This window comes from Schistocerca piceifrons, chromosome 1 (assembly GCF_021461385.2).
Source record: "Schistocerca piceifrons isolate TAMUIC-IGC-003096 chromosome 1, iqSchPice1.1, whole genome shotgun sequence".
NCBI lineage: Eukaryota > Metazoa > Arthropoda > Insecta > Orthoptera > Acrididae > Schistocerca > Schistocerca piceifrons.
This window is the reverse complement of record NC_060138.1, coordinates 61,822,263-61,894,351: the sequence shown is the minus strand read 5'-3', so window position 1 is coordinate 61,894,351 and position 72,089 is coordinate 61,822,263. Positions and strand designations below refer to the sequence as shown.

General features: G+C 43.7%; 1 protein-coding gene across 1 annotated transcript; it reads right to left on the bottom strand.

The window, feature by feature from the left end:
* Window positions 1-24,852: 24,852 nt before the first annotated feature.
* Window positions 24,853-57,354, bottom strand: LOC124776525 (vicilin-like seed storage protein At2g18540). The gene is made up of 4 exons (XM_047251592.1): window positions 57,325-57,354; window positions 46,431-47,233; window positions 37,725-37,860; window positions 24,853-25,104 (listed from the first exon to the last, which is right to left on the bottom strand). Exons 1-4 carry the CDS (start codon window positions 57,352-57,354, stop codon window positions 24,853-24,855), a joined length of 1,221 nt encoding a protein of 406 aa, XP_047107548.1.
* Between the last annotated feature and the right edge of the window lie 14,735 nt (window positions 57,355-72,089).

Below are 72,089 nucleotides of genomic sequence, written 5' to 3'. Positions count from 1 at the left end.
CCAATTTTTCTTGAAGCTCTATTTTAGCACACAAGCCATTTATGTTGACAAAGCATATAGTTGCAGTGTCTTTTCGGGACGTGTGGTGAAGAGATTACGAAATTTGTAGAGAAAAGCAGATGAGTCTGACAGGTTGGTGATGTCGGTGTGTATATTATGCCAGGCGTACACAATTTCCATATACTGCCGCAGGAACTTTCTGGGACTCGTTTCTATCTTTTCAGTAATGAAGTATTTACCGCCCGCAAGAATTTTGAGTACAGCAGTGGCGAATACACGCAGAAAGTTTTCAATTTGTGAACATTCCTGCACGGCATAGGTTGTACATCAGTGAGATTTTTCTTCTCTGTTCAGCTGGTGGAGATGGGTTGCTGCGGCAATTCTGAGCAATTTATATCGGTAGCGATGTAAGTACCAATGCAGTTGCTGCAGTTAGGCGTTTCCTTTCTGGAATTTACCGTAGTTTGCAGCTGAAGATCAGGTGAGGTCACCAACATTTCCCACATTTGGGTTCGTTGCGACAGTCTTTGGAGGTGAGCTGAAAGTTGTTTGCAGGTTTTGAATTGTTTGGGTTGACGACGTAGCGGGTTGGATGATTCAACGTCATGTGGTACGCAAAGCACCATGAAGTGGTAGGAAAGAAGTTTGTGTAGGTTTCTTTGTGAGGAGAGATGACGCATATTGTTTTGATGGGTCGTTTTGTGATTCGTGAGTAGATGCGCGTTGCTTGTTTGAATAGGTATCCCTGAGTCTTTCGTTCCTCTTCGACTTCCTCGTTGGTAACATCGTCATTGACATTAGTGATGACGACACTTAAGAAGGTGCCATATGTTTCCAGTCAGGCTATGGTGTACTGCATGAGTTTATTGTCTTGACAGTGGCATCCGGTCGGTAAGTCGTGCCATTTTTATTTTTGTTTATTTTATTTATTTGAGTTTGGTTTCAAAGCAGTTTGCTAAGTGGTGAGTTTGACGCTGTTCCTTCTAAAATTCATTTCAATCACAAATTGTACAAGGTTCAGTTCATTTAGAGCACATAGGTTGGTTCAAATGGCTCTGAGCACTATGGGACTCAACTACTGAGGTCATTAGTCCCCTAGAACTTAGAACTAGTTAAACCTAACTAACCTAAGGACATCACAAACATCCATGCCCGAGGGAGGATTCGAACCTGCGACCGTAGCGGTCTTGCGGTTCCAGACTGCAGCGCCTTTAACCGCACGGCCACTTCGGCCGGCAGAGCACATAGGAGAAGACTTAAAGTTTCCTTGGGGTCCGCATTTTCAATGACAACAATTCCTGTTTGAACGTTGAGGTGGGCTCTCACTGGTTTCTTTGGACATGTCGAATTACTCCTGGAGCGTAACTTTTAAAAGCCTTTGTCGTCATATATCTCCAGAGAGATCGTTTCATGAGGAGAATCGTTTGTTTGACGATGGGTACCTGTATGTGGGTCAGACTGAGATTGTTGGCCGGCAGGAGTGGCCAAGCGGTTCTAGTCGCTACAGTCTGGAACCGCGCGACCGCAACGGTCGCAGGTTCGAATCCTGCCTCGGGCATGGATGTGTGTAATGTCCTTAGGTTAGTTAGATTTAAGTAGTTCTAAGTTCTAGGGGACTGATGACCTCAGCAATTAAGTCCCATAGTGCTCAGAGCCCTTTTTTTGGGGGGGGGGGGGGAATGTTGGGGTTGCTGTGATTGCTGAGGGTCGGTTGGTAATTGCTGATATTCGACCGGTGTGGTTGTGTCAGATTTGTTGTTTCTAGTCTCGTTTTTGTTTGTCTTGTAGAACGTTCATTCTGCGTGAGAAGATGGTATGACTCAGCAGCATATCGAACCTGCTCGCTTTTTGCAGTTCTGGCCCCAAACTCTGTGCCTTATCCTCGGAAGACTTGAGCTGACTGTCCCTGGACAAGACCCTGGTCTGCAGTAGCACTAAATATCCGTCCCTAAGTCTGGCTGTCCAGACTACTAAGCCTAGCTCTAGTTCGCCTTAGCAGAGGGGACAACTGTTTTGCTTTCACTTAGAGAGCGGCGGCAGCGGATGTGTGTACTGAACGATAGCTACGCTGAGCTCTTGAGGCACGCGGCCGATGTATGTCCCTTCGCCCCCCCCCCCCTCTCCCCCCCTCCCCATACCCCTCCTGAGCCGTACCCTTGGCGGTCCGCACCGACGTCAGCCAGGAGATTTAACAAATTCAATTTGGTACGTGAGGAGGTGCACTTTATCCGCCGGAGCCTTGAATACAACTCACAGGAACTGTTTAGACTGCATTTACAACTGGCAAATAATTGTAATCCCTGGAATTGGTTCAAATGGTTCAAATGGCTCTGAGCACTATGGGACTTAACATCTGAGGTCATCAGTCCCTTAGAATATAGAACTACTTAAACCTAACTAACATAAGGACATCAAACACATCCATGCCCGAAGCAGGATTCGAACCTGCGACCGTAGCGGTCGCGCGGTTTCAGACTGTAGCGCCTAGAACCGCTCGGCCACCTCGGCCGGCCCCTGGAATTGGGACTGGGTTGATGGTGTTACTTGGGAGCCAGCCATTTCCGCCCGTGAAGGCCATAGCACGTCTGATATCAAAATTTTCGTGTCTTTGTGGCAAAACCGTCGCTGGAGGCCCCGTGCAACACAGTCAAAATTCTGAGACATAGTTTATACAACTCGCCCTAGGCGTTTGTAATACAGGAGCATTAATTTCTTATTTAATATTAACTACCTAATTTAGATAATTCTTAACTGAGCAGCTACTTGTCTGTTTGAGGAGATGCTTACAAACACACATCGGTTTTTCTCCTCCTGTAATTGTGTTTATTCATGTTTTAACTTTCTGGGATCGAGTTTTACAGGATATTAGTCTATTCAGTAAGTGTATTAGTCTCTAGTTTTCACCATGGTGGCTCAAACGTTACGTTCCTCTCCAGTGACCAAGTGGACCTTGGTTTTCCCAGCCTACCAGTTTATCTGCTGCCTGAAACCGCAGTGCCCTTCTCCTTTCGAGGATATTCCCCGTGACGTTGAGTATGAAGCTGCTGATCTTATCAGTTCCATACTCTCGTGACGGTCGAGGCAGTCTGAATAACTCAACCTGCAATTACCTAGGACGATCACATGCAGCCTCGATAAACTATATCGTGATGTTTCGACATTTAGCAGGTACCGGCAGACATTTCTACTTCTTACACGAGACATAACTCAGTCATCTCAAAAACAAACAACTTATGAATACGGTTTGCGAATGAGAAACCTCCTGTGAGCCCATGACTTACACTCAGTATTTAGCTGGTGCTATTCCTACATACGTCGTGCGTTTGCGCTTATATGCTAACCAGCTGCAAGTAAAAGCATATAGTGCACTTCAGACACTTTGCCGTTTGTTGCATGGAGCCCTCATGGTGCGTACCATGTAGTTTTTAATAGCTATAGGTGTACACTTGTGTCATCCACATTAAATTACAACCTGCGTGGCTGACAGTTATTCGTCGTTGAATATTATTGTGTATGAAAGCACTAACCTCTGTCCCAAGAGCACGTAGTCCCTTTGCCTCGGCAGTTACAACTGAGACGTTTTACTGATCCTTCCTCGGCAGTTGTGATCGCTGAAATAAGAACCTGCTGGTGACAGATATGTGTTTTGCGTCTCTGAGAAACGACGCAGATGGTTGCGCTATATCTAAATTGAATCTACGTAATGGACAAGAAGGACAATGATTAATACATGAAAAATGAAGTGGTCTGAAACTGACATAGTGTAGGAAGGAAGTAATATTTTTTAAAGTGGCTGTCACTTTGAAAGCCACTGCAGAACAACCGAATCAATACAGCAGGGTAAAAGACACACATTATTTCTGCTTCATAATTTCTTTGTTTGTGTACTTCAGTATTTCGTATTTTCTCAGATCCCCTGGTGTCAATGTAATATTTTAACGTGCCTCATACTCTCGAACGATTATGTAGCACCATTATGGTCACGAAAGAAACGTAATCAGGCAGGGAACTAACAGGCAGGGAGTTATCATTTTGAATGCATGCAGTGAAAACCTCTTACTGAGTCACATGGCAGGTGCGACGATTGTTACGATACTTTTTATTATTATTTATTTGTTGACTATTTTTAGTCACTTATCTTAGTTCTAAAATACCACATATACTGTATGTGAAGATTCTCGTGTAACACGTAGAGTGTCAATATATTCTATAGTAATCTTCATTATCAATCTGTCCAACAAAACAGCTAAAGGTCATCTGGCTATTCTTGCAGTTTGCCTATCCAGCGCCTTCCAGGGGCAACAAAAAATTGATTACCAATATGTCATACAATGATTGACCTATTTTAAAAATTTAAAATACTGCCATGTCATACTCATGTCCTTACATTAAAGGTTAGTACAATAATTCAAGTATTAATTCATTTTAAATTAATCAAATGCTGAAGATATTTTACACTTGGGAGATTTATTCTTTAAGTAGTCTGGACTTTGGAGACTGGTGTCGGGGTGCGAGTGAGGGATGAGGCGGCGTTACTTGGTTACTTCTAAGAAAAAAGGAAAAGTATTTAGAAACTATAAGTGTCAAGGGGAGTAAGGTAATTTACTCGTGATCGAAATAGATTACTGTGGATTGATCCTCTGACACGCAATCCTTAACATCCAGAACCCAGAAAGCACACAAAGTGTTAGTATGGTATAGTACGATCCCCACTGCTACACCACAGATTCTTAAATTTAGAATTCTGCATCACACTGAACGTCACTGCTGTAGTGAATAATTTTATATCTGGTTGAAGCAGACGTATTTCGAAGTCTTTTCTGTGGGTCCTCGGCAGGTTCGAAACACTTTTTACTTTGGTGTGTATACATATCAAAGCGTTTTGTGTTACAGAAACGCTTTACTGATTTCAAAGATCTGGCCGATAGTAATAATACTTACCTGCCATTTTCCCTTTTCAGCTTTTAAATGTGCCATGCCAGTGCGTAAACGTTACTGGCACTGATCAAATATTCTTTCTGTGAATAACTCTCCTTTCATCTTCAAGGCGAAATGTCGAGATCCAGTGGGAGTCCTATATACAGATGTGTAAAGGGTATTCGTGCAGATATATTATACGTGGTACCTTAATATTCACGTTCATCAGCGTGTCGATTGTTTTTTCCCTCCGCGGAACAGTCCTCTTACAAACACGTCACAAACTTTACGACCTGATGTTTTCCGCATGGTTGTAACTGCACCATTAAGTAGACCGTGCTTTTTGGAATAGATTAACCGTTTTGCGTCCACGTGTCCACACTTGAAAACCTGACCCGCTGCTCAGGGGAAATAAGCATTAATGGCTCACTCTTGCCACACATACTTAGAGATGCTAACCAACAGACAAACATAAAGTGAATACTGGTCTAACGTCACTGAATAAACCGTTCTCAGTCTGCAGCTGAAATATCTGCACTTATAGCCATTCACCCTTTGAGCGGTAACCGAATACCCCAGGAATGGCGTGTGGTGGGAGCCATCGACCGCCGTTCGACTCTCGGTGCATTTAGTGCCCAGACTCACGAACTGTCAACTGATGGGTGCCTTCTTGGCGTAAAGCTGCTGGATCAGGGTTCCATGCCGAACTCAGCTGATAGCTCTCGTGCATGTTGACGAGACTGTCATGGAGCCTTATGTCACTAAATTCTTTGATGATACTCTCCCAAAATCCACTAGCTGGGCACAACATATATCCTTTCCCAAATTCGAACGTATGCTCCACGTTGAGGATGTGTTTTGGCAGTGCTGACTTGTCTTTGTGCCCCAGATGTACCCATCTGATGCCTTACATCCAGCGTTGCGAAATGCTGTGCTGTGTTCTCAATTTATTGGGAGCCACACTTTCAAGGAATGCCATATACACACACTATCCGGAAATGTATTTTGTCCTCTACCGAACCCAACATATTTTTCGTTTTTCGTAGTGGCGAGAAGGTGGCTCTGATGATTTTTTTTCAAAGATCTCGCAGTTTTGGCTTAGGGAGCCTCAAAGTAGGGTGGTGAGTTTCTGTTCATCTTTCTCTATCTCTCATTTGCAGATGGCTGTATCACTCGTTCTCTTCGATGCATGTCAATCTGCCCTTCGCTATACTCTTTTTTTTTTTTTCTTTTTTTTTTTTCTTTTTTTTTTGGCAAGATACAGCTGTTGCAGAGTACCTCTGTGCTGTGTGATGCAGGATCGTTGCATCAAGGTACTGCAGATCCGAGGGAGTCTTATTTCCTCTCATTAGAATGTCCAAAACTTGTAGACATCCCTTATGTTCTAACTCCATCGTCAACTGTTTGTTTTGAATGGTGCTGTTCAGGTGGTCAAGGAACTCAGGTGGGGCCTCCCTGCCATGTTCCCACACGACGACGGTGTCACTCGCGAAACGTACTGGCACTTATTTGGAAATATTTGCGATGAAACTTCTATTTACCGTCGTGTTGGTATATATAAAGTCACCGAAAGGACTGAACCAGTTTACGTAAGTGTCCCATGATAGGTTATCAGACGACCAGTGAGCATTTCCTCCATGGTAAAGAGAAGCCTGTTAATACTTGGCAGAAATCTTATAATCAGAGATGGCGACTGAAGGTTGTGCTGTCTTAATTTTCGTTGTTAACCCTCTGCTCCATATTGTCGCATGGCTTCAGTTCGCGCCTGCATATGGGTACTCTAACTAACGTATTTGCTAAACGGGCTTCTCTCATTCTTTCCTGGAAAATTCGTGTTGATGAATTGCTCACACGTGCTGATAATTGTCGCATCACGAGGGGTACCCTTGCTGAGAACCTGTAATGTGAGTTGCTAACTAGGAGAGATGCTCTGTCCACTGATGTTTGTTTTCTGCGTGTATTGTCGTTTTCGCGCAGTTGTATTCTGAAACTCGAGATGTACTCACGAGCCATTCTGTATGTTCTACACCTCCCTGTGTTGCTAACGAGAAGACGGAAAATATTATTTTCATATTAAAGATTTTCAGTACATCACGTATAGAAACTCTCAAAAGCTGAAGCAAAGATATTTATTAACGTTTACGACAAAGCTGATAATTGTTTACTGGCTAACTAGTTTTGGGCTTTGCCCATTTTCACAAGCCACATGTTTCGTATTTGGGGGATGTTTGGCGTGGACAGTCGTACAGATGTTACAACACTCACATGTGACTCTGATCTCCATTATCCAGCACGATCTGATTCACGTGATTACGATGTTTTACATCAAATGGAGAGTACGTTGTCATTTTGTAGGAAAAGTAAGCCAATGTTACACACAGTGTATTCCAATGAGAACATTTTCTGAGTTGCATATAAAATATCGTTGCCATGCAGATGATATCATCCTATATAATGAAGATCTGAGCTACTGTTAAGTGTGATGACATGGCTAGAACTGTCCACACCAAATATACGCCAAATACAAAATACATGGATAGTCAGAATACTGGCAGCCTGAAAGCAGTCACTCAATAATTAACGACCAGCTGACCTGCAAACATTGAAAACTGTGTTTCCTTTAATATTTTTCATATTGTTACAGCAGACTATAGTTAAAGTAACAGTACTTTAATATAACCAATTCCGAAAAAAAAACTTGTAGTGAGAGGATTAAGCAAGCCTGGGTTGATCTGGCCGACAGTGGAGGTAGCGAGCGGCTACCACTTATAGTTGTAAGCTGATTGAAATAATTAATGCGAGAACGAAAGCAATTATTGTTTGTCAGATATTTCGTTATATAATTACATATCAATGAATTTGTAGAGAAATGTTCTGGGAAAATATCTTCGATGAAGAGTACCAGTGAGCCGTTGGAACATGTGAGTAAAAAGTAATGGTCTCCAGAGACAGTGTTTTGCTTTCTGTGAATTATATACACATAGTATATAATTATAATAATCTTAGTGAATTTAAAAAATACTTAATAAATGCGTATTTTCTGAAGCAACCTCACTCGTCTTGAAGTTAATTGTGTAAGTAGAAAATTTTCTTTTTGAATGTCATTTTATGACTTTTGAGGGTGATAAACATTGATAAGTTGAACCCTTATGTACAGTTAGATTCTACAGTTTTGCAGAAAAATGAAATATTCTGTTGAGCACAGTAAGACTTTCATGTATGTGATAAGATTATATCTCAGCTGTATGCAGTCTCAAATTCCGTTTTGATTGAATCTGAAAGTTTAATGACCCTTGAAGCACAATGAATTTTGGACGCCGATACATGTCTGGCTAAAATACTAACCAAAATTCTCAGTTGGTATTTTCGCAATAGCATTCCTATTAAGATTGATGAAACAGAGTTACAATGACATAAGGTGACAGGAAGATTGTAAGGGAAAGATTTTTGATACTTTCACTTGAAACTACGCAGATCTACTCACGATAGTTTTGTTGTCACTGGTATGAATTTCACCATTCTTTTACTGCCAGTTGTGAAATGTTTGGCGAAAACGGTCCAATTACGTCTGCAACATCATGGAAAGGACAAAAACATCGAATAGTTTTTGGAGCAGACACTATTTATTTGGAAGCAGTTTTAGGACAAGCTACTGACTGTTAATTTGCTGTGAAAACTTCTCACAGACCTTCAAGATATATCTTATCAAGCGATATCTGTAAAACACCGCCGTACTTTATGTAACATGTTGTCACTAACTAGTGTGCCGAATCATTATTTTAATTTAGAGAAGAACTGGTTACCTGTAATCCGTGCACTGCCTTGTTCCAGATATTTTTCAAGTATCAACTCATGTACTGTCTTATTTTTTCCTCTGTTGGAGATTCTGTAACATATTAGACTACATTAGATGTACTTTTCATTCTGTAGACCTATATTCAGGATGTGGTCATGGATATACAATATTTCAGGAAAACAACAACACACAATTAATATTTACAAGGAAAAATTAATATCTCTTCCACACATTACAATCTATATTTAAGCGTGTGACAAAGTCGATAAATCTTAAACTTATTTTCTGTTAAAAGATAATGCCTAACTAGTCACAAAGCATGTAAATATATAATACTCAGGGGTATGAATGATATTTCATAGACTGTCGTCACCACATGTCATCAAAGAGAAGAACCAGATTTCAAGAGCTGTTTACAGTGGTCACATTACTGCACTGGAGATAGTTGATATTAGTAATGCATCCATATCAGTCCACTTTACGAAGAAAATCGCCAATGGAGTAGATGAAGTTTGCCACCAATAATTCTTTTTGGCTTCAAAATTATGAAATGTAGGTAAGTGAAGTATAATAGCTTTTTTATTCTTCTATCACCTATGTGTGACAACGTCAACCTTGCAAATAGCGGTTTAATAAGGCTTGTAGCAGTTAATGCGGTAGGCTCCACTCAGATGAATTAATTTTGTTGAGAATTTAACACTGCCCAGCGATTAAATCCACCTATCATCATATTTTAGTCATATACAAGGATCAAACAGTTTTTTCGATGTTTATTGACAAATAATTGCTTAGGATTCGTCCATACAAATTTCATTGACTCATCTTTCTAGAATGTAATTATTTTCTGTTTATTTTAATTTTCGTATTATCTGTTACTGATAAAAAGTCATTACCACTCACAGGGAAAGTAAGTGCTTAAGATGGAAACTGTGGGACTCTATGTGTAATTAAGTCCCACTTAGATAATATGTGATATCTTAATTCAGAACCCTTTCCTGTTGACACTCGATGTTTCTATTCAGAGAGATAATATTTCAACTACTTTCAGCATTTCCAACTACACTAAATGTTCTAATTATTTTAAAATGTAATAATTTTTACATTCGAAATGTCTTTGACAGATCATAAGATATGTCAGTAGCCTGTAATTAATATCTAACAAATTATGTACACTATTATTGTATGTGTAAATACAAACCTGAACACCAAAACCCACTACATATCTGAACTGTGACTCGGGGAATATTTTATTTGTGTCATGTGTGTAAGAAGCCAGTTGCGTATTACATTCACAAAAGTTTTCGAGATTAGCGGGAAGAAAAAAGAATCTGGATAGAACTTGGATGGCATTCCTTTATATCAACTCTAACACATAATTTTAGGTTCAGCATATTTCAACAATTCTGGATATGTTTCACAGATAAATGACTGGCTACACGAATAACTTAATATGTTACAATACTCAGATGGACACTATTTAGATAGCTTTGTTGATATTTTATCATAAATGATACAAATTTTGATTTCAAAGTTTTTGATTGGTTCAAATGGCTCTGAGCACTATGGGACTTAACTTCTGAGGGCATGAGTCCACTAGAACTTAGAACTACTTAAACCTAACTAACCTAAGTACATCACACACATCCACGCCCGAGGCAGGATTCGAACCTGCGGGCGTAGCGGTCGCGCGGTTCCAGAGTGTAGCGCCTAGAACCGCTCGGCGACTCCGGCCGGCAAAGTTTTTGTGATGGACATTATTTCAACTTTCATGGTATGGGTCGGATTCATATTATTGCACTTATTTTTAATGATGCACTGTGCTATCGCGTATTTGCATCTAATGGATCTAATAACCCCATCGGTTCAGTGACAATGATGAAATGCTTGTTAAAATGATCGAAACACTACACTCACCTGTTACCAATTTGTTGTTTAATTGTAATGGTTTCTGTCCACTTCATCATAGCTCTACCAATATTCTCCTTTACAATGTAACATATTGTCTTTATTATTTTACGTTATGCTCCTGTACTTTTCTCATAATCAGCTTGCATTATGATTTATCTTCAATATTATGCTACATCATCAGCTTCAGACCATTTCCGACTGACAGATATAGTTTTCTTTTTGATTCACTACATGTCTTTATTCCCTGACAAGTCCATCAGTTCTTTGTAGACTTTGCACTAATCTGGGATAAGATTTTAAAATAAAGTAACAATTTTATCAGTAAAAGTACGGTATTTGTCACTCATGCCATGAGCATTGTACACACATTCCAGTTCGTTGCTCTGAGGAGTTTCTAAAATAATCAAATTTCGTGTGACTGACTATCCTTCTGTAGTAAGATTTTGCAGATTTTGTATGCTGATCGGCATTCTCGTTGAACAGAAGGGACTGCAACCCTGGGGCCATAGACTGTTGGCCTTGTAATGTACGTCTTGTTCATCAGATTTTTCTTTAAAGATGTTATCAGTGCCTATTTTCGGGCATACAGCTAACCAGACTGGAAAGTTTACAGTACGAATTATGTTGAATAATAATATTACTGACTGCAACAAATTCGTATTTGTGGATTTTTTAGGAAAATTTCCTTTTACTTACTCTTAAATAAAAGAATAGTGTTTCGAAGTGATTTATGAACTGGCTGAAATTTCCTGCAAGTGCTAGGTATGCACCTACTAAAAGGATTTAGTATGTAAGTATGGCGTACAGCTGTCTTTCCTTGCTAGGTCAGTGTTTCTGTGCAACATCACCAAGTGCGTGTGTAAGGTGCCCGAGTGCGATTGTGTTCAATGATGGACTGTGTTAATTGCACCATGTTCTCTCAGAGGTATCACGCATTGAAGTCATTGGAGTCATGGTGTACCTTGCCGCGAGATCTACCTATAGTTCATATTAAATGACATTAATGCGAGTACTCTCCAACAGTTGAAAAGCTCAAATCCATAATTCCAGCAGCTTTACATTTCTTGGGGTTGTTAGTTTTCCAGGATTGCTCGAGAAAGCTCGCGATTTGACTGGATGTTTCTTAACTTCTTAAATAATGTAAAAAGTCTTCTGTAAACTTTCTCCTTTGCATTACCAAATATAAAAAAAAATTAATCATTTTATCATGTTCTGTCGTTTTCGGATTTTTGGTATACACCTATAAATTATCAACTGACAATTTTCATATTTTAATATCTTCTTTGATATGCCCGAGGATAGCGTGAATGTCACAGTGTGGTCGAAACTGGCGAACAGTAGGTAATAAAATACTGAAGAGAAGTACAGCTCTGTGAAGCCATGACAACATTTTAAGAGGACTGTGGACTGCAGAAACATGAAAACATGTTTGGTCAGCCTCTTAAAATGGTGGTGCTACCATTCCCTTATCCAACAACTCTAAAGGCATTCATCCCTATGTCCGAGAGTAATACAAGTCTAATTGTTGTAGACCTAGGTATTTAGAGGTACAGTATTCCGTAATTTGAGTTGTCTCGGATAGAAGGCAGCCTATGGAGAAGCTACAATCGGCTGCGTCAGCTGCCATGAGCTGTTACGTTTTAAATTTCATCTGTAGAAAAAAAATCAAATTTTGTAGTTAATTATCTCAATTTTTAGCACAGTTTTTAATAGATTTGGAAAATTCTGGAGTTTCATACACCTGTAAGTATGGTTTGTATGCTGTGCAAAATTCATCAAAGAATCTCTCTTACTTGTGAAGGAAAATGTACCTATAGCAACAAATGCAGCCAACAGTAAGTGAACAAATGATGAAATTTCATATCTAAAAAAATGATTTTGTTATGTTTTTCACTTCCACTGATATGTGTGTGAATCCTGAATCCTTCCTGGTCATGCTGACAAAGATTTATGAATTTATTTGTAAACGTATAGTCAGTAGAAAATAAAATATCCTGTGGTGCCTCTCCTCCTCCAAGTCGGCCCGTTTGAAGTCCTACCTCCTTACGTGAGGAGACATGGTAAATAATTAAAATGTCCTCACAGTAGAGTCTTTACAATATTACAGACATTAAATAGCGACATGTGCTTCTAGTGCAGATTAATAAAAGAGGCGACGTATTCTACAAACTCGAAGTCACTGCAACATAGCTACAGAAGTGACTTCAGAAAATCCCATGTTAATCAGTAACCCTGTTATATTTTTAAAAAAATATACGTTGCTCAGAAGGTCAGCAGAATCGCGGAGCAAGTTGTGATGGGAGTCGAGAGACGTCACAAACGTCCGTGGATCCAAGGCGAGATGCCGCAACGCTGATGAGCAGGACCGTGGCTGCATGCCAGACGCAAGGAGCGACACAGCTCCACATCATCTGTACTGCTGAGAGTCGAACCCAGCTGTAGCCGGCACGGGATTGCAGCCATCTTTATCGCCTCCCTAGCAGGCGCGTGTGAGGCCAGTCGTATCATTAACATCTGTAATGATTTCAATGGTACAACGAAAATGTGTGTCACATTTGGCCCCTTATGCTGCTGCAACAATATTGTTGCAACCACACTACTGGCCATTAAAATTGCTACACCAAAAAGAAATGCAGATGATAAACGGGTATTCATTGGACAAATGTATTGTACTAGAACTGACATGTGATTACATCTTCACGCAATTTGTATGCGTAGAACCTGAGAAATCAGTACCCAGAACAACCACCTCCGGCCGTAATAATGGACTTGATACGCCTGGGCATTGAGTCAAACAGAGCTTGGATGGCGTGTACAGGTACAGCGGCCCATGCTGCTTCTACACGATACCGCAGTTCATCAAGAGTAGTGGCTGGCGTATTGTAACGAGCCAGTTGCTCGGCCACCATTGATCAGGCGTTCCCTGCAACATGCAGTCGTTCATTACCCTGCTGAAATGTAGAGTTTCGCAGGGATCGAATGAAGGGTACAGCCACGGGGCGTAACACATCTGAAATGTAACGTCCACTGTTCAGAGTGCCGTCAATGAGAACAAGACGTGACCGAGACGTGTAACCAATGGCACCCCATGTCATCACGCCAGGTGATACGCCGGTATGGCGATGACTAATACACCCTTCCAATGTGCGTTTACCACGATGTCGCCAAACACGGATGCGACCATCATGATGCTGTAAACAGAACCTGGATTCGTCTGAAAGAATGACATTTTGCCATTGGTGCACCCAGGTTCGTCGTTGAGTACACCATCGCAGGTGCTCCCGTCTGTGATGCAGTGTCAAGGGTAACCACAGCCATGGTCTTCGCTGCTGCAAACGTTGTCGAACTGTTCGTGCAGATGGTTGTTGTCTTCCAAACGTCCCCATCTGTTGACTCAGAGATCGAGACGTGGTTGCACGATCCGTTAAAGCCATGCGGATAAGATGCCTGTCATCTCGACTGCGAGTGACACGAGGCCTTTGGGATCCAGCACGGCGTTTTGTATTACCCTCCTGAACCCATCGATTCCATATTCTGCTAGCAGTCTTTGGATATCAACTTACGCTAGCAGCAATGTCGCGATACGATAAACGGCAATCGTGATAGGCTATAATCAGACCTTTATCATAGTCGTAAACGTGGTGGTACGCATTTCTCCTCCTTACACGAGGCATCACAACAACGTTTCAACAGGCAACGCCGGTCAACTGCTGTTTGTGTATAAGAAATCGGTGGGAAACTTTCCTCATGTCAGCCCGTTGTATGTGTCGCCACCGGCGCCAACGTTGCGTGAATGCTCTGAAAAGCTTATAATTTGCATATCATCGCATCTTCGTCCTGTCGGTTAAATTTGCGTCTGTAGCACATCTTCGTGGTGTAGCAATTTTAATGGCCAGTAGTGTACTTTGCAAGAAGCGCTGCACAGATCTGTCACCATAAATAAAAATGAAACTTCTGTCGGTCGAAAGTAAATCCTGGGACACTTGATACACTGTTTGGCGACATCGCTGTGAACGCACATTGGAAGCGTGTATTCGTCATCGCCATACTGGTGATCACCCGGCGTGATGTTATGGGGTGCCATTGGTTACACGTCTCGGTCACCTCTTGTTCTCATTAACGGCACTCTGGACAGTGGGCGTTACATTTCAGATGTGTTACGTCCCGTGGTTGTACCCTTCATTCGATCCCTGCGAAACTCTACATTTCAGCAGGGTAATGAACGACCGCATGTTGCAGGGAACGTCTGATCAATGGTGGCCGAGTAACTGGCTCGTCACGATACGCCAGTCACTACTCTTGATGAACTGTGATATCGTGTTGAAGCTGTATGTACAGCTATACCTGTACACGCCATCCACAATCTGTTTGACACAATGCGGAGGTGTATCAAGGCCGTTATTACGGCCAGAGGTGGTTGTTCTGGGTACTGATTTCTCAGGACCTATGCACCCAAATTGCGTGAAAATGTAATCACATGTCAGTGTTAGTATAATATATTTGTCCAATGAATACCCGTTTATCATCTGTATTTCTTCTTGGTACAGCAATTTTAATGACCGGTAGTGTACTTTAAGAAAACTTTGTCAAACACTTATAACGCATCTCAATTGGTGCAAAACTTGTAGAATTCCTAAATGTAAAATATGAAACGTATATTAGAAGGTTATTATCAATAAAAGTTTAAAGGGGTTTAAATCTTACGGAAAAAGAAAGAAGGGGAAAGACAATGTTCGTCGAGAGATGTAGGAAGCCATCCTCCTAGAGGAAGGCCAGAAATGGCTAAATCCCCAAGGCAAGGCACAGGAGGACGGAAGTAGCTCTGAGCTCAAGGCCAGAAAGAGTGGCAGACAGGCTGTGGCCCAGGTGTGTCGAGTGTGGAGGCCGCTCCAGTGACGACTGTTGAGAGTGACTAGTCGGCGTCTGAGAGGATAGGACTAGATGGGCTGGCAGTGAATAGTACAGCGGCAGCGGAACCAGTAGAAGTGGAGCTGGTTGCTAGCACTGGGACCTGGGACGATGCATCCGTGGTACAGAAGCCGGAGAGAACGTGGCACAGCCAACGGCTACACTATGGCACAGAGGCAGGACCACCAGGGCCATTGGTGCAAGATAAGTAGCCGCCAGGTTCGTCAGAGCAGGAGAGGGTGACGAACTCTGCAAGAGTGGAGTCTGGAGTGACTGTGATAGGTTCAGAGAGAAAAAACAAGTGGAGGATCAGCCAGGAGTCCACATACAACAGGAAAGAAGGCCCAAAAAAGATTTCCACGACCCTTTGATCCATTGGTGACAGGATAATGAACAGTGCCAAACTAGTTGAGGAGATGAGCACATTTGTGAGGGTCCTCCGTAGTGGTGAACGATACGGAAATATGTTCCAGCTGGTAGAGGAAAGTGGACCTTGATTCCGATGTTTCACTGAAAATCTGCAGCGATTGGTGTTGTTGCGTCGATTTTGGAGAAAGGGAAGCAGCTGACGGGGTGCGGTGCTACTGGGGAAGGACGGCGGCGAGCTGTGATGTTCGCTTTCCTGAAGAGGCCATGACTGGTTGGGCGACCTCTGCGGGACGCGTGTAGCATTGTGCTGCATGATGTGGAACAGGGACGACTGGGCCGAGACAACTGAGGCCAGCTGCGGAACGGTGGTAAACAGTTGAAGAAATATACGAGTATCACTGACTCCAGTAAGAAGTAAGTGGCCACTGTGGAAAACAACAACAACAACAACAACAAAAAATCAATCGTCGTCTCTTTTATAGCCATAGCTGGGTATTTGTACGCAGATGATTAATGTTTCTGCAGTTAATTTGACAATGTATGTTTATTTTAACCTCACCACATAAGATTTAAAGTTGCACAAAAGACAATAGTAACAGAAACGACCCTCCTTGATCTCGTATGCTGTGCTAATGCCAAAAGACTGTCGTCCCCTGTGTCATAACGTAGGTCGTGACAACAGCTCGTCGTTACAAAGTCGTGACGATAATCGTTTGTGGACGACTACACTGTAGCACAGTGTAGTGATGATGTCGTGACGTGGTGGTGCGCTACAGCGTGACGCAGTGCCAGCTGAAGCTGCAACAGATGCGACAACACAGGGGACCAATCCGAGTGGTCTGAAGTTGAGCTGCATCTGCAACTGGTTACTGGAACTTGCACCATGGCTCAAGTATACTGTGGTGGTGAAACATCCACAGACTCTTGAGGAAGCGTGACTCACAGACACAAGATAGCGCCCAATAGCAGCATAGCTGTTGCTGCATGCACTGCATATGGGCGATGGTAGCGGTACTTGGTAGTGCCTGCTAGCGTTGAGCCTTTAATCAGAATGTTTACAATATGCACAGAATACAAACTCGGTAAGTCCTTGTGAGGTGCATAACTGCTTCCGAAGGAGGAATGCCTACAATGGTATACAGCAGCAAGCTGCAGGGTGCAGACTTCTTACCAGAAATGGGACTGGCCAAGAATGCTGTGGCCAAATGCTGTGTATAGATCACAAGACACCCTCCTTCGTGCATCATACGATGATTCCTCAAGTATGTATGCAGGTGCAGATTATCTTTGGATATAAATCACATTGCCATTAACAATTACACGATAATATAGTTTATATGTTTATCACCACTGACGTACAGTCAGATGATAATATTGTGTTAGTGGTAAAAACCACGTTGGTGTGAGCTTTCAGTTTCTCCTATTTTGATCATGGTATTCGCAATGACAAAAATTAAGATAGGAAAGTAAGTCGAATCATACTTTTTTCGTGAAAGAGCGTGATAAAATACCATCGCTAGAGACATTTTGCAAAGTGAACACCGCATATAGCTGTATAACATGCCCATTTAAGAGCATTAAACAGCTGTGATCACAATTCTTTCTGCAAGATGTACTACCACAGCTGTGAATGCCTGAAGCACAGCGTTATATGTAACTTGTGACGGGTTGTCAGAAATGAACTGGGTTCCAAAACAGTTGATAAATGACATGACTCTTGCACGTGTAAAATGTACGGACTGATATGCACTTACAGTCAAAATGAGGACTAATATTTTGTTATACAACTTCTTATTTTTTGTGACTGTGTTGAAGAACAGTGTCGTTACTAATACAAATGGAATCACTGTTCAGTAGAAACTGTTTCTCGTAGCGCTGTTCAAAGACAAAATTCACAAGCACGTGCAAGGACTTGCAGATGAAGCGGAAGAGTCCAACTGCTTACCTCGAACTCTATTGTCGCCAGACAGCGTACTCTTCCCGCTGCTTCCTGTGGACTAGATGTTGACTTGAACATGGCCTGGCGTAGAACTAACCTCGTGTCTATGAGTCGGCCCGTTTCAAGACAGGCCGCCGAACGGCGCCGAGGACTTCAGTGGGTGTGTCTTGATGTTTACATGACATAGGTGTGGCAAGCGATGCTTCGATAGCAAGCGGCACCTTTGTGATGTCGATAGTAAGCACCAGCGCTACCCTGTACTACACTACTGGCCATTAAAATTGCTACACCACGAAGATGACGTGCTACAGACGCGAAATTTAACCGACAGGAAGAAGATGCTCTGATATGCAAATGATTACCTTTTCAGAGCATTCACACGACGTTGGCGCTGGTGGCGAAATGTACAACGTGGTGACAGGAGGAAAGTTTCAAACCGATTTCTTATACACAAAAAGCAGTTGACCGGCGTTGCCTGGTGAAACGTTGTTGTGATGCCTCGTGTAAGGAGGAGAAATGCGTACCATCACGTTTCCGACTTTGATAAAGGTCGGATTGTAACCTATCGCAGTGCGGTTTATCGTATCGCGACATTCCTGCTCGCGTTGGTCGAGATCCAATCACTGTTAGCAAAATTTGGAATCGGCGGGTTCAGGAGGGTTATACGGAACGCCGTGTTGGATCCCAACGGCCTCGTATCACTAGCAGTCGAGATGACAGGCATCTTATCCGCATTGCTGTAACGGATTGTGCAGCCACGTCTCGATCCCTGAATCAACAGATGGGACGTTTGGAAGACAACAACCATCTGCACGAACAGTTCGAAGACCTTTTGCAGCAGCATGGACTATCAGCTTGGAGATCATGGCTGCGGTTACCCTCGACGCTGCATCACAGACAGGAGCGCCTGCGACGTTGTACTCAACGACGAACCTGAGTGCACGAATGGTAAAACGTCATTTTTTCGGATGAATCCTGGTTCTGTTTACAGCATCATGATGGTCGCATCCATGTTTGGCGACATCGCGGTGTGCCATTGGTTACACGTCTCGGTCACCCCTTGTGAAAATGTACTCACATGTCGGTTCTAGTATAATATATTTGTCCAATGACTACCCGTTTATCATCTGTATATCTTCTTTGTGTAGCAATTTTGATGGCCAGTAGTGTATATTTCTCCTCCTCAGACCTCACACCTGTCAAAAGGTGAGGATGTGGAGCATGAGTGGAGGAGGATGGTACTCCGGCGCAACTGAGGCGGTGGGTGCGCGAAAATTTTGTCGGCTCTGAGCGCCCAGCTACACCCCGGCATTTGCCGTGAACGTGCCCAGGAGCGCCGACCAGGAAACCAGGTACAGGCTACGCACCAGCGTCCGTAGGCGTACACACGGAATGCGACCCAGAGGGGATGGAGCTGAGTGCTGCGGGAACCCCCGAGGCAACCAACAGGGCGACCGCACGTGGCTCCACTGTGGGTGGCGACGTCTGCCGCCTGCGCCACCACCTAAAGGTTAGGCCGCGGCTCGCTCCGTGTGACGTCACCCGTACGGGCCATGCATGACGAGTCGCTGCGCTGACGAATTCGAGGCGTCCGCATGGCAGTCTTTATCGAACGATTTTGCAGAATCTGTTAAGTGAAAGAACTTAGTTCCTACGTTACCCGTAGTTTTATATGCCTGGTTCATTGTGAAATGTTCAGGGAGATAGTGAAGGTCACAGTTATTGTGATATTTCCTACATAAATAAAAATTTTAAACCGTTGCAAGGAAAGTCGATGTTGTTGTTGTTGTTGTTGTTGTGGTCTTCATTCGTAAGACTGGTTTGATGCAGCTCTCCATGCTACCCTATTCTGTGCAAACTTCTACATCTCCCAGTACTTACTGCAACCTGCATCCTTGTGAATCTGCTTAGTGTATTCATCTCTTGGTCTCCCTCTACGATTTTTACCCTCAACGCTGCACTCCAATTCTAAATTTGTGATCCCTTGATGCCTAAGAACATGTCCTACGAACCAGTCCCTTCTTCTTTTCAAGTTGTGCCACAAAGTCTTCTCCCCAATTCTGTTCAATACCTCCTCATTAGTTATGTGAACTACCCATCTAATCTTCAGCATTCTTCTGTAGCACCACATTTCGAAAGCTTCTATTCTCTTCTTGTCTAAACTATTTATCGTCCACGTTTTACTTCCATACATGGCTACACTCTATACAGATACTTCCCTCCATACAAATACTTCCTGACATTTAAACGTATACTCGATGTTAACAAATTTCTCATGTTCAGAAACGCTTTTCTTGCCATTGCCAGTCTACATTTTATATCCTCTCTATTTCGACCATCATTAGTTATTTTTCTCCCCAAATAGCAAAACTCATTTACTAATTTAAGCGTCACATTTTCTAATCTAATTCCCTCAGTATCACCCAATTTAATTCGACTACATTCCATTATCCTCGTTTTGCTTTTGTTAATCTTCATCTTATATCCTCCTTTCAAGACTCTGTGCATTCCGTTCAGCTGCTCTTCCAGGTCCTTTGCTGTCTCTGAAAGAATTACAATGTCATCGGTGAACCTCAAAGTTTTTATTTCTTCTCTATGGATTTTAATACCTACTGCGAATTTTTCTTTTGTTTCCTTTACTGCTTGCTCAATGTACAGATTGAATAACATCGGGGAGAGGCTACAACCCTGTCTCACTCCCTTCCAAACCATTGCTTCCCTTTCATGCACCTCGACTCTTATAACTGCCATCTGATTTCTGTACAAATTGTAAATAGCCTTTCGCTCCCTGTATTTCATCCTTGCCACCTTTAGAATTTGAAAGAGAGTATTCCAGTCAACATTGTCAAAACCTTTCTCTAAGTCTACAAAGGCTAGAAACGTAGGTTTGCCTTTCCTTAATCTTTCTTCTTAGATAAGCCGTAAGGTCAGTTTGCGTCACGTGTTCCAATATTTCTACGGAATCCAAACTGATCTTTCCTGCGGTCGGCTTCTACCAGTTTTCCATTCGTCTGTAAAGATTTCGCGTTAGTATTTTGCAGCTGTGACTTATTAAATAATAGTTCGGTAATTTTTACATCTGTCAACACCTGCTTTCTTTGGGAATGGAATTATTATATTGTTCTTGAAGTCTGAGGGTATTTCGCCTGTCTCATACATCTTGCTCACCAGATGGTAGAGTTTTGTGAGGACTGGCTCTCCCAAGGCCGTCAGTAGTTCTAATGGAATGTTATCTACTCCCGGGACCTTGTTACGTCTCAGGTCTTTCAGTGCTCTGTCAAACTCTTCACGCAGTATCGTATCTCCCATTTCATCTTCGTCTACATCCTTTTCCACTTCCATAATATTGTCCTCAAGTACATCGCCCTTGTATAGACCCTCTATATACTCCTTTCACCTTTCTGCTTTGCCTTCTTTGCTTAGAACTGGGTTTCCATCTGAGCTGTTGAGATTCATACAAGTGGTTCTCTTCTCTCCAACGGTCTCTTTAATTTTCCTGTAGGCAGTATCAATCTTACCCCTAGTGAGATAAGCCTCTACATCCTTACATTTGTCCTCTATCCATCCCTGCTTAGCCATTTTGCCCAGTTTGTTTGCTGATCACGGCACACCCCCAAACTAGAAGAGTTAATTTCTTACAGAACCTCACCGACACCACGTATATTTTTCGTTTGGCGCATAGTACACCATATGTGGTTGCGAATGAAGTTTAACTAAGGTGTTGAATTTTTCTTTAGACTTGGGGGAGGGGGGTGTGATGGGTGTATGAGGTCTGTATCTGTTTACAATATCGAGAAAACGGATTTTAAGTATCATGTTCATTTCCGATCTCACGAGTGTAAGAATGAAATATTCATAACACCCCTCATGTCTCGTAAGCTTTTCGAGATTTCCAAACGAGATTTTGGCCAATGATGGCACACAAAGAGGAGAATGTTTTGCCAGATGGTCAACATAATGAATATTATCCATGGCGATACAGCAGGAGCTACAGTTTTTACTTATTTACTTATTTTTCAAAGCATTACTTCATTTTTCAAATAGTCGTCGACAGCTAGTGAAAAGAGCATTTGCTAAAATCAAAAACATGAAGTTTCTTGTCTTATGTTACTGTAAACTGACATAATGAGACTTACGAAAGGATTTTCATCCTGCACTTCAGTTGTCTCTGACACATGAAAAAATTACTGCATATAGTGCACCATTTTTCCTTTCCTATACATGTACAGAGTGAAGGAGTGGATTAAATTATTATAAATACCTCTTAATTAATCAGTGAAAGTGACTTCGACGAATAGCAGCATTCAGCACTGGATTCTCGTGGCCCAGTTATTTTGCTAATCACGGCACACCGACAAACTAGAAGAGTTAATTTCTTACAGAACCTCACTGACAGCACGTATCATGGGCGGGGCAAGCACCAGCAGGCCGCGTGTTGAACAATCTGATACTGATTGTCCCACGTCTTCCCAGTCACCTGACGCACCGAATTGTTCCATAGCGCGTCCACTCTGTACCGCACAGTAGATGTAAGGAGCGATTAAAAGAATACTAGACAGATGGGAAAAAGTGATTAAATTGTTTACTGCTTCAAAAGTGATCATCGTAACTGTTAGCACATTTATCCGATTGCGAGGCAAGAAGGGAGAAATATTTGCGGTTGTCTGCGGAACAATGATTTCACCTCGGCGTGCACACTTCGTCCACGAACGTCTTTCTTGAGGAATCCAAAACTAGGCAGAGATCGGAACTGTATGGAAGGTGTGTAAGTACTTCCGAGTGAAACTTTAGAACCGCAGTCAAAAATGGCTCTGAGCACTATGGGACTTAACATCTGTGGTCATCAGTCCCCTAGAACTTAGAACTACTTAAACCTAACTAACCTAAGGACATCACACACATCCATGCCCGAGGCAGGATTCGAACCTGCGACCGTAGCAGTCGCGCGGTTCCGGACTGCGCGCCTGGAACCGCTAGACCACCGCGGCCGGCGAACCGCAGTCGTAAGGAAGTTGGCACAATGTGACCGGCCCATACGCTTCGAGAAAGTTGCAAAAGATTCACAGGGAAATCCTTACACATCCTCCATTCAGTTCCGATCTTTCCCTATGTGATTTCCACAGGTACGGAACTTTGAACTTTGAAGAAAGACATAAGTTACTATCGAGTATCTTTCGACGAAAGAGAGCACACCAGGGTACAATCATTTCTCCACAGGCAACCACAAATATACTTCCATGGAGATAATGACCACCTCTTCTCATAGTGGAACAAATGTACTAAGTGTTATGTCGAATACTTTTGAAATAATAAAGAGTTATTTACTTTTTTACGTCTGTCACATTTTCGTTCGACTGACCCTTGTATCTTTAATTCGAGAGCCTTTGAGCGTAATTCAGCTGTAAATCTAAGCACAATTATTTATTTATTACGAACTGCTAACAACAGACGGTTATAGTCTTAGTATTGGTCGTTGATTTTTCTGCAGTAGTCAGTACATGAAATCAATGTGTTTTAGCAAATAAGTAGTGTGTTATCTGTGCTATTAGACACTTTTCACGATAGTGATTTTTGCAATGAGCCATTCCATTCACTTTCACAAATTTAACTATCGAGCAACAAAACACTTTGTGTTCCGCACATTTCACAATTCACGAATATACTGGACTGTATTCGTTAAACTTCAAGAACACCTATGAGACTTCTATCATCACCAATGAGACGTATGGTACAAGTATACTCACCTCTCGCAAGTGACAGACAAAATGTACATTCTGAAACGTGTAACGAATTTCTTCACCACTTCCATAAATCGTTTCACAATAGTCGATGTGTGATCACTTTTTATTAACACGTAGGTACAATCTTCTACAGTGTTGCGGAAACAACATCTAGTTTAATTAACAGCGTTCCTCAAGCACATCGCTGTCGTATTTCAAGGTGAGTGATGGCCACACAGTCACGTATAAAGGCTCAAGATGTGTCGTCAACATCCTGAGGAGTACCTTTGAGTTACGAGAGGCGTCTGAGTGTTGTTGAATTCATGCAGGAATACTATACGATACTTAATAGGATGCCTGCACTGCCATTTAAGCTTTGAACTGGGTGAACGTTGTGGGATAGTGTCAATCAACATACTAATTTCAATTCATTATACTGTATTGTTTGTTGTCTGTATTGTGTTTTCATCTTTTATATAAAATTTGTGTCGACTTGTACAGAACGTGGGGCGTTCAGAACGTCAATTTCTACTTTTATCTTGTTAACTCGTTCTGGTACAGAGCGCCACGGGTTTCGAATCCGCGTCAGACGGCATGTACCTCTACACGCCGAGGCCCTATCTTGCGGCAAGTTCTCCACTACATGGTCCACGGGTGGTCCTCCTATATTATTCATAGGATGCGGACCGATTTCAGACCCTGGCGCCACCTGTCCCACAGGCTCTCCGTTGTCGTCCTTCTGTTGGCCACGTAGTTGGATGCCCATCGGGTGGTCATCCTCCTGGATTTGCGGCATCAGGTGCTCAGTTTGTTACACCGCAGGCTCAGTGGTATGTCCCTCATGAAAGTTTTGGCTCACCGGCACATGTACTGGCCCATAATCGATGGTAATATTGACCACCTGGTCCACTGGTGTACTGTGGCGCGTGTCACCAGGCAAACCTCCATTAGTTGTTCGCACCCTGGCCCTGGGGTCGCATCCATTTCGATTTTGCGGGACTGTTTTTGGGGTCCATGTGGTTACTTATCGTTGATGCCTACTCCAAATACCCACATATCGTCCGCATGGCGTCCACCACCATGGAAACTACACTCACGGCCCTGGCCCAGGTTCTCACCGTTGAGGGCCTGCCTCACACATTGGTCTCCTATAATGGCCCACAATTCACGGCATCCTCCTTCCACGACCTATGTCAGGCCAAATTTATCAAACAATGAAACATATCCATAGCCCACCTTTCCACCCTTCCTCCAATGGCGCTGTGAAGAAGCTTGTCCACACATTTTAACAGCAGTTAATGAAGGCGGTCGAAACATTTCCAACCACGTCGGCCCTCGTCGCCACCTCCTCCTCCGCCACCTCCTTCGGGTACCGGCGTGGTCCTCGAGTCACCACCACTGCCCCGAGCCTGCCGCCGATCCTCCCCGTCCCCAGGTGGGTCGACGGCTCCTTTCGCCATCCTGACCTCTGGGTCGGCCGTCATGGACACCTCGGACATTCCTTCCTCCCCGCCATTTGCGGTTGACGAGCCCGGGTCTTCTCCCATCTGCCGACCACCGCGGCACAGTCCTGTGCGTCTCTGTCTCTACGCGCAAGTTTCAGTGGGGAGGGATCTGCTACTGAGCCCTGCGGGTTTCGAATCAGCGCCAGACGGCATGGACCTCGATTACCACTAGAGGTCTCTGCAGCTGTCGCTCCGTAAGCCGTGGCTGCACGCGCTCCTGGCCTGCGTATAATGTGTGGGTGCCACTGTGGAGCACGTGGTCCCAGCGGTCAATAGCGACGTACCTTATTGTGTATTTAAGCGACTGCCTCTCACACAGCGACTCAGTATGATATTCGGATGAGTCTCTCGATATCTCGCCTACAGACATCGTGTGTACTTTGCTTGCTTCAGTGTACGAGTGGACGTTGTTGATTTGGTGAGGTTTTTGTGTGTGATCCCATTGCTTTTTGCTTGTTGTTGTTCTTAAGGTCTTGCTCGGTCGTCTGTCGTCGTGCGTCTCCATCTTTCCCGTTCGTCCGTCTTGTTTGTTCGCGGGCCGCTCCGTTTCGGTCCTGCCGCGCTTTCGTTCATGGCAACCCCGCTACTGGAACGGTCGCATTTACAACACTCCTCCGTGTCTTCGTTTTCTATTCAAATGTTTTTGTATTTATTTTAAATTTAATCTCATCCGAGGTATTAAAAACGTCTTGAATGACCCTTGTTATCTCGCTTAAGAAGGATATTCTGCATTTTTTTTCAGTGGGTCAGAGTGTGTAGAAATTAGACGGCCTTGCTTGTACGAAAAACAACAGACATTAACCACTCTAATTTTCATTAATTTTCTGGGAGTTTGTCACCCTTAAGCGGACAAAGTACCTGGAAAAGCAATAATGCAGTGCCACTATAGACATTAAAAAAGGAGGTTTCCCTCTGGGCGTTGGTAATGTGTGTGACTTCGTTAGGGCTGGTCAATGTTTAGGAAACGAGGACCTCCGGTGGAAGGAAAGACAAGTGCTACTTCGAAGCGAAATGCCACTTTTCATGAGATCATGAGACAGAGAGGACACATGCCTAATGAATTGCGCTGCAAGTTCTTGATATGTCAGTTTCCGCTCTTCTGACATGCGTCTCAAGAAAGAATTTTGATCATTCCTATTACTTTCTTTATACGCCGATGTTGGCTAAACTGTTTCTGGGAATTATAGGCGAAGAATTTAGATTTGTTGGTTTTCGTGAAATTTTACGCGCATCACAACCGATCGGTTGGTTCTTCAAGTACCTTTATTGTCAATCTACATAGAATCTGGCTTCCGTAAGTAACTGACAAATTTTGTTGCATTTATTGACCTGCCCGCAGCTTATGATACTGTGTGGAGGTAAGGTGTTGTCTGTTGGCTGCCCCATGTAATTTCCTGTAGATGAATAGTTTCTTAACGATATGGTGGCTGACGGACCTCATAAGGTAGATGACCCTCAACAATGACACAAATCAGAGCTCACACCTAGCTCCACTACTATTTAGCTTCTATTAGGTTGGTACATAAGTTCGTGGCGTTTGGTTTTGCATATTGGTATTCCGGTTGGTATGGGTTTAGCTATCGATTGTCTTTGTTGTTTGTAGTTCGCTGTAACTATTTGAGTTTACATATTGCGATATTCCCATTTGGACATACTGAATGGAGCTGTGGGTGCTAGAAAATGGAGCGCCAAGTTGAGAAATATTCTTCTGCTTGAGGTCAATAGAAGGATGACACCAATGGATGCTGGGCTGCTCTCATTGTCAACTGTGGTGCAATGAGAGATTTTCCTAGAGTTCTCAGGTATTCTTTTCTAACTGAATCGCTTTCGCTTGCTTTGCATACAATGTAGCTATTGAGAGCTGTAATGTTCAACAACTGAAAAGAGAGACAGAAAGGCCACCATCTTGACCATCTGACAGCAGTGTATTCACCACGCTTAGCCTAAACGACACCTACGCCACCATTACTCTTGTTTTAGGACGTTATTATACTTGTTCTTTTTTCTTTTGTCTGTCAGTTTCACCATCGTGATGCACTGTCGAAATAAGCAGTATTGATTTGTTTCGTTTTGTTATACATGAAAGTAATGTGGTGTCTTTCTGAAACCCGAACATACTTTAGTTCTCCTTTCTTAGACTTTTTGGGTAAAGACTAAACTGTTTTTAACATACCAGCAATCGTAATATTCTTTTCTTGTTGTACTCTTTTGACGATTGGGTAAGAAATAAAGCAACTGTCTTTGTCAGATTTATTCCAGACCTTTTTAACAGATGTACAAGACGCTAAACAACATCTTACGCCCTATTACTGACTGTGTACGGACTTTGTAGCTATTCACATCCGTAGCATACAAAAAGTTTTGCACAGTCCGTTTTAGAACAAGCCATGATGAAAACCTTGATCATATACTTTCACGTTTATTTGCGATATAAATCCTGAACCTACACCTACCTCTGTATGGAACGAACGTTTCGTCCGAAGTAACGTTTTTCAACGCAGCAAAATATGCACTGAAGTTGGAGACAAACATATCACGAATGGGTCTTATGACAGGAATATTATGTTGTGTGTTTCTACCTTTCCTCACATGGATGTTGTCAAACCTAATACAACGACTCGGAGACCTGAACCTTTACGATGAGATTTCTGTTCCGGTCTCATTTGTATTCCAAAAGTCTTCAGTATTCATTTTACCATCATGCAATGTTACAGCTAAGTAAAGTAGGCCAGGATACGTCTTTAGTTCATCAAAACCTGTAGGCCTAGCCATATTGGGGTCAGCTGTATATTTATTTCTAACTAAATCAATTTTGATATTGGTTGAGTCAAGAAATAAATAAGTCAGTGGACTGTTATGATTCTGACGGTGATTGTACATCCATCGCAGCTCTAATACTTCCTTCAAGATGCACGGTAACTGTGTTTTACGTCTTGTTCTAAAGTTTTGTGGGAAGCAAGTTTTTCTCCATTTAGTTGCTCCGTTCCTTCCTCTATAAAACCGAATAGGTGACGTATCCGAGTCAAGTTACAGGAGTTGTACTTGAATCAACAACAGTAGGTCCATCGGTACTGGTGGAAGGCTGAACATTTTCCTCTTCACCAGCACTTACATCGGTGTTACTGTCATGGTCCCTGTTTATTTCGAAATCTGTGCCAGAGTCGTCTACATTACTCTCAACATCATATACAATTCTGTAAATTTAACTGTGTGAAACATTTTCTTATGTCATTTTATATTGTAAGCTATTGACAATGTAGGGCATCACAAATAGTTCACAAAGTAACTCAATTATAGGCCTGTACCAAAATAAAAGTGGAATCACACTGGCAAGAAATAGTAACGTAAACGGTCGAGCTGGGTCTGAAAGGCTCGAGCGCTTTTTGGAAGACTGCCAGACAATTACTAAACAAAGCAAAACCTCATTCACGACGTTAACTCTTTCTCCCGGATGTTTCAGGACGCTGGCACAGCACTCGAGTCAAATCAGTAACTATAAGCATATAAATTCACTGTCTCACAGACCCAACCCGACCATTCTGGTAATGGACTACCACTGCAGCGTGCACCTGTGCTTTCCCAGACAGGCTGTCAGACAAGTTGTGGCAGAGCAATTCACACCATGGAAACCTCACTTACCTCTTGGACTTTACAGCAGATGTGATAATGCATTTAAATACACTGGTGTCCAGAATTAAAGCAAAAAACCGGACATTTTGCAAGGTTGCGTGCCTCGAAGCAGTATAAATAGGTGGTAGTAAAGTACAAACAATGTAAAGAATACAGAACGTAAAAAGCTGCAACATGCATAGTGGTAAACAAAAATAGTTCTTCGTTTTCTTCCAATTTAACATATTTGCACACACATTCCAACAAGTGATTAACGTGCTCACTGTGGGGTGTGACCGCCTCTGGCAGCAATATATGCATGATAGCGACAGAGCATACTGTGAATAACGTCATCAATGTCCTCTTGAGACAATAACGCCCATTCTTCCCGTGGAGCTGCTCACCAGTATTGGAGAGTGATTGCTGGATGCTGAATCCTGGACATGCTCTATGGGATTTAAATGGGGAGAGCGAGCAGGCCACGCCATGCGTGCAGTCCGTTTCCAAGAAAACATCACCCACTCGTGCTCTGTGAGGTCGAGCATTATCGTCCATCACCACGAAGTCTGGGCGGATAGCATCACGCAATAACAGTACATGAGGTCCAACACCTCGTCACGATACCTGAGTGCAGATAACCCCTTCCGATTCACCTGCACAGTTACATGAAGAGATATTCGTGTGGTCAGCATAATCCTTGCCCATACCGTTTGCGATCCTTCTCGATATCGGTGTCTTTCTACGATGTTTGGCTCCAGAAATCGTGTTCCACGATTTTTCCAGATGAGAATCTGTCGAGAATCACACTCCAGACCAAATGGGGACTCATCTGTGAAAAGAACATTGCCGCCCTCCACCCCCACCCCCCCCCACCCCCCCAGTTCGACCGTCCAGTTGACTCCACACTAGACGTTCCCTTCCGTGAAGAAGCGACAGAGGCTCACATACAGCAAGTCTCCGACAATACAGGCCACTCTGCCGAAGCCTTCTGCACAGCATTTGTCAGGGTGTAACACATTCAGAGGATGCTGCGAGGTCAGACGCCAGTTGACATGCAGTGCTACGGCAATAACGTAGTGCCCTTGCAGCCAAATAACGGTCCTCTCTTTCTGAAGTCACACGTGGTTGGCCCCGCCCCGGTCTTCGGGATACAGTTTCGCTCTCTGTCGACACGTCCGACAAACAAGAGAGTGATCCACATTAAGCCATTGGGTCACATCATTTTGCGACTGTTCTGCTTCCATTCTTCTTACGACCGTCCACAGCAGACAGTCTGGTAGGCGTCTTCCCTGTGCCATACTGCACAGTCTGTGACTCTGTAAACACCGACTGTCGATGCAGTGCTGTTAGGCAATGTGACGTTTTCTCTCTCCGCAGCGTGCTGGTGTTGTCGACGCCGTGGAGCTGTTACTGCTACATCTCGGTCGGGGGAGTTGAGACGCGATGCGCTATGATGGATGTCTCCGTCGGTTAACGAGAGACAAGGCCTGAAAAAGCTCTTAAGAAATCGTTCCTCGCGTAGTGATTAAAGTTTGATTGCGAGTCTACACAGTATCCTTAGTAATGCGAACTGCGCACTCTCATTGTCTCTTACGATTTGAAGTTGAATTATTATGTACCCGGTTAACACTTTAGTGCAGTAATTGATGAATCTTCCCTCATGCGCATCGTCCACATCACTAAAAGCGAGGAAAAAGTTCAATTGCAGATCGGATTGGTCGTTGTTTGTTCGTTGCTAAGTAAAATTGTTCGCTCTATTTGACGCGAGATCCGCAGATACTCTTTAACAATGTCTTAATTGTCTTGCGTCGTAATACTGTGTATATCCAAACCTTCCTTGTCACATCTAACAGTCCACGAATTTACTTCCAAGTAGTCACTGTTCATCAACTTTTTTATGAGCAATTACCAAATATTCATAGAATGATGGAGGCGACACGTTGAATTCCCACTTTTCATGAACAATTTTATTGTTACTTTTCACTAAATACTTTATAAACATCACGCTACACGCGCACACCGTTAATTAGCACTGGAAGTTCTGTTAGTTTCAAGTATCGTGACAATTACGAAAGATTTAACCCTCGGCGTGATTGTATTTTCTTCATGTATTCGTGTCAATGTCTCCTATTCGAGACTAAACGTGTATTTTAGTCTTTTGAAACTTTGTCCATTCCTTTCTATAAGTTCACTTATATGAATGTTGAGTCCAATATTGCCTACTTCCGTGAATAAAGTCCAACAACTCGGTATACACAGTCAGCATACTATCTCGGTTCAAGTCTCTAGTCTGAATATCAGTGCACAAAATCCTTGCGTCTACGTCACGCAACAACGACTCTTCAAAGTAAAACAATCTCGTCGCGTTCCGTTCGCTCAATTATGGCAAGAGCTGCTCTCTTATGACTGGATAGCACGATAGCTAGGAAGCGACTTACTTTTTCCGTGAATGAGTATTGTATACGCAGTGAATTTCTTCGTTGCGTTTACAACTCTCTTCCACATAAAAGTTATCTCTGTCCAACATTTCTTTGGACTTAACTTTCATGGTATTAATTTGCAATTATTACATAGATGTTTGGCAAATAACTAAAGATGACCTTTCTTTCTTCTTCGTTTCTACCAAAACACACTCTGTAATCCTTAATGATGGTGTTTATCAAGACTTTCCGGTGTTATATCATCGGCAAAGTTGTCGTACCTGTCAGGATAACTTTTCCCTACTTTACATCATGATGGTCTTTCCTAACTGGGTTTTGGGGTTCATTATGGTGTTACAGCAAGCACTACCCCGTTTGATAGGTGCCTTGGCGTCATCTTCGGCGCTGTTATCCGTTGACCAGAATGCCACGATCGTACGGTCATCTGTCGAGAGTTTGTGCGATTATATCATCAATTAGACACAGGAAAGAAACAAAGTGGTTTGTTGCTTTAGTTTTTGACACCAGTGTAATATATCTGTAAATTTGTAAACTATGTATATACTGTATTTTTATTTCTAAAGTGATGGGAAATTATTATAAAATTAATAGTAAGAGTAACAATTTGTGCATTTTGAGAACCAAATAAAATTACGTCTCATCACAGCAGAAACGTTACAATACTACAGATATTAGGTACTGACCAATTTGTCAGGTATAAATTGATATAACAGGCGATGTGTCCAGAAACTTGTGCTCATAACAACGCGTTTATTGAAAGCAGTGCATAATACTTCACGCTAAGCGATAATGTAATTATGATTTTTAGCACAAGCGATGTCTAAGAACACTGTTCAGAAAGTTAACAGAATCACGGTGCAAGTTGTGATGAAAGAGAAGGAGGTCACACAGAATCGCAGACCCAAGGGCGTGATGCCGTACAGGTGATGGCCGGGGCTCTGACTGCGTGCTAGATGGCAGAAACGTCGCAGCTCCACCGCTTCTGCGCTGCCGAGAGTCGAACTCAGGAGCAGCCGGCACAGGACTGGAGTCGTCTGACCCGCCTCGCTTGACAGCGCGTGCGAGGCCGCTATGACCATAAACACCTGCGACGATCGCCACGACAGGAACAAAACATATGGTACCGCTAGGCTTTCATGGCCCTGTGATAAAATTCCGGCAACTAAATTCCAAGAAACAGTGCAGAGTGAAGTGAGTATGAGAAACGTTAAGAACGCCTGGTGGGCCGAAAGAACCTCCTGGGAGAGGTGGCACAGTGCGGAGTAGACTCTCCTCAGTTTCCGATAGCGATCTGCAAGTGGTCGCCGCTGGCATCTCGCTGTTGCCGTAGCTCTCAGACACTGGTTCAGTCGGCGTAAGTCACTCCATACCAGAAGAACGAGCCCTACGTATCTACAAAGAGCTATTTGTGGAATAATACTGGTGAACAGTATGAGCGCAAATGACCAGATGGGCTCGTGTTCCAGACAATCCAACGTTACAGCAAGCACGAGTAGCGAAAGAGACACCATGCACACCACTTCGCTGGAGATCTTTACTGCCACACCAGAGGGACGGCGAAGTTCCAGGACACCGCTGTCTCGATAAGACAACAGAGCGAGGATCCTCTGGTACTTGAGTGTGTTATGAAACAGGTCTGCCGCAACTGCCGTCACTATGGTGGTACGGTTAGTCGCCACGTAGGTAACCAGCCACACGAAGTTGAAGGTATGCTTTGCTTCCGCAGTGAAACTTTGCAGCCATTTAATGGGAATCGCTGCTGTTGCCACACTCAAGATCAGAACAGCCACAGCGTACAGTGTACCAGTACGTGTTGTGCGTAGCTCACACCTCTCATTGTTCACTGTGAATGGTGTCATCCCGAAAACTTTGCAGATGGCGTGGTGTCGCGCTACACATCGTAACAGGTCCCTTCTGGCCGCCATTTCGACGGCAGTTCCTGCGAGGAAAGAAAAAGTTCTTCAGTTACCGTAGGCAGGAGTATTGCATTACAGGGAGAATTAATAAAAATTGAGATGCTTTTACCCCGCAGTCTTATTCCAAAATACTCGTGTCAGACAGCTTCCTGCGTATTCTAGGAGTGCGAACTTAACTGCGTCTGCACTCACAAAGTCGGGAGTCTTCGCTCCAGATAACAGTTGACTCCATTGACCTGCTTTCCTTGCTCGGTATGTTGAGCAGCGTAAGCAAAAATATGCTGTTACTGTGAGTTACAATGAAAACAAAACGTTACCTATTTTGGTAGGTCTTTGGTGATGTAGAAATGATTTCCTGTGACTGCTACTAGAAATATTTATTCTCGCAGCAGGTCAGGCCAACGCATATTGGCCTCTGGGGTGGTTAATGGCCCAGTTTACGGATGTGCCGGTAGCAGGACTGACCCGCGTTCTTGTAGAAGGACCTTGCGGTGATCCAGAATCTGGGCTGCAGGAGCGGTGTGTTGGTGTCCTCGTGCAGCAGAAGATTGTAAATTGACGCGAGAGGGTTGGTCGCCGCTCTTACGTAATAGTTGTCGTGGGGAAGATAGGATGGTGGTAACTCCACGCCACACAGACAACAAAATGTGTGGTCATTAAGTGGTATTGCAGAGTCAGTTTCATGGTAGAAAATTAATAAGACCTTTGGATTTAAAGGTCTTGCACGAAAGTAACTGCAACTGATCATTTCCAGCATAATTTAGCAGTGGATACCTATTGTCTCAAAAATATAAAATTACACGTTGAATTCAGTTTTCCATAATGTACCCGAATAACGTCGTCCTGAGGTGGTCACACTCCTCTCTTTTCACCTTCTGCTCGTTCAGTTTAAATGCTCATTTAAATGCTTTCTTCTCATTGCCATATTACTGTGGCAATTGACTGCCGCGACCTACCTTAGTGTCATTAACATTCTCAAATTCCAAAGAGTGAACTCATTTGACATACAAACGAAATCTTGTGCTTTCCCACTAGCGTTTGCTGGAGCTGGGAAACAGTTGCACACAGTGTGGACATTTTAATAACAGTTCTTCGTAACTAGCAGCTACGCAGTAAGAAATGCACTCACATGGCGTGTACAATGAAAGTACATTTGCAGACATGCAAGATAGGGAGCTAACAAACGATAAGGGGAAATATTAGTTCTTTGAAATTAAAACCTTGGTGCAATCTTATTTATTCCTAACACGTTTCGTCTTGACTTAATCCGGAACAATAGGCTACGGTTTCTACATGCTATTCTCAGAATAGAAACCAGTCTGCACCATGATCTTTAGATAAGTAAATCATTACTTATTCGCATTTACGGTCAAAATTTACGGTTTCTTCTTGTCATAGGCTGGATTTCATGATTTGTTAACTTACAAAACATGGATACATTTTCACTATACGATCTTTATTTTCTTAATAGTTAAATTTGGGAAGGTGTGATAGTAGCTAGGCAGGGACCGCATGGTAGAAAAATTGTGGACCAAATAGCTGCCAGAGAGTGAGAAAGAAGTTTGAGGTATTTGTATGAATGGAATTTTAGTTCAAAGGTTATCCGTAGGGGATCATGGAAGATGTCGTGAAAGGGGTGAGTGATATTCTAATGATGATCTCCTGGGTGTCATACTACTATTTTGTCTATTAATGTAAGTAAATTATTTTACATGCGCATTTGGCTATTCAAAAGTGTGTGTGTGGGGAGGGGGGGGGGAGGAGGAGGCTTCCTCATTCCTGCTTTGGATTTTTTATATAATAATTCTCTTGCGATTGTAGGTAACTTACTGTTTATGGTCATTCCTATGTCTTACTGTCTAAAAGTTGGCGTGTTAGTATGTTCTCTGAGCTACTCTGAAAATGTGAAGTGATTTGCTTCATATTTCCAGGCACAAATTTCTCCTTCGTATCTGATCTTTGGCGTTAAACCTTTTTGACCAGCATACCTACAATCACATGTTACATTTTAGTTGCTATCGATGTATTTTCTGAAGTGTCTGTCTGTTCAGTTACGTATAAATTTGCTTATATATATAAAGCTGATGTGTTATTTGTAGTAAACTGATCCTTATATGTTGACGAGACCAGTTGTCTAGCCATACTGAATGGCTAATAACAAACATTCTAAGCTTTCTAAGAAGAGACCAAATGAACATAAAGTAGCGACAGACATCACTCACAGCTCTTGTAAGAAAAACCTGCAGTTGGTGAGAGACTCCTCACGGCCTCCCCCTCCCCAGGGGGCTCTCCACTCTTCGGCGGGTTCTTGCTTGGCTACCATGGGGCCCCAGCCTTAGCAGCATTTTTTCCCTTGTGTGCTGTATGTCTATCCTCTTGCTATTCTTTTTCCTCTCTCTTGGGAAACATGTCTGGGATGTTATTGGGAATGCTCTGCAGTGTATGTCGCTGACGTAAGAACAGTCTCACCGCTCCCTTTTCCTTTCTTCGTTCCCCTTCTCCCCTAGTTCCTCCGTTTGAGGTTTCTCCTTTTCTTCTTCCTCCCTGTGCGCTCCTGAAGGCCGGCCCACGCGTCTTACGTGTAACAGTTGACTGGGTAACGCGTAACTCCTAGCCCTGGGTCGATAGGTAGGGTTTGCGCGTTCCCCTAGTACAGGAACAGGCCCAGGGAGTGCTGATCGCCTGAGCTACACCCTCCCAAATTGCCGATTGGTCTCTCCGTCAGGTGTTTGTTTGGGAGGTGTGACTTCAGGTGTGAAAGATCACCTAAGCCGGGTGCGCCCCTTTGTGAAAGGAGCCCCCAGTTGGAAGGAGCGCGCCATACGAGACGCTGGCAATCGTGGGGGATTTTGTCGCAATGTGTCAATCATCTTCCCAGTCAGCGTCTACGAAACGCAAACGTAACGAGACTAATGATTGAAAGACCCTTCACGCTGCACCACAGTCCCTTGTTATTTCACGCACTGAAGACGGTCAGTCCTCCTGAACGGTAAATCCGTGTGTTATTCAAAAAGATGTTGACGCAGTTGCTGGCCCTGTGAAATCCTGCTCTCGTTTCAGGAATGGCACTTTGCTTTTGGAGACTACTTCTGATTCTCAAGCACAACTACAGCTTGCTGCCTCGCTTCTCCACAGCTACCTTATTCGTGTTGAGGGCCATAGATCTTTGAATTCTTCCCGTGGGGTAATTTACACCACGCTGCTCGACGGTTTAACCGAGGCCAAAATCCAATCTTACCTCTCATCAGTTAACTACTGTCTTGTTACGGAAGCTTCTTTCTTCATGTTTACTCGCAATGGTTTAAGAAGAATGGCAATACAACCTCCATAGAGAAATAGCATTGAACACCCTTTCAATGATGAAAATGCTAGAAAAATGTAGGTAGTTCTTTAACAACGCGAAGCCAGAATGTCAGAAATAAATCCTACAGGAATATCCTATAGCAATTCTCTTCGGTTCAGCAACGAAAACACACAAATTGTATTACTTTCTGGAAGTGGTTATACTGTACCTGTATTGCATCTAGTCTCTGATTTAGTACCTTCTTCTAATTTTGTTTAGTGCTGTTTTGATTATTTGTATTTCGGATCCGATTTTGGCAGCTATCTTTGGTACCGGCTAAGTGTAAAATTTTTAAGAATGCTTTTCAAAATAACGTTCGGTTCATTTCCTATTACTAAAATGTTAATAGTGCATAACATTGTAAAGTAAATACTACATGCTTTTAAAACACAAATTTTTGTTATATTGTATTTGTTAAATAAAATCAAAATGGAAATTCACTTTTGGGCACTTAACTCTCTAAATATCATTGTTGCTCACTCGCTCACAGCAATTTCAGCTGTGGTCTTATGTTCCTGCCTCGCCATAACCATAGAAATAGCAACATAGTCGAAGTAGGCTGTAAAATATTTGTGACAAGTGAGAATACAAATATCGTTGCTGGTATCAGAATACGTTCCAAACGCGAAGTAAAGAAAATGGCAAACAATCGGCGAACGTGTGACTTTAGAGACGATAATACGGTGCCTCTAACCACACGGCCAGACTAAACATTGATCAGAAGTATCAGAGCAAGTGTTTATCTCCTAATGACATTTTCCGTCGATCCATCGTTAACTGATATTTAATTATAAGAAATGCTGCAAGAATCATAGGTTTGTGATAAATCTTTAATGCATCGAAAAAACTTTGGTAAGGTAAGGAATGTAATCCTATACGCGAGTGAAACAGCGCTTTCTCATTGGCCGTCCAGTTCTGACTTTTAATTGGTCTCTTGGTTAGAGCTCACACGACGTGGCGGGGATAGCTCAGAACCCTGTCTCATTCAGTTCTCGCACTTCAGAGCGCACCACACGCTTGTTGGCGGCAGTTAACCGCAATGCAAGTGTAAGCCGGTGTGTGTCTCCTCGGGTACACGCTGTGACGTAGTGTGTCGTCAGCTAGTCTGTTACCAGGACGTCTAGAAAGGCGATCACTCCAGACACCGGGACTCCAATGGTAATTTCCAGAATTCCACAAAAATGGATCACTGTCACACTGGTAGTACAGTTCTCATAGAAACGTCTAACTTCTGAGACTGTGTCGGTAAGCCTTTGCCACACAACTACGTGTACCAAAATAATCCGTGCCCAAGCATACATATAAAAGGAAAAATGTAATACGTGCACAGAAGCACTGTCACATGCAACTAACATGCAGCCACACAAAATCTATCCGCATGTAGCCTTGTAGTGCAGTGCATTGCATCACACCGGCGCCTTTCGCACGCGTCGTCAGTCGCTTGAAAACGCGCACACGCACCCGCACCCGCACCCGCACACGCACGCCCCTAAAAATAGACAATACTTCAACAGAAATTTTAATCTCTGTGGGCGTCTTCAGGTGTGACTTCTTCATCTGGAATCTAATAACGCAAAGCCCAAACGTAGATACTGTTGATAAAATGTGATTCCAAGAATAAACCCTCCCATGGAACGAATTCGTAATAGGAAAATGCCTACAACTCGATAAATTAGTAGTAGCTGCATGGCTAGTTTCGAAAGCATTGTGGTACATGTAACGTCACTTCACACTCGATGTAATCCCGCGTGGTTTCGCTCATGCTTGTTATTGTTTGTTTCGGGAAATGGGCCAGATACTATGCTTAGAGTCGAAGATGAGTTTTAGGATAATGTGCCTATCGAATAGACCTACGTCTGCCACGTGTGTTGGCCTGACTTTCATTCGCGTCAGTGAGACTCCAAATGCTTACGTATGGTCCGCATTTGTTTCCATTACCCGTCGGAGTATGGCAAGGCGCTAGGTGGTCCGTCGATATCCAACCAAGGGACAGAGGGTACAGTGGGTACATTCTTGGTGGGCCCTGGGATCCCGCACTTAGTCTAACAAGGGAATGGTCAGACTTGTCATGCCGAAACAGGTATTGCTTTTTTAGCACTGTTATTTAACTGTGCAAAAGGTCCGTATGCAAAATTGCAGCTGCTGACATGAACCGGAAGTCACCTAAAAAAAAATCACGAACGTGGCTGTGTTTCCTGCTAGGTGCTTGCAGTGACGGCTGGCCACCCCTGGAAATGGCGAGTCGCGAGCGTTGCGCGCATGGTTGGCAAGTGCGGCCGTCTTATCGCGGCGTTCACTGAAGAGGAATACCGCTGCACGGTTTTGGTGGAAAGGGGAAACAAATATTCGTTTCTGTGGCATGCACGTCCTTTTAATTTCTGGTACGTATTTCGAAACATACCGTCCTGAAACTGGTTAGAGATGTGAAAGATGTTCTGTACATGTTCATCTATACTCCGCAAGCCACTTTACGGTGAACATTCGATCTCCCCTCACAGGTGATGGCGAACCCTGTAAATGTTTTGCTGCTTGCCATGGAGATATACCACAGACGCCGAATGAAGCAATCAAAAGAAAACACGCGTGAAGACTATGTGTTGTGCGACATGGTTGTTAAACTTCCAGACGAGCATGCAAATGGCGCTGACATGTGGCTACAAACAACTGAAACAATCGATATTGCAGACTGTGAATCTGCAGACGGCGAACACACCGACGCAAGTTGCACTCAAGCAGACTCTTCGAGTGATAGTGCCACGTACCATCATCAATTATCTCCGAAAGTAACACCAGCAAATACAATTACCTTATCAGACAAAGAAAAAGCGGTGACGTGTTGGTTGAACGAAAGTGGTAAGAAACGCCTACGTGTCAGTACTGTTCAAAATAAGCATCGCTTTGTCCGTTCTGAACGTGAATTGTATAGATGGGAAAAGGAAGTCGCTGGACGACGTGAGAGTCGACTGGAAATTGGGACGGAGATAAATGCGCGACTTTTTGAGCTATTTACCGATGCCAGACAAGTCATTTAGTGTCAGCGATACAACTTTGCGTGGTTGGGCGTTAGAGATTGCCAAAGCGATAGGTGCTAAAGAATTTACAGCTTCTCAAAGTTGGATTAGTCGCTTCAAAAGATCACATAAAATGGTGGCAAGAAAAATAACAATTTGTATCGAGAAACCGGTCGGAAAATGAAGTGACACAAATCGAAATGATAGCTTTTCTTACGAATGCAAAAAATAAGATCGCTAGTTTTGGTGAATCGTACGTGTACAATGCAGATCAGTCAGGTTTTCAAAAAGAAATGCGTGCTAAAAGAACACTGTCATTGAAAGGGGAAAAACATATTGAGGCGATTGCGCAGTCCAAAACTGCTCTCACCCATTCATACACTATAATGCCCATAATTAGTCTGGATGGTTCATTGCTGCCGAAACTGTGTCTTCAAGAACCAACTGGACGTTTTGGACCACGTGTCAAAAGAACAATGTTCTACGCAAACAATCTTGTGGTAGACGCATCGAAGTCTGGAAAAATGGGAAATGAAAACTTTTCATGCGTCATGCTTTTCTTCCGTTCTGCGGGAACAAATCTCTTCTCCTTCTAGATTCGTGGTCAGGTCATAAAACGTCTGATTCAATAAAAGCTGTATTTCGAGCCCACCCTGACAAAGAAGTAGAGATACTCCAGATTCCACCCGGCACGACGAACGTAATTCAACCTTTAGACAGAGAATTTTTCCGCCAGTGGAAGGCATTTTGCAGAAAATTAACAGAGAAAATTATTGTGTGCAGATCACTGCAATTTCCTGTCTATCACCGTGACAATATTCTCAAGCTGCAATCAGTAGTACATTATCAATTTTCCTCCGCGCGGTTTCAGAGTTTGATTAAATATGCGTGGCACTCCTCGAAATACACTGATACTAGGCCTGATTCATTCCTAACACCAGCCCAATTTTGTCTACGGACATCTAACAACGTCTGTGATTCGCAGGGCTGTCATATGTCGTCTTTGCTTGTATGTTCTTGGTGCACAGAAAACCTATGTTTTGAACATTGTATCAATATGTCGCATTTTTGCGGTAATTACAAGAAATAAAACTTGGACGTGTTCTAAACCGTATATTTATTTGTCTATTTCATAGCTATTTGGAAAGAATGTTGTAGATAACATAACAGCCGTATTTGTCAACGAATGTTTATCATACGATCGCTTTCACTGGGGGAATCAGCTTTCTCATTGCTGTGGCAAGAGCGCGGCAAGCAGCTAACGCCACCTCGTCCCAAGATGGCGTTGGTATAACGTAGCGAGAGAGGTCAGGGTTGTACAAGAGGCAATTATAAGCGCGGAAACCATGCGACAATAATGTCTTACTTCATAAAATTATTTACAGACATCCAGGTCATGTCAGCAGCTAAAATTCTGCATACAGGTTTCTTGCAGTGTTAACTCACAGTGGTAAAAAAAAGCAACGCAGGTTTCGATATGACAAGTCTGACCATTCCCTTGTAAGAAAGGGAAGACGAAGTCCTACAACTGACGAACTTCGTGGACAGGCAGAGTAACAGCACATACGCCATCACCACGCGTCCCAGGGTGCGAGAAGAGGGTGGAGCAAAGTGTTGGCGAGAGGGTGGAGGATGAGAGACTGGGCGCCGAGCGAGGGTACATTGGCGGCTGGCCGGGTTGGCACTAGAGATGGGTGGTCCTCGAACGAACGGGTGCAAAGGAACGGTTCACCAAGATGAACGAAAGGACCGAGAAACGATCGGTTCATAGTTCACTTCGGTCGCGGCGGTCACTTCGGCAGTTCTCGTTCTAACCTCGGTCGCGTGCTCGTCTCAGTCTCGGTCTCCCCTGGCCGCACCCGTCGTTCTTCGTATGACCACCTGTCTCAGTTCCACTGCCGGCTGCTCCTAGTTAGTTCACTGTCCAGTTGTTCGTTTCGTTCACTGCGCTCGCCTATTTTACATGTGTTCCAAACTGTTCTTGCACTTGAGTTTGGCTATTCAGCGACCACGACTGGTAATCAAAAAGTATTTTATAGTTACGTAAATTACATAAAAATTACGTTGTATGTAACAGGTACGTCTTTTCAGGGAACAAAAGGGCATATCAGCTCACTTCATTATATCGATGAACAGCAGAAGACATATTTATAACAAGGGAAGTTTTTTGATGTTCATATATTTTTTGGTTTCATCGACTTGATTTAGCAGCTAACTTTAAACAATTTGCTTAATTTTTAGTGTAAGAAAATTCATATAAAACGATTTTCGTGTATCTTTCATACACAAAACATTACATCTAGGAAGGCTCTAATTATTTTTAAGTTCGATGGTTTCCAATTTGCATTATCTGCTAGTTCGGATTCTTTGAAAAAAAAATGAAAAAGTGGGTTGTGGGTCATTTTGGCTCAGTAGGAAAAGCGGTGCCTCTCCATTTGAAAACACATACATTGCCATAAAATCGTATTTACTTATTACCTGAAACATTTGTTGAGAAGGAGCTTTCAAACCAAAAACTTTATTGCTGCGAACTTAATTATTGTTGCTGCATTAACTTTAATAATGCAACATAAAAACCTAATTTTTACTAAGCGTGTGACGCAAGTATGAGAAAACAACATTTTATTTTACGCTTCCATAAACGAACTCAGAGACAACGTGAAGTGTATATAGGGTTTAAACGATTATTGTTTACAACGTGGCATAGCTATATAGTGGAAGTCGAAACGAAGAGTTTTATACAAGACACTTGTGGTCTATTAAGTTGGGAAACCACCACCAATAGGTTTACAAGACTACGTGAGCTATAGTCTATGCACGTCGCGTGACATTTTCGTGTTCTCTCCTCGAGCTATCTACACATCGTCATCGATTGTTACGCAGTTGTTGCTCGCGTTAGCTTATCATTTCGTCACTGCCTAATTATTAGGTGTTTGTCTGTTTGTTGTATTTGCTCGTAACGGACAACACATCGTCCGTAATTGGCGAGCAGTCTGTACTCGGGACCGGTTTCCCGTGCGCCACCCTATATTATTTCCCTGAGATCAGCCACACAAGGCCACAGTTGGCTAAACGAGAGGTTCTGCAGAATCACATAAATTACTTCTAAAAGTGTGTAAGAATTCTGTAATGACTAAAAACTCTATACTGCAGGGGCGAGGCAAGTGCCCTCTCTTGGTGCCCTCAGCCCTTCAGTCACCTACACTACGAGTTTTCAGTTTCTCATAACCATAGACCAAGCACAAATGAATGGTGAACGAGTAAAAATGAACGGTTCCCAAAAAAGAACGATCGGCATTGAACTAGTTCTGAGGGATGAACGAGTTTGCCCATCTCTAGTCTCCACAGTTGCGCGCATTCCGGGCTCAGGATCCACCGCGCAAGGACGTGAGTGCTTTACTCCATGCTCTCCTCCGCCCAGCCTTTGCCCAGCTTCCACAGACGCGCAGTCCGCTGATTGGCCGGTACTCCTTCCACCAATCAGTGCGCCGTCCGCCAATGGTCAGCGCCCAGGGCGCCGGCCGCGCTTTAAGTAGCGCACCGCCAGCCGCGACGCGTGCTGGCAGCCATCACCGAGAACAATCCACTGCCCGTCAGTGGCTACTGGCTCGCCAACGCCACGCCGAACGCGTCAATCGCATGCGATTGAGGATAAGGGCAGCAGCCGAAGAACATACGAACAGAATGGGCAGAATTGGTGCTCAACCCCGACGGCGCGCCTGGAAAATCGTGAAGAACCACCTGTGGTGCCGAGAGGGCGCACCGCCGCTACAAGTCGGCAACGAGTACTTGAGTGAGCGAGATGCAAAATGCAGCATGTTGGCCGCCGCATTCACCGCGAACTTCACGCCAGTGGCCGACGTCCTGGACGGAGCACACAGCAGTCGGGTCGACGAGCAACTCCCAATCTTCGTAGCAGCTAGGGATCAAGGAGACGCAATAGAGCCGATTACAAAGAAGGAAGCTGCTGTGCAATTCGTTCCCTGAACACCAGGACAGCATTTAGCTGATGTGTTCAACGATATGCAGGCAATTACGCGACAACGTGGAAAGATGCTGAAGTTGTAGCCATCCCGGAGACCGGCAAAGCTCCACGCCAGATCACCAGCTACTGATCCATCAGCCTCCTCCTGTGCGTCTCGAAGGTTTCAGAGAGGCTGTACGCGAGAAGGCTGATGGAACACGTCATCAGGAGGGGGTTATTTCAGACAGGTAATTTCGTTTTCGTAGCAGTCATTCTACCTCTCACCAGCTTCTGAGACGGTAGAGCCGACGATGAGAGCACTGGAAAGAAGAGAATATCTTGGAACAGTGTTCCTTGATACGTCCAGAGTGTTAGATTGCGTCTGGCACGATGGTCGTGTGTAAAAACTCATTGTACCCCGGACACAGACATCGCGCACGGTTCTCCTCAGATTATACTCAGCGGATAAAACGTTCCGCGTCAAGGTAGAGGATGGTGCGTCCACAGACCGAGACACACGTGCTGGGGTGTCGCAGGGAACGGCGTTCGACCCCTTGCTATAATACGAAGTGCATTCAAGTTCTAAGGCCTCCGATTTTTTTTCTAATTAACTACACACCTGAAATCGATGAAACGGGTTACTTCTTGACGTAATCGCCCTGCAGACGTACACATTTTTCACAACGCTGACGCCATGATTCCATGGCAGCGGCGAAGGCTTCTTTAGGGGTCTGTTTGGACCGCTGGAAAATCGCTGAGGCAATAGCAGCCCGGCTGGTGAATATGCGGCCACGGAGAGTGTCTTTCATTGTTGGAAAAAGCCAAAAAGTCACTAGGAGCCAGGTCAGGTGAGGAGGGAGCATGAGGAATCACTTCAAAGTTATCACGAAGAAACTGTTGCGTAATGTTAGCTCAATGTGCGGGTGCGTTGCCTTGGTGAAACAGCACACGCGCAGCCCTTCCCGGACGTTTTTGTTGCAGTGCTGGAAGGAATTTGTTCTTCAAAACATTTTCGTAGGATGCACCTGTTGCCGTAGTGCCCTTTGGAACGCAACGGGTAAGGATTACGCCCTCGCTGTCCTAGAACATGGACACCATCATTTTTTCAGCACTGGCGGTTACCCGAAATTTTTTTGGTGGCAGTGAATCTTTGTGCTTCCATTCAGCTGATTGGCGCTTTGTTTCTGGATTGAAAAATGGCATCCACGTCTCATCCATTGTCACAACCGACGAAAAGAAAGTCCCATTCGTGCTGTCGTTGCGGGTCAACATTGCTTGGCAACATGCCACACGGGCAGCCATGTGATCGTCCGTTAGCATTCGTGGCACCCACCTGGATGACACTTTTCGCATTTTCAGGTCGTCATGCAGGATTGTCTGCACAGAACCCACAGAAATGCCAACTCTGGAGGCGATCTGTTCAACAGTCATTCGGCGATCCCCCAAAACAATTCTCTCCACTTTCTGGATCATGTCGTCAGACCGGCTTGTGCGAGCCCGAGGTTGTTCTGGTTTGTTGTCACACGATGTTCTGCCTTCATTAAACTGTCGCACCCACGAACTTACTTTCAACACATCCATAACTCCATCATCACATGTCTCCTTAAACTGTCGATGAATTTGAATTGGTTTCACACCACGGAAATTCAGAAAACGAATGATTGCATGCTGTTCAAGTAAGGAAAACGTCGCCATTTTAAGTATTTAAAACAGTTCTCATTTTCGCCGCTGGCGGTAAAATTCCATCTGCCGTACGGTGCTGCCATCTCTGGGACGTATTGACAATGAACGCGGCCTCATTTTAAAACAATGCGCATGTTTCTATCTCTTTCCAGTCTGGAGAAAAAAAATCGGAGGCCTTAGAACTTGAATGCACCTCGTATATACAGTGGGTCGCGCCCGTCGAATTGGCACTCAGCGCTGATGACACAGTGCTGTACACTCACAGCATGAACGTTCACACATTGCAGCTTCGTCTGCAATACGGGTGCGGAGCTCTGGGTTCGTGGTCAACGAAACGGCGGCTGAAATTCAGTGACGCAAAGAGCCGGACAGTGATCTTCACCCTGCCGCCAAGCCTCCCGCCCATCGAAATCGTGTGAGTGCCTGTCCTATGGAGCTAGACAGTTAAGTACCTAGGTGCCACCCTGCATTAAAGACTCTCCTGTCCGCCTCATATCCGAGACGTCAGAAGCAGAGCCTTAGGGCGCCTTCACTCTCTTTACTCGCTGCTGTACCCACAGCCGAAACTGCCGCCGCAACACGGCATCATGCTATGCCTAACACTGGTCCGACCAGTGTCAGAATACGCAGCTGTGTTGTGGGGAAATGCCTGTAGATTCACTCATCGCAACACTGCAAAAGGGTCGACACTCAAGCTCTGAAGAGCTCTCCACATCTTACGAGGTAATATTTCACTCGTCTGCGGCACGAGGATACAGGCGTGTCGCTCCTAAAGGACAGATTCAGGATCATCTCGAGACCCTTCTCTGAGAAGGTCAGGCTATCCCGTAACTGGCTCGTTCATGGCCTGGGCCACCAACCACGCCACAGGCCAACAGAACAGAATATCACCACCACATCGATTCCTAAGGATAAGGTTATTCATTTTTTACCCCCACAAGAACAGCAATTTCATGCTAACACTGCTCAACACGCTGAGCAAGGAAAGCAAGAAGAAGAAGAAGAAGAGCAAGAAGAAGAAGAAGAAGAAGAAGAAGGTGGCTGCAAATTGTCAGTATGATCTGCAGTTCACTTAGCGCGGTTGCCCTGGGAATTGTTCAGGAACAGTTGGCAGGACTCCTAGGGAGTGTTGGGATCGCTGTCATCCAGGGCCCCTCACATGCGGGACCTGCGCGCGGTCACTAGGCCAGATTCCCCCTGCGGGTCTGGGGGTTAGAATAGGTCCGAGGTATTCCTGCCTGTCGTAAGAGGTGACTAAAAGGAGTCCATCCCCCTCATTGGGGTAGTTAGCGCCTGCGTCCGGAGATGGATGGTCCACAACCTATATTTGTGGTCTTCTTGGTTTTTCACTTCTCGTTTCTTCCTTCCTTTGGTTCCTTCCTTTGTTCTTCTCCATCTCACTGTCTTCCTTGCCCCCTTCTCCTTGCCCCCTTCTCCTTGCCCCCTTCTCCTTGCCCCCTTCTCCTTGCCCCCTTCTCCTTGCCCCCTTCTCCTTGCCCCCTTCTCCTTGCCCCCTTCTCCTTGCCCCCTTCTCCTTGCCCCCTTCTCCTTGCCCCCTTCTCCTTGCCCCCTTCTCCTTGCCCCCTTCTCCTTGCCCCCTTCTCCTTGCCCCCTTCTCCTTGCCACCCCTGGTCTCTGCCTCGGCGTTTGAGACAGTCTGTCCTCTCTTCTTCCTTTTCCTCTTCTTCCTTTTCCTCTTCTTCCTTTTCCTCTTCTTCCTTTTCCTCTTCTTCCTTTTCCTCTTCTTCCTTTTCCTCTTCTTCCTTTTCCTCTTCTTCCTTTTCCTCTTCTTCCTTTTCCTCTTCTTCCTTTTCCTCTTCTTCCTTTTCCTCTTCTTCCTTTTCCTCTTCTTCCTTTTCCTCTTCTTCCTTTTCCTCTTCTTCCTTTTCCTCTTCTTCCTTTTCCTCTTTCCTTTTCCTCTCCTTCCTTTTCCTCTCCTTCCTTTTCCTCTCCTTCCTTTTCCTCTCCTTCCTTTTCCTCTCCTTCCTTTTCCTCTCCTTCCTTTTCCTCTCCTTCCTTTTCCTCTCCTTCCTTTTCCTCTCCTTCCTTTTCCTCTCCTTCCTTTTCCTCTCCTTCCTTTTCCTCTCCTTCCTTTTCCTCTCCTTCCTTTTCCTCTCCTTCCTTTTCCTCTCCTTCCTTTTCCTCTCCTTCCTTTTCCTCTCCTTCCTTTTCCTCTCCTTCCTTTTCCTCTCCTTCCTTTTCCTCTCCTTCCTTTTCCTCTCCTTCCTTTTCCTCTCCTTCCTTTTCCTCTCCTTCCTTTTCCTCTCCTTCCTTTTCCTCTCCTTCCTTTTCCTCTCCTTCCTTTTCCTCTCCTTCCTTTTCCTCTCCTTCCTTTTCCTCTCCTTCCTTTTCCTCTCCTTCCTTTTCCTCTCCTTCCTTTTCCTCTCCTTCCTTTTCCTCTCCTTCCTTTTCCTCTCCTTCCTTTTCCTCTCCTTCCTTTTCCTCTCCTTCCTTTTCCTCTCCTTCCTTTTCCTCTCCTTCCTTTTCCTCTCCTTCCTTTTCCTCTCCTTCCTTTTCCTCTTCTTCCTTTTCCTCTTCTTTCTTCCTGTGTGTACCTGAAGGGCGACCCACACATTCGCACGCGTAGCCAGTGACGGGGTGACGCGTAATTCCCCGCCGTGGGTGGAGAAGTAAGGCACACATGTACCCCCTGGTAAAGGCCAGGCCCAGGGAGAGTTGACTGCCTGAGCTGATACCTTCTGACCATGCCGATTGGTCCCTCTGTCTGTTTCTTGGGAGGTGTGACCTGAGGTGTAAACATTCACCTAAGGCGGGAGTGCCCTCTGAGAGGGTCCCTGTGAGGAAGGAGCGCGCCATCGGAGATGCTGACAATCATGGGGGATTCCTCCGCAATGGATTCTAATCCATCTCTTTCGACTTCGACCCAAAAACGGAAACGTGACCAGCCAACAGTGACAAAAGTACTACCGCCTGCCCCACAGTACCTCGTCGTTCTCGATCTGAGGACGGAAAGGATGTTTCCTCTGTCAGCCCTTTTGTTATCCAGAAGGGCGTAGATGCCATAGCCGGTACTGTTAAGTCTTGTACAAGGTTGCGTAATGGTACCTTGTTACTAGAAACTGAGAGCGCCTTTCAGGCACAGAAAGTGCTTAGAGCCACACTCCTGTACACGTTCCCTGTCTAGGTGGAGGCTCACCAAACTTGGAATTCATCTCGTGGTGTGGTCTATACTAGATCTCTCGACGGATTGACTGGCGAGGAGATTCAGTCTTTCCTCGCGGAGCAGGGCGTGACGGCTGTCCATAGGGTCATGAAAAAGGTCAACAATGACCTTGTACTGAGCCGGACACTTTTCTTGACCTTTGATAGTGTTCAGCTGCCATCGCGCATGAAAGCGGGCTACGAGGTTATTTCTGTTCGCCCCTATGTCCCGACACCTATGCGCTGCTACCAGTGTCAGCGTTTTAATCACACTCGCCAGTCTTGTTCCAATGCGGCTAAATGTGTCACTTGTGGCAGGGATGCCCATGAGGGTGACTGTCCACCTCCGTCTCCTCGTAGTGTGAACTGTCAGGGTGCCCATCCAGCATCCTCCCGTGACTGTCCCATCTATAAGGAAGAACGCTGTATCCAAGAAATTCGGGTCAAAGTGAAAGTGTCCACCTCGGCTGCTCGCAAGCTATTTGCTAGTAGGAAGCCCACGCTGCTCCCAGCGGGGAAATACAGTACTGTCCTCGCCTCTTCTCGGACTACCAGGGAGGTTACAACCCAGACATGCGATCTGACCTTCAGCACCATGGTCGTCCATTCGGCCAGTGCTAAGATCGCGCAGTCGACGTCCCCTCTTCCTCCCATCACCCCACAGAAACAAGCCCCTTCATCAGGTTCTGCTAAGACGAAGACCCAGAAGTCAGATGCACAGGCCTTCAAGAAGGAACCGTCCCGTGCAGACTTCCTACGTACCTCGACCTCCCAGCCATCCACCAGTACTTCCACCAAACGACCTTCCAAGAAGGCTCATAGGAAGCACAGTTCTCCTTCTCCGCCACAGCGCATTTCTTCTCCTGCACCACCAAGCGGTTGCCGCCCCAGGCCGTTATCCGTTTCGCCTGGCCGCACCGCTAGTAGCCGAACATCTGGCCGTTTACCAGCGGAGGTAGCTCCCCCTCCCAGCCATCTTTCCAAGATGGCTGATGAACATATTGAACCAATGGACGATGATTGTCTGCCTACTGATAGCTGCGGCAGTGCTCGCTCGAAGCCAGGCCCTCAGCGGCCTTCGAGGTGACCCCTTCTTTCATCTTCCTTTTCTTCTTACGATGGCACTTATTCACTGGAATATTTGCAGCATTCGCTCCAACCGAGAGGACTTGAAGTTGCTGCTCCGCTTGCACCGTCGGCTCGTCATAGCCCTCCAGGAAACGAAGCTACGCCCATGCGATCAAATTGCCTTGGCACACTACACCTCTGTGCATTTTGACCTACCCTCTGTGGTAGGTATTGCGGCTCATGGAGGGGTTATGTTGCTGGTCCGGGATGAAATTTAATACGATCCCATCACATTGCACACCAGCCTGCGGCAGTTGCCATACGAATTACTCTCCCCACTTTTACATTTTCCATTTGTACCGTTTACACTCCATCGTCGTCTGCCGTTACCAGGACAGACGTGATGCAAATTATTGCTCAGCTACCTGCACCATTTTTGTTAACTGGAGACTTCAATGCCCACCATCCCCTTTGGGGCTCTCCAGCATCCTGCCCGAGGGGCTCCCTGTTAGCAGACCTTTTCAACCAGCTCAATCATGTCTGCCTCAATACTGGCGCCCCTACTTTTCTTTCGGACACATCTAACACCTATTCCCATTTAGACCCCTCTATATGTACTACCCAACTTGCACGCCAGTTTGAGTGGTATGCACTTCTGATACATATTCGAGCGACCACTTCCTGTGTGTTATCCATCTCCTGCAGCATACCCCCTCTCTGTGCTCATCTAGTTGGAACATCTCCAAAGCAGACTGGGGGCTCTTCTCTTCCAAGGCAACTTTTCAGGATCAAACCTTCACAAGCTGCAATCGTCAGGTCGCACACCTCATGGAAGTCATTCTCGCTGCTGCTGAATATTCCATCCCTCACCCTACTTCTTCTCCACATCGCGTACCAGTCCCCTGGTGGACCGCAGCATGTAGAGACACTTTACGCGCTCGTCGACGTGCTTTACGCACCTTTAAACGCCACCCTACAGTGGCGAATTGTATGAATTATAAACGATTACGTGCACAGTGTCGTCGTATTATTAAAGAAAGCAAGAAAGCCAGCTGGGCTGCTTTCACAAGCACCTTCAACAGTTTTACTCCTTCTGTTTTCTGGGGTAGCCTGCGCCAGCTATCTGGCACTAAGATCCACTCACCAGTTTCTGGCTTGACGGTCGCGAATGACGTCCTTGTGGCCCCTGTGGATGTCTCCAATGCCTTCGGCCGCTTTTTCGCAGAGGTTTCGAGTTCCACTCATTACCACCCTGCCTTCCTCCCCCGAAAACGGGCAGAGGAGGCTAGGCCACCTAACTTCCGCTCCTCGAATCGTGAAAGTTATAATGCCCCATTCACCATGCGGGAACTCGAAAATGCACTTGCCCAGTTACGGTCCTTCGCTCCAGGGCCTGATTCTATTCATATTCAGATGCTGAAGAACCTTTCTCCTGCGGGTAAAGGTTTTCTTCTTCGTACATACAATCGCATCTGGATTGAGGGACATGTTCCCGCATGCTGGCGCGAGTCTATTGTTGTACCGATTCCTAAGCCAGGGAAGGACAAGCACTTGCCTTCCAGTTATCGACCCATCTAGCTTACCAGCTGTGTCTGAAAAGTGATGGAGTGAATGGTTAACTCTCGTTTGGTTTGGCTGCTCGAATCTCGACGCCTACTTACAATGTACAATGTGGATTTCGTAGGCGCCACTCTGCTGTTGACCATCTGGTTCCCTTGTCGACCTTCATTATGAATAACTTCTTGCGGAAGCGCCCGACCGCAGCTGTGTTCTTTGATTTGGAGAAGGTTTCTGACACCTGTTGGAGGGCGGGCATTCTCCGCACCATGCATACATGGGGCCTTCGCGGTCGCCTCCCTCTTTTTATTCGTTCCTTTTTAATGGATCGACAGTTCAGGGTACGTGTGGGTTCTGTCCTGTCAGACACCTTTCGCCAGGAGAATGGGGTGCCACAGGGCTCAGTTTTGAGCGTCGCTCTCTTCGCCATAGCGATCAATCCCATAATGGATTGCCTCCCAGCTGATGTATCAGGCTCCCTTTTTGTGGACGATTTTACCATCTATTGCAGCGTGCAGCGTACATGTTTCCTGGAGCGCTGTCTTCAGCATTCTCTTGACCGTCTTTACTCCTGGAGTGTCGCTAATGGCTTCCGTTTTTCTGCCGAGAAGACGGTCTGTATTAACTTCTGGCGCTACAAAGTGTTTCTCCCACCGTCCTTACGACTCGGTCCCATTGCTTTCCCTTGCATTTGACAGGAAACTTGGCTGGTGTCCACATGTCATATTTGGCTGCCTGTTGTACCCCTTCTTTAAATGTCCTCAGTGTTCTCAGTGGTATGTCGTGGGGAGCGGATCGAACCGTCCTACTTCGTCTATATCGGTCGATCGTCCGCTCCAAGCTGGATTATGGGAGCTTCATATACTCCTCTGCACAGCCATCAATCTTACGCCGCCTCAACTCCACACAACATCGGGGTTTACGTCTTGCGATTGGAGCGTTTTATACTAGTCCCGTCGAGAGTGTTCATGCTGACGCTTATGAATTGCCACTCACCTACTGGCGCGATATACTGCTTTGTCGGTATGCCTGTCGGCTACTGTCAATGCCCGACCACCCATCTTATTGTTCCTTTTTCGACGACTCTCTCGACCGTCAATACGGGTTGTATCTCTCTGCCCTGCTACCCCCTGGAGTTCGCTTTCGTTGTCTCCGTCAACACCTTAATTTTTCACTCCCTGCAACCTTTCGAGTGGGCGAGAGCCATACGCCACCTTGGCTCCAGGCTCAGGTTCCCGTTCATCTTGACCTCAGCTCGCTCCCAAAGGAGGTTACCCCCGGTTCGGTCTACCACTCCCGTTTTGTCGAACTTCGTTCGAAGTTTATTAATATGACCTTCATTTATACAGATGGCTCTAAGACCAATGACGGGGTCGGGTGTTCTTTTATTGTCGGGGCAAAAAGTTTCAAATACCGGCTCCATGGCCATTGTTCGGTCTTCACAGCTGAGCTCTTTGTCCTCTACCAGGCTATTCTTTACTTCCTCCGCCACCGACATTCTGCTTATGTCATCTGCTCCGATTCCCTGAGCGCCATCCAGAGCCTCAGTGATCCATATCCGGTTCACCCTTTCGTGCACCAGATCCAACGCTCTCTTCAGCAGCTGGTGGACGTCAGTTCTCCGGTTAGCTTTATGTGGGTTCCTGGCCATGACGGTATCCCTGGGAACGAAGCTGCAGATGCCACGGCCAAGGCTGCGGTCCTCCAGCCTCGGACAGCTTCTTGTTGTGTCCCTTCATCAGATTGTAGCAGGGTCATTTGTCGGCGCATTTTATCGCTGTGGCATGCCGATTGGGCTGCACTTACGGACAACAAGCTTCGGGCCTTGAAACCTCTTCCCGCGGCTTGGACGTCGTCCTCACGCCCTTCTCGGCGGGAGGAGGTCGTTTTGGCCCGGTTACGAATTGGACACTGCCAGTTCAGCCATCGCCATCTGCTGACGGCTGCGCCGGCGCCGTTCTGCCCATGTGGGCAATTCCTGACGGTCCGCCACATTTTAACGTCCTGTCCGGATTTTAACACACTGCGTCTTGATCTTGGCCTGCCATGTACTCTAGATGCCATTTTAGCGGATGACCCACGAGCAACTGCTCGCGTTCTTCGTTTTATCAACTTGACAAACCTCTCTAAGGGCATTTGATTATGCTGTTTTTTTAATCCTATGCCTGTCAGTCTGTCTTTTATCTTGTTTTCCCTTTTAGTTGCTGTTTTAAACTTGTGCATCGCGGTGCATTCATAACGTAGTCTGGGCGCTAATGACAATTGAAGCTGTCCGCCCTAAAACCACAAAAAAAAACTAGGCCAGATAGCTCGGCCTTCTTTCGTGCCAACTTCCACACGCCACAACGTACACTCCTGGAAATTGAAATAAGAACACCGTGAATTCATTGTCCCAGGAAGGGGAAACTTTATTGACACATTCCTGGGGTCAGATACATCACATGATCACACTGACAGAACCACAGGCACATAGACACAGGCAACAGAACATGCACAATGTCGGCACTAGTACAGTGTATATCCACCTTTCGCAGCAATGCAGGCTGCTATTCTCCCATGGAGACGATCGTAGAGATGCTGGATGTAGTCCTGTGGAACGGCTTGCCATGCCATTTCCACCTGGCGCCTCAGTTGGACCAGCGTTCGTGCTGGACGTGCAGACCGCGTGAGACGACGCTTCATCCAGTCCCAAACATGCTCAATGGGGGACAGATCCGGAGATCTTGCTGGCCAGGGTAGTTGACTTACACCTTCTAGAGCACGTTGGGTGGCACGGGATACATGCGGACGTGCATTGTCCTGTTGGAACAGCAAGTTCCCTTGCCGGTCTAGGAATGGTAGAACGATGGGTTCGATGAAGGTTTGGATGTACCGTGCACTATTCAGTGTCCCCTCGACGATCACCAGTGGTGTACGGCCAGTGTAGGAGATCGCTCCCCACACCATGATGCCGGGTGTTGGCCCTGTGTGCCTCGGTCGTATGCAGTCCTGATTGTGGCGCTCACCTGCACGGCGCCAAACACGCATACGACCATCATTGGCACCAAGGCAGAAGCGACTCTCATCGCTGAAGACGACACGTCTCCATTCGTCCCTCCATTCACGCCTGTCGCGACACCACTGGAGGCGGGCTGCACGATGTTGGGGCGTGAGCGGAAGACGGCCTAACGGTGTGCGGGACTGTAGCCCAGCTTCATGGAGACGGTTGCGAATGGTCCTCGCCGATACCCCAGGAGCAACAGTGTCCCTAATTTGCTGGGAAGTGGCGGTGCGGTCCCCTACGGCACTGCGTAGGTTCCTACGGTATTGGCGTGCATCCGTGCGTCGCTGCGGTCCGGTCCCAGGTCGACGGGCACGTGCACCTTCCGCCGACCACTGGCGACAACATCGATGTACTGTGGAGACCTCACGCCCCACGTGTTGAGCAATTCGGCGGTACGTTCATCCGGCCTCCCGCATGCCCACTATACGCCCTCGCTCAAAGTCCGTCAACTGCACATACGGTTCACATCCACGCTGTCGCGGCATGCTGCCAGTGTTAAAGACTGCGATGGAGCTCCGTATGCCACGGCAAACTGGCTGACACTGACGGCGGCGGTGCACAAATGCTGCGCAGCTAGCGCCATTCGACGGCCAACACCGCGGTTCCTGGTGTGTCCGCTGTGCCGTGCGTGTGATCATTGCTTGTACAGCCCTCTCGCAGTGTCCGGAGCAAGTATGGTGGGTCTGACACACCGGTGTCAATGTGTTCTTTTTTCCATTTCCAGGAGTGTATATGGGAACACTACCACCTCCCTTCCAGCAGCCCGACGACCGCCTAGAAGATGAGGAAGAAGTCCTGATTGCACTCAGAGACGCCGCAGAAGCAGACGCCTCATCAAACATCGTCAGGTATTCGTTTGGGTGTGTGGTACAGTGTCAAAATCCTTTTAAGAAATATAGAAATCAGGAATCAATTTGAAATCCTTTCTCAGTGGCGCTCAACACTAAGTGTGTATAAAGAGCTAGTTATGTTTCACAAGCACAATGTTTTCTAAATTTCTGTTGAGTGTATGCCAATAGACCATTCTATTCGAGGTAAATCAAAGCCTACAAGACGAGACAGAAGGAGTTGTCAAACAAGTATGATTTCGGTTTGTGCTTGAAGTTTAATTTGTTGAGTATTACATTTTTACTTGTGAGACAGTCCAAAACGCAATAAATGGCAACTATTGCAAGCAGTTTTAATGACCTTGTCGATAGACAGTTGTGATTTTGAGAAACATTGTACTTGACGTCTTCACGAAGCTGTTTAGCTGTTCTCGTCTAAAAACACCACACGGATTAAAGCTGTGCAGCAATGGGCGCAACGACATTAAGATGTGAAGTAAAATTTCTCTCAAGACGATTGATAGAAATCGGTTATAAAATCCATTATTCCCCTAACAGATTTGAATGTATAATACGATATGACGTAGGCAAGTGAACCTGGTTGTTATCCGCAGCACCACAGTTGGACAACCTGAAGTTCGTTTCCCCGCTCTGTGCTACCAGGCATGCGCAGATCTCATCCCCTCCACGCTTCCCTAGCACTCTGCTGTTAAGCACGGAAGCGCCATCCTACGTGATGCGGGCGATAGTGTACTGTCGGAGAAAAGTGCGCAACTGCTGTTTCGACAGTGTGGACCGGCCCTTCCGTCATCTACGTAACAGAGGGATTGCCCTCTTTGTGAGGCGGAGGATTTGCCACCGGTCAGTCGATATACTGCGTATAGAGTTACAACATCCTAACTACAATGACTTCATATAATTCACCACACAACACAGATAGGAGAGCTGAGCTGTTGATAGAACTTTCGTTCGATGGACCATTAGGTTTCAGATAACTGTATGAGGAGGCTCTGATATCTGGCGATAGTGTCATGACCTCCTTCAATAGTGGAGTAGCCCTGTCGATTTGGTTAGCTTTGGGGGCGTGGTAGTGAAGAGAAATGACAAGGTGTTTTTAAAATTTTCTTTTCTCTCCAATGTTTCCAACTACTCAGTAGTATATGATCGTTTTGTCATATTTTTATCTGTTCCATGTTCAAAACCTAGTGGACGTATATTACGTGTTCGCTTATGATGATGAACTGAATTTATTCCCTCCTCTGTTTCGAGAACAAGTCACATGTGTTCAAAATCATACCATTTACCATGATTGGACCACCACTGGTTACCATGAAGACACCGATCCATCCATAAAACCAATAAAATTTTCTTGTTAAACATTTATGTACGTTAAATGTTATTGTTTGTTTGATAAAACATTAACAGCAGATAACAGATGGAGATTAGTTATGTATTTACTTCCAGATAATTATTTCACATAAAAACTTATTTCATAATAGTATAATAAAATACTGACTTGTCCATAACTAGAAATTTACCTACTCTTAGTATTTATTTTCAGGAGAAACGTGAAAAATAGAGTAATTAATCTTACAACATTTATTATTTAGTCGTTATACCAAATTACACACCCTAAAATAGCCAGACATGTATAGTACTTTTATTACATTTTAATTATTAAATTTTATTAAGTTCATCTGAAGATACGTATTGCACATTTTAATGGATTTCTGAATAAAATCACTATCCCCTCCAAAAGAAAATTGTAAAGGCTTTTACATGAAATACTATGATTAGGCCCAAGTGCTTTTTATTAATCAGAAAAATTCGCTTGCATTTCTAATAATGTGAGTCTTTTCTCTCAAACCGTAATGTGTCGATAATAATGCTTTGAAAGTGGAATTTAATTTCATCAGATTAGTTTGGACAATGTGTCAATCATACTCTTGTTACAAAATGTTCTATTTTTTTTTGCTTCTTATTCCTACATTAAACATTACCCATACCGTTATGTGTTTTTTCAGAAAGACACAGAGTGCAATATTGTAAATGGAAAAAGGAGAATACGCAGCTAGCTTCACGTGCACTTCGGATAGAGAAACGAGATTTAAATGCATCTACAAGAACACACAACGTTGCCAAAGCTATGCTTTCATGTCATACCGACTGATCGAATACCTATGCTGTAGAAGGAAAGAAGATACCAGGCAGTCTCAGTAATTTGCCACCTGAAGTAGACCAGACGGAGCAACATGTACTGGAACAGGAAAGCGGTATGTTTGGAATAACGTCACTCGATTTGCGATTTGCTGCATATAAACTTGTTACTCAAAATGACATACAGACGGGACTCAAAGTGAAGAATGAGCTTTTCATGAAAAGGCGTCCTATGATCAGCCAAAGGCAACGTCAGGCGATACCTCCTAGCAGAGATAAAGGTTTCAGTAAAACAAGAGCCTTAGAGTTCCGTTGGCACCATAGAGAAATTCGCGAAAGAGAATCATCTGGATGCTTCCCTTGTCTACAGTATAAACGAAACAAGATCATAGATAGTTAGGAAGAGGCAGAGGAATAATCTAACACTGCAAGGTAAACTAGAAGTCGGCTCTGTTCCCAGCGATGGAAGGAGAACACATACAACAGCAGTTTGCTGGTGCAGAGTCTCCATGTTGGACCCGTCATAGTGTTAGAGTAATTTTTGCTAAAACTAAGAGATACCATCATAGGTTTTGCAGATAGTACTCATACGGTGATCCCGTCCTCTGACTCCGCTCTTGCTGGAGCCCTCTGAAAATTAAATTTTTTAGTATGTGTTAGTAAACAAAAATAATTCCAGCACTCAGCCAATTCGTAAGCCACTCAGCATGATATCGGCGTTGTTTTCTGCTGCTCCGTTTGTTTTTATTCATTCATGTGCATTGGTATTTTCTTTTGGAGGTTTTATTATTGGATTTTATTGTGGGATTTTACTTTCGTGATTTGCGTGTGACGATTCTTTTTCTAGTGCGTTAAACCGAATTGCAGATTGGCACTGCTCTATACTTCAGGATGCATGTGAACGTCTGTTAAACTGTATTTTGTATAAAGGATGTTTTTCGGTGTAGATCCTTTAAACATGAAACATGGATGCACGCAGAGAATATAGACCACCATCAGCTCTATAAAGGAATGTCGACAGTGAAAATTAGTGCCGGATCTGTACTCGGACTTGGATTTCCCGCTTACCGCGAGCGGTCGCCTCACCATTTGGCTATCCTAGCACCACCCAAGACCAGACCCAAACTTCGCAAGTCGTCAGACGTGAATTTACAACTTGTAATCGTAGGTCCATTATGCATATTTCCGTACAGGGCACACACTTTGCCTCACAGTCGGTTCCCCGGTGTCTGCGGATAAGTACGATATTGCGGTGCCTGTGTTATTCTGCAGTTCAATGCATGAGTGTCCGAAGACACGTTCTACCGTAATTCAGAATAACACACACTGCAATGTCGTGTGATGCATACTTGTGTAGCGGAAAAGGCGAGTTCGCTGTTTAGTTTTCACCTGGACCAGAATGAAATAAACAGGAAGCAAAGAGTCCGCGAAAACATGTAGGGGCAATAGTTGTGATCGAGGGTCAGGACAGGGAAATGGCATAGACGATTTAGAACTTAATGCCCCAAGAGATTGAATACTATAAGGGCGACCGCGCGTTAAAGGCACACAGGGTCATTACATTCTGCGGTCATGTGCCAACAACCGCTAACGCAGCACAACTGGGATCAGCGCCCGTGAATATCACAACCTGGACTCCTGAGCGAGTATAGGGAAAAAAGCGTATTGATGGGGCTTTTGTAGTAATCTAGCCAATCGTGTTCAAGTGCCGTATAGTCTATTGTCTTTAGTCATTATTTTGAAGTAGTTGTCGACAGTCTTGGGTGTTTCATGTGTTTCTCTGTAGTTTGAACTATTTTAGTTTCTCTGTTTAGTTAACATTAACAGCAAACCAATCCTATACTGTCCGGCCAAGAATATCATTGTAATAATTTATTTTTTGATCGTGAGATTTCTGATCAAGTAACTTAATAGAACCCGATCACTTTCGTGATGAGGGTTGTTTTGTACTACAATCATTCCTTTGTTAAGGAAATTGGACAAAAACAAAGTTTAGGAACTGCACTTCTTATTGTCAAGCCCAGTATCTAAAGTAACAAGAGCAAGTTTTGTCATTATTATTTACTTCCTTTCTCAGTCGTTATGTATGGTTAAAAATGGAAAGTGGCGCAGACCGTGATCAAGCGTGACTTCCTTTTAACTGTACGGTATGTGTTACATTGCATTTAGGAACTTTCGGGTAATTGAACATGTATCAATAATTACAGATTTCTGTCGTTCTATATATACGTTTGGATGTAGCTGTATTGCATTGATGTACTGGTGGATATTGTGTGGTATGACTCCTGTAGTTGATAATATAATTGGTATAATGTCAACTTTATCCTGATGCCACATGTCCTTGACTTCCTCAGCCAGTCGGATGTATTTTGCAGTTTTTTCTCCTGTTTTCTTCTGTATATTTGTTGTACTGGGTATGGAAATTTCGATTAGTTGTGTTAATTTCTTCTTTTTATTGGTGAGTATGATGTCGGGTTTTTTATGTGGTGGTGTTTTATCTGTTATAATGGTTCTGTTCCAGTATAATTTGTATTAATCATTCTCCAGTACATTTTGTGGTGCGTACTTGTATGTGGGAACGTGATGTTTTATTAGTTTATGTTGTATGGCAAGTTGCTGATGTATTATTTTTGCTACATTGTCATGTCTTCCGGGTTATTCTGTATTTGCTAGTATTGTACATCTGCTTGTGATGTGGTCTACTGTTTCTATTTGTTCGCAAAGTCTGCATTTATCTGTTGTGGTATTGGGATATTTAATAATATGCTTGCTGTAATATCTGGTGTTTGTATTGCAATCATGAATCCTTCCATCTCACTGTATATATTGCCTTTTCTTAGCCATGTGTTGGATACGACTTGATCGATGTCTGGCTGTGTTAGATGATACGGGTGCTTGCCATGTAGTGTTTTCTTTTTCCAATTTACTTCCTTCGTATCTGTTGATGTTATGTAATCTAAAGGGTTGTAGAAGTGGTTATGAAATTGCAATGGTGTAGCTGATGTATTTATATGAGTAATTGCTTTGTGTATTTTGCTAGTTTCTGATCATTCTATAAACAATTTTCTTAAAGTGTCTACCTGTCCATAATGTAGGTTTTTTATGTCGATAAATCCCCTTCCTCCTTCCTTTCTGCTTAATGTGAGTCTTTCTGTTGCTTAGTGTATGTGATGTATTCTATATTTGAGGCACTGTGATCTTGTAAGTGTATTGAGTGCTTCTAGGTCTGTGTTACTTCACTTCACTACTCCAAATGAGTAGGTCAATATTGTTATAGCATAAGTATTTATAGCTTTTGTCTTGTTTCTTGCTGTCAATTCTGTTTTCAGTATTTTTGTTAGTCTTTGTCTATATTTTTCTTTCAGTTCTTCAATATTTTTATCATCTATTCCTATTTTTTGTCTGTATCCTAGATATTTATAGGCATCTGTTTCTTCCATCGCTTCTATGCAGTCGCTGTGGTTATCCAATATGTAATCTTCTTGTTTAGTATGTTTTCCCTGGACTACGCTATTTTTCTTACATTTGTCTGTTCCAAAAGCCATATTTATATCATTACTGAATACTTCTGTTATCTTTAGTAATTGGTTGAGTTGTTGATTTTTTGCTGCCAGTAGTTTTAGATCATCCATGTATAGCAAATGTGTGATTTTGTGTTAGTATGTTCCAGTAATATTATATCCATAATTTGAATTATTTAGCATGTTGCATAGTGGGTTCAGAGCGAGGCAGAACCAGAAAGGACTTAATGAGCCTCCTTGGCATGTTCCACACTTAATCTGTATTGGCTGTGATGTGATATTATTTGAATTTGTTTGGATATTAAGTGTGGTTTTCCGATTATTCATTACTATTTTTAGGAACTGTGTTAATTCAGGATCTACTTTGTAATTCAGGATCTACTTTGTACCACCATGAGTTGGGTACATCATCAAAAGCTTTTTGGTAATCAATGTAAGCATCGTGCAGCGACCTTTGTTTAGCTTTAGCTTGATATATCACTTCTGTATCTATTATCATTTGCTCTTTACATCCTCATGCTCCTTTGCAGCAGCCTTTGTGTTCTTCATTTATAATTTTGTTCTGTGCTGTATGTGTCATTAATTTCTGTGTAATGACTGAAGTTAATATTATGTATATTGAAAATTCCTGGCAGATTAAAACTGTGTGCCCGACCGAGAATCGAACTCGGGACCTTTGCCTTTCGCGGGCAAGTGCTCTACCACTTGCCCGCGAAAGGCAAAGGTCCCGAGTTCGAGTCTCGGTCGGGCACACAGTTTTAATCTGCCAGGAAGTTTCATATCAGCGTACACTCCGCTGCAGAGTGAAAATCTCATTCATTTTGTATATTGTTGGTAGGCATGTTATGGGGCGATATTTTGCTGGGTTTGCTGTGTCTGCTTGACCTTCAGGTTTCAAATAAGTTATTCCTTGTGTAAGTGTATCAGGGACTGTGTATGGGTCTGCGTGTAATTGTTAAATAATTTAGTTAGATGTGAATGTGTTGAGGTGAACTTCTTTAGCCAGAAATTTGCTACTTTATTCATTCCACGGGCTTTCCAATTGTGCGTAGAATTAATTGCTCGGGTGACTTCATGTTGCAAAATTATCACTTGATGCATTTGTGGTATCATCTTGTAAGAGTCTGTTTCTGCTTGTATCCACCGTGCATGTCTGTTATGTTGGACTGGGTTTGACCATATGTTTCTCCAGAAGTGTTACATGTCTGTTATGTTTGGTGGATTGACGATTTTAATGTGTGTTATCTATTGTCTGGTAAAATTTCTTTTGGTTTGTGTTGAAAGTTTGGTTTTGTTTCCTTCTATTTTCACTTTTTGTATCTTCTAAGTCGTTTGGACAATGCTCGTAATTTCTGCTTCTTTTCATCTAATTGCTCTATTGCTTCTTGTTGTGAGATTTTACCTAACCTTTTTCATTTTTTGTCTGACATTTCATTTCTTACAAATTGTTACCTGTCTGATGTCTCTTCTCAGTTTTTCTATTCTGATCTGTAGCCTGTGTTGCCATGCTGGTTTTGTGGGTTTCTTCTGTGTGTTGGTTAGTTCCGATCTCTGCCTAGTGTGTATATTTAGTATAGTGAGTGCTCCTACATAAACCAGTAGTTGTAACTATTCCATAGTTGTATTTTTATTTATTTTGATGTGGATGATTGTATTGATAGTTGTTATTGTTGTTTCAACTTGTGGGCTATTTGGTGGTCTATGCAAGAATGGTCTAATGTCTGTATTTGTGTCTTTGTATTCTATATATGTTGACTGAAATTTTTCTTCTATATCTAACATGTGTGTCACTTCATGTTCTATTTGTGCTTGTTCTGGTGGCTGTCTTAAGATTTCGTTTACCTCTGATTGTTTAATTGATGCGTGTTGTTCTTTGTTTGTTTGCTCTGGGATGTTTGAGTCCATTACTGTATTTTCTTCTGATCTATATCCAGTTGTGTTGGTTTCTAAGTTGGCTGCTTCGTAATAACAGAACATGAGGTGTCGGTTAATTTCATCTGACAATCTCATCCTCTGTCTTTGTTTTCCTTCTAGAGTGGTTGCAGGAAGCATATCCTGCAAAACCCCTCTATTTGGATTTAAATCATATGCCGTGTGGCTAGCAGTGTCGTTACCATTGTGGACGGGCATAGGGTTCACGCGTCATCCCCGACCATGAGAGGCCTTGTCCAAGGCTTCACTAGTTCTGTCCTGAACCAACTAATCACACAAAAAGGGGGGTTAGCCTTATTAGTGGTTTGTCCTTTTCATCGCCTTTTATGACTGGCAGAATGTGCCGGAGACATATACTTTTCCTGGGCCTCCACAGGGGTCGTTGTTGTTGTTGTTGTTGTTGTTGTTGTTGTTGTTATTGGTACCGGTACTCAGAGATAAGTAGATTTAAGACCATAATTTAAATCCAACACCATGGAAGAATCAACAACAATAACAAAGGTGCATAGAGCAATAACTGCATCATTTCATTGTTTTACAATATTTATATTAATTTTGTAAATGCTACTGACATAAGCTTAATGTACAAATAACTTGTAATTCTTTTGAGTGTACTTAGGTATCTGATCCCACAGGTGAACAAGATGATGCACCACCTGAAGAACCAGGAGTTGGCTTTTACAACAGGAATGACAAAAGTGGCATTGCACAGAGGAACATGATTGCAGCACAGTTGCAAATGTAAAAGCAGCACCACATGCCCCATCATGAACATATGGCAACAAATGTAAGTAAAACCCTATTGGATAAAATTATACACTCTGGTTATTAAGTCTTAGTTACTATAAATTTGAAGGTCTAGTGTTGAGTGTCTAAGAAATCCATTCATTCATTATTTATTGATCCACTGAATCATTTTGAGTGCAGAGTACTACATGATACGGAACAAGTCATTATACTTGTTAAATATTTAAAAAATACAAAATACCAAATTAAATACATCGAGACTTACACAACTGTGTGATAATTTTAGATTACAGGATATAGTATTAGTATATTCAAAAGTTGTTCAAAATTAAGGTCAACAAGGCCTAATTAAAATTAAAACTTGTGATTAAATTTAAAATCAAATTAAGTGCACATAACCCTTATGTAATTTATATAATAGTTAAAATGCACTAGATAAATATAATTACATGCAAATACATCAATATTTAACATTTGGTTAGGCGTTATTGAAATTTACATTTGAAAGATAAATTCTAGTAAAGAAAGGTAAGTGTGCAAATATATTACATAAAAAATCACATTCAAAATATTCATGTAACTTATAAGAACGTTATTTTAATAATATTGGAGTAAGCCTTACTTTAAAGTGTGCTGGGTTGTTTTTTTATTGTTAGTGGTATATGGTTGTTGTTGTTGTTGTTGTTGTTGTTGTTGTTGTTGTTGTGGTCTTCAGTCCTGAGACTAGTTTGATGCAACTCTCCATGCTAATCTATCCTGTGCAAGCTTAATCATCTCCAAATACGTACTGCAGCCTACATCCTTCTTAATCTTCAGTGTATTCATCTCTTGGTCTACCTCTACGATCTTCACCCTCCACGCTGCCCTCCAATACTAAATTTGTGATCCCTTAATGCCTCAGAATGTGTCCTAGCAACCCCGATCCCTTCTTCTAGTCAAGTTGCGCCACGAACTCATCTTCTCCCCAATCCTATTCAATACCTCCTCATTAGTTATGTGATCTACCCATTTAATCTTCAGCATTCTTCTGAAGCACCAGATTTCAAAAGCTTCTATTCTCTTCTTGTCCAAACTATTTATTATCCATGTTTCACTTCCATACATGGCTACACTCCATACAAATACTTTCAGAAACGACTTCCTGACACTTAAATCTATACTCGATGTTAACAAATTTCTCTTCTTCAGAAACGCTTTCCTTGCATTGCCAGTCTACATTTTATATCCTCTCTACTTTGGCCATCATCAGTTATTTTGCTCCCCAAATAGCAAAACTCCTTTACTACTTTAAGTGTCTCATTTCCTAATCAAATTCCCTCAGCATCACTCTACTTAATTTGACTACATTCCATTATCCTCGTTTTGGTTTTGTTGATGTTCCTCTTATATCCTCCTTTGAAGACACTGTCCATTCCGTTCAACTGCTCTTCCAAGTCTTTTGCTGTTTCTGACAGAATTACAATGTCATCGGCAAACCTCAACGTTTTTATCTCTTCACCATGGATCTTAATACCTACTCCGAATTTTTCTTTTGTTTCTTTTACTGCTTGCTCAATATACAGATTGAATAACATTGGGGAGAGGCTACAACCCTGTCTCACTCCCTTCACAATCACTGCTTCCCTTTCATGCCTCTCAACTCTTGTAACTGCCATCTGCTTTCTGTACAAATTGTAAATAGCCTTTAACTCCCTGTAGTTCATCCCTGCCACCTTCATAATTTGAAAGATAGTATTCCAGTCAACATTGTCAAAAGCTTTCTCCAAGTCTACAAATGCTATAAATGTAGGTTTGTGTTTTCTTAATCTACCTTCTAAGATAAGTCGAAGGGTCAGTATTGCCTCATGGGTCCCCATATTTCTACGGAATCCAAACTGATCTGCCCTGAGGTTGGCTTCTACCAGTTTTTCCATTCGTCTATAAAGAATTTGCATTAGTATTTTGCAGCTGTGACTTACTAACTTTAAACGCCTTTGTGCTAAAGCCCATTATTTAATCAAACAGAGCACACGGATATGTTGGGAACGATTTGTTTCTTCCCTTGGTTCTATGGTCCCTCTGTCATGGGTATGGGCTACACTTCGCTCTCTCCAAGGTTGCCATCGGCAGTCCACCCTCCCAGGGCTTCACCTCCCAGATGGCCTTTATACGGACCCATTAGTTCTTGTGGAACATCTTGCAACCCATTTTGCAGTGGCATCAGCGTCAGCCTCTTATCCAGCTGCTTTCCTTCATCAAAAACATCGGGCTGAAGCTTCCACCTTACGTTTCACCCCTTGTGAGTCAGGATCTTAGAACGAACCTTTCACTGAATGGGAATTTCTTTCATCACTTTCTTCTTCTCGTGATACGGCCCCTGCCCCAGACTCCATTCATAACTAACCGCTTCAACATCTCAGTGCTCCACAATGGCAACATCTTCTTTGGGTGTTTAACTGTATCTGGTTCCAGGGTGACTCCCCTTCTCAGTGGAGGGATAGCATCGTGGTTCCTGTCTTTAGGCCTGGTAAGAACCCTCTATTTGTTGACAGCTATCAGCCAATTAGTCTGACCAATGTTGTTTGTAAGTTACTTGAACGGATGGTAGCCCATCGGCTCAATTGGGTCCTCGAATCTCGGGATCTATTGTCGCCTTACCAGTGTGGCTTTCGAGAGGGCCGGTCTTCAACCAATCATTTACTTCACTTGAAATCCACAGTTCAGCAGGCATTCTCCCTGCACCGCCATTTGGTTCCAGTATTTTTTTGACTTTCGCAAGGCCTGTTACACGGCCTGGGACCATCACAACTTACTTACCCTCCATCAGTGGGGCCTTCGGGGCCCACTCCAGATTTTTATCCGCCAGTTCCTTTTCCATCGGTCATTCATGGTTCGAGGTGGAACTGTTTTTAGTTCTCCACATACCCAGGAGATGGACATACAACAGGGTTCTGTCTTGAGTGTACTACTTTTCCTCATTGCTAGCGATGGACTTGCGGCCTCTGTTGGTCCTTTGGTCACCCCTGCCCTGTAAGTGGACGATTTCTGCATTTGGGTTAGTTCCTCTTCGATGGCGTCTGCAGAATGACAGCTCCAGGGAGCTATACGGCATGCCTCTGCATGGACCCTCTCACACGGGTTTCAATTCTCTGCTTCAAAATCGCGGGTGGTCCACTTCTGTCTGTCTACTACGATCCACCCTGATCCACAGCTCTATCTCGATGCACAAAGATTGACTGTGCTCCCACAGTTTCGTTTCCTGGGTCTTCTTTTCGACAAGCAGCTCACTTGGCTGCCCCATATCAGACTTCTGAAGGTGGGATGTTACTGTAAACTCAATGTCCTTCGCTTCCTTGCCCACTCCTCTTGGGGTGCGGACCATTCACTCCTTCTCGTCTTTATCGTGCTCTAGTTCTGTCTCGCTTGGACTATGGTTGTCAAGTTTATGGTTCAGCTGCTCCTTCCACACTGCACGTGCTGGATCCAGTCCACCATCGTGGTATCCGTTTGGCCACCAGTGCCTTCCCTACTAGCCCTGTTGATAGTCTCCTGGTTGAACCTGGGAACCCCCCCCCCCCCCCTTTCTGTTCAGCGGTCCTAGCTTCCGGTGTCTTACACACTTGCTATCCATTCCTCTCCCACTCATCCTTCCTATTCTCTCCTGTTCCCAGACCATGGATGTCGCCCACCCGATACCTGCCCTTAGGCGGGTTTACCGGTTGGGCTCCGCCATGCATCTCTTTGCTGTGATTTTCAGTTTGCTTCTTTGCCCTGTCTTCCTCGCTCCCTCCCCATCACCCCCCCCCCCCCCCACCCTTGGTTAGTTCCTCGGCCTCGAATTCGGATGGATTTCCACCATGGTCCGAAAGATTTCATACCCCCCCAAGGTGTTCTGTTCCTTTTTCTGCCAAATTTTGTGGGAGTTTCGGGATGCTGCAGTTTTGTACACTGATGGCTCTATATCTGCTGATCATGTGGGGTATGCCTTCACATCCTCTGTTGGAATGGAAAATCATCTGCTGCCACCTACATGTGGGGTGTTTACTGCAGAATTAATGGCATTTCCCAGGCCCTTACCTTTATTAAACAGTTCCACACAACCGCATTTTGATATGTACAGACTCAATGAGTGGCCTTCTGGCTATTGACTGGTGTTTTTCGTGCCATCCCTTGGTGTCTGCCATCCATGACCATCTCGCTAATATTCACCATGCTGCTTGTTCCATTGACTTCCTTTGGGTCCCTGGCCATGTGGGTATCCTGGGTAATGAGCTCGCTGATTGTTTGGCTGGGGGAGCAGTCACTTAACCCCCATTTTCTGTAAACCCTCCTGCAATGGATTTACTGCTTCACATCAAATCTCACTTCGTACAGTCATGGGCCAACTCTTGGGAGGCTACTCCGCTGTCTAATAAACTTCATGTGATTAAAGTGACACCAGGCCCGTGGCGTTCTTCCTTTCGCTTCTCCTGAAAGGACTCGACCACACTGTGTTGTCTCCGCATTGGCCATACCAGGCTGACCCAAGGTTTTCTTTTGCGTGATGAGCCACCCCCACTTTGTGGTTGTGGAGCCTTCCAGTCAGTAGCCCACATTTTGGTTGAATACCCCCTTCTTTTGGCTCTGCGTGCTAAGTACAGACTCCCCCCACTCTTTACCTTTGATGTTGGGTGACAATTCCCGGATGGTCGACCTGGTCCTTGGTTTCCTCCAGGAAAATGGTTTTTATTCTCACTTTTAAGGTTTTTAATCTCTCTGGTATTGGGGCAGGGCAGTGAGTGTTGGGGTATCTCCCACTGTAAGCCATGTTTGCAGATTCCTTACTCCCCTCCCTGATGGAGATCCTCTTTTCTTCCCCTTTTACTCTGTTTTTACCTCTTCAAGGATTGGTTAGTCTCCTTTTCCCATACGTACTTCTACATTCTAGCGGTTGCAGCTTTTAAGTCGCAGGTGGTCTTGCCTCTGCTGCTTCAGCATAATGTTGGGTTCGTTCTCTTGCTGACTTCCCTCATTTTGTTTTTACCATTGCCAACATGACTGCCCCTTTTACATTTTTAGCCTTTTCACATTTATTGTTCTGACTTTCCTGAGATGTCAAACTAGCGGAATGGACCACATTTGAAACAAGGGACTGATGACCTTGCTGTTTGGTCCCTTAAACCCCAAACAAACACAACAACAACAACAACAACAACAATATAACATTGTCGTCAAGCACATCGCCCTTGTATAGTCCCTCTATATACTCCTTCCACCTTTCTGCTTTCCCTTCTTTGCTTAGAACTGGGTTTCCATCTGAGCTCTTGATATTCATACAAGTGGTTCTCTTTTCTCCAAAGGTCTCTTTAATTTTCCTGTAGGCAATACCTGTCTTACCCCTAGTGAGATAAGCCTCTAAAGCCTCTACATCCTTACATTTGTCCTCTAGCCATGCCTACTTAGCCATTATGCACTTCCTGTTGATCTCATTTTTGAGACGTTTGTATTCCTTTTTGCCTGCTTCATTTACTGTATTTTTATATTTTCTCCTTTCATCAATTAAATTCACTATTTCTTCTGTCACCCAAGGATTTCTACTAGCTCTCGTCTTTTTACCTACTTGAACCTCTGCTCCCTTCACTACTTCATCCCTCAAAGCTACCCATTCTTCTTCTGTATTTCTTTCCCCCATTCTTGTCAGTTGTTCCCTTATGCTCTTCCTGAAACTCTGTACAACCTCTGGTTTAGTCAGTTTATCCAGGTTCCATCTCCTTAAATTCCCACGTTTTGGCAGTTTCTTCAGTTTTAATCTACAGCTCATAACCAATAGATTGTGGTCAGTCCACATCTCCCCCTGGAAATGTCTTACAATTTAAAACCTGGTTCCTAAACCCTTGTCTTACCATTATATAATCTGTCTGAAACCTGTCAGTATCTCCAGGCTTCTTCCATGTATACAACCTCCTTTTATGATTCTTGAACCAAGTGGATTATAAAGTCTAATTCCCATATCAGCATATAATTTGGTGGAATGAGGAAACTGTATCAGCAAGTAGTTGCCTCTAGTGTCATGCCGGTGATAGTAGATTCTTCTTCAGGCTGCCAATATTTAGCCTGGTAAAGCTTAGTATCTCCAATATGTACTGGCATGGAAGTGGAAGCATACCTAGTTTTCAGAATACTTGTTAACAAGAGTCTCTTTGCTTTTTAAATAACATTATCCTGACAGGTTATTTATACTCAGCAGTTCCCTGACCGACAGAAGCATGGAACATACTTTACAAAGGTAGCAATTCATTTGGTATTTCCCCCCCCCCCCCCCCCCCTTTAAATCATATAATTGATGAGGATGTTAGGGTGTGCTGTCACAGACACTTGAGAGCTCAAGGTGAAGGAAGCCAACTTCAGGCTATGGAGTAAGAATAGAGGGCTGTCCCAGAATAAACAGCTAAGGCATATAAAGGGAAGTAAAATTTTTAGACACAGTTAAAGGATTTCCAGATAAATTGCTTTAAGAAACAAGTAATGTTAGAGAAAGTAATACTGTAAGTCTTTAAGTATTTCGTTTCAGCTCAGCTACTTCGATTATTGGAATACTGTCTGGCAGTGTTATTCAGAGGTTCTGAGTCTCTGAAAGACTTTTAAAATTTTTTAACTTGTGTAAGTTCTGAGAATAAGTCACTGCAGTGTCATAATTTTGTTTAGAGTTTTTTATTTTTTAATATAGACCATGTTAGTTTTTGAGCTGTTTTAATTGTATTGGTTTTTTCTTTCCAAGCAGATTTTCTGATAAAGTTGTATGTTATAATTTCTCCTAGATATGATACTCAAATTACTTCACTATTTTCGCCTTTGTTTCTTATTTTACTACTGTCTTACCATCACATTCTTTTCCAGGATATCTGGGATCCTGATTTTGTGCTATATTTTTTCTGTCTCTGGACTTCATATTAATAGTAAGTAATGCTGAGTAGTCTGTAAATCCCAAAAAATTTAAGTGCTTCATCTTTCTTGGTTCCAGTTTGTGTTTTCTTAGTGTTTTTGTTGTATTATTCACTAAGTATTACAAACGGGGAGAGTAATGATGATAGACCATCACCCTGTTTTAATCATAAATGGCTCTGATTGTTCTCTGAGACTTGACTTCATATTTTATGTGTATAAAGGTTAATTTTATAATTTTGACTAATTTTGGATGAAGTCCTAAGTTTGTATGTCTAATATTGGAAGAGAGATGGGTGCATTGATAGGTTTTTCTGAGGCCTTCAAAGGTTATAACTTCTTTGGCAGCTTTTGTAAACATGGATTACTAATTTCAGAATATGTTGCAGTTAGCTTCTCCAGGGCAATGGCCTTGCTGCAGTGGATACACCGGTTGCCGTTAGGTCACCAAAGATAAGTGCTGTCAGGCTTGGCCAGCACTTGGATGGGTGACCATCCAGGCCGCCATGCACTGTTGCCATTTTTTGGGGTGCACTCAGCCTCGTAATGCTAATTGAGGAGCTACTTGACCGATTAGTACTGGCTTCGGTGAAGAATACCATCGTAACAACCAGGAGAGCGGTGTGCTGACCACACGCCCCTCCTATCCACATCCTCACTTGAGGGTGACACGGTAGTCAGATAGTCCTGATGGGCCACTTGTGGCCTGAAGGAGTGCTAGCTTATCCAGGGTCTATAAACTCCTTGAGAAACTCTTAGTTTCTGTCCAACTTGATATGCATAGTGATTGTACAAAACTGACTAGACTTGATGTTCAATCGGAGAGGGATATCACTCTAGTTACGAATTTTTTTTTTCTTTTTCGTTTTGACACTGATATACAGTAGCTACAGTCCAATGTTCTGGTAGTTCTTTGTTCCAGATTTTAACCATGCATTGATGTCATATCTTTGCTGATTATGTGGCATTTTCACACAGTTCTGCAAATAATTAATATTCTGAACATGCATTGTTTTTGTGCTCCTTAAGCTTCATACTTAGAGGATCACTGGTGGGTTTATATTTTTTGGTTGTGTTTTTATTGGTGATTGAGTTTATTTGTAGTAATTCTGGGGATCTTAAGAGTTAACTTGTTTGTTAAATGTGTTTTAATATTTTTAGGTTGACCACAATTCCTATTCATGCTTTATTACATTTGCTGTGATTAGTGAAAATTGCTCAACTGACTGGATAAGTTTGAATAACATGGAATAATATCAGAGTCATGAATGTAATACCAACTTTGGACACTGATATTTTCTGTTTCTCTACTGAGAAATAGTTATTACAGTCTGGTTAAGGTTACATTTTTCTTATTACTTACATACAGCATGACAGTATTGATGTGGTACTGCTGAATCTGTGCTGATAATGCTTATGTGGGATAACAGATAATACAGAGCATAAAGGAAACTATGTAGTATAAATGTCATAGGAAAGTTCTTGTAGAATGTAAATACTTTAGGATTAAAGAAGACCACTAATATTATAAAGCAGAAGCGTCGAGTTATTGGTATGCACACAGTTATCTGCCTTTGGTAGAAACTTTCTGCTAGTGTCCTATAAGCCCCCCTCTCCTGGTCACCTGGACCAACTGGAGTTTAATTTGGTTAGAACATTGACTTCACAAAAAGAAGTACCTCGGTCTCTACTAACAATGTCAATTTTTCAGGTAGATTCAGATTTTGTATGGTTTCACGTACTGGATGGGCTGTTCAAAGTTGTTGCTGGTCCTTCCTGAGGGTCATTTTGCTGATATCAACCTTTGGCTGGTGTATTCAAGAAAACTGCAACTGACTACCATTCTACATCTGATCTACAGTGCTTGGTGATTGACCATGAAGTCTTCTCATTCACTTGGCAAATAATTCATTACTGTTATCACTGTCATACTCCCAAAAGGAAAGGAAATTATGCAGCTGACTATACTATGATGCTGATGATATAATGTTGATTTGGAACACAAACATTCTACACTTGTAAAATATGAATGTATGTTTGAGATTCATACTAAAACTTTAAAAAATGCACTGACTGTGCAGAAGTACCAGACTTTTCTGTAATATTTATTGGCATTGCTGCTAGTTTTACAAATGCCATGTTTTGC

Bases quoted from the DNA above. Each gene is read 5' to 3' on its own strand.
- LOC124776525 (XM_047251592.1), bottom strand. From the start codon at position 57,354: ATGGAGACTCTGCACCAGCAAACTGCTGTT. The intron at 37,861-46,430 runs GTGAGATGGAGA...GTCTATTTTTAG, and splicing joins AGAAGGGGGCAAGGAAGACA to GGGCGTGCGTGTGCGGGTGC. The intron at 25,105-37,724 runs GTTAGTTGCATG...GGTGGTCGGCAG, and splicing joins TAGATTTTGTGTGGCTGCAT to ATGGGAGAAGACCCGGGCTC.